Raw genomic sequence first — 72089 nt, forward strand, 5'->3', positions numbered from 1 at the left:
GGATCAAGCCCAGGCATGTCTGCATATGACCATGCAAAGTTGATCTGACGCTGTTGGAAGAATTCTATGAATTGAGGCTGTTCCTCTGTAGTGAGAAGAGATGCTAGATGTATGATATGAGGGTTTTCAGGAGTCCCCACATTGTATTCTTTGGTTTCCTCGATGAGAATCGTCGATCGTTCCTGTTGTGTACTAGCAGGGAGGATGTCAAACCCTTCATCCTCAGGCGCCTCAGAGAGGTTTTCACCATTGGATACGCTCTTTCTTTTTACTTTTGTCGGATCAAATAGTGCCACAGTGTGGTTTTCACTGGAAGATCCATGTTTTATTGTTATATTTTTGCAGCTGAAGGATTTGGCATCCGCCCCGAAGTATGCTGCGCTATTAAGTTCAATGGCGAATCCAGCTTTGTGATCCCCGCTTGGTAGATTATCCCTTAATTCCAAAAAGTCAATGATAGCCTCATCGTTCTGGAAGAGGTCAAGACATGGGGGATTTGGTTGGTTCCATTCAATGAGTTCAGGGTGGATAATGGGCATTACTTCATCGATTAGGTTAAGTGCAGGAGATGTATCCGTGAGGGTTAAGACGTTATGGTGAAGGTCATTGATGGTACTCTCCCTGTCAGAATCAGGCGTAGGATGAGACGTAGGGTCTGTGGAAGATGTTTCCAGCTCAGGTACCCAAGTGGTCTTTATCTGTGCTTCTCCATAAACAGGGATGTCTTTGCGGGGTGGAGGTGGTGATGTGTCTTCCTCATCTGAAGTGTTAAGTTGCACTGAATCAAATTCCCATTCATGTGAGTCGGTCTCTGAATCACTTTCCAGCATCCGATTGCTATACCATACTGGGATGTCTTTGGAGTTAAATACTGCAGGCGTGATTGGTTTATGTACTTTTGTGGTGATCAATGCTGCAGGAACCGTGATGGGGTTTAAAGGATTTGTTACTGGAAGTATTGGTAATGGTGACTCAGTGGCTTCTGCTAGAACTACTGGCGCCATAGATGTTGCTGCGGGTTCTGATACAGTTGCTGCTGCTATTGGTGTTATTGACGGGATTACTGGTTCGATTGGTGGTATGTTTGGCACTGGTGATGGTTGCGGTGGAGTTGTGAGCCTCAATGGGGCAATGGCAATATTGCTTGATGGTGCTTTGATTATGAAAGGTGTCCTCTTTACAGTAGGTGGGCAAAATGGTTTGCTAGGTTTTCCTTTAAATCTGAGTTTAGGAAGGATCTCTTTTTCAAAGCCTAGGCCTGTATTACCTTTGGGCTTGAACTCTAGCAGTAGTGGTTCATGTCGTCCTTGTTTGCAGTATCCCAAAGCACTCTGACCATCATACCCCATTCTTTGCATAATGAGGAGGCCTTTACCATACTGTTCCGTAGGAAGTGTAACTTGTGGTTTATCAGTGGTGATGGGATCCTTATAGATCCAGTCCGCTAGGTCCTCATCTTGTGTTTCTTCCTCTTGACTCTTTCCAAGAATGAAAGGCGTTAAGGCACATGCAGGCGTGATTAGTGGTTGCTGGAGCAACTGCTGTGGTTTACCATGTGTTTTTGGAGAAGTGGGCATTTGTCCCACACAAAAGAGCTGACTCAAGTTGTATTCTCCAGGACCTTCCTCTGCGACTTTCATCTTAAGCTTTTCTTGCTTGGGTATAGGAGTGTTTGAACTGGCAAGAGAGGCGGGATTTATATATGATGTAGAGGAAATGGCTTCCCGATTATTAGGAACAGTAATCTCTGGTTGATGGCTGATATTATGGCAAAAAGCAAAAGGATTTGCATCACCCAGGATTGTGATCTCTGCACCATTATGTGGGAACTTGATACATTGATGGTAGGTAGATGGAACGGCTTGCATGGCATGTATCCAAGGTCTCCCTAATAATAGATTATATGGCAGAGGAAGGTCCAGAACCTGACAGATTATGTGTTTTACCACGGGGCCTACTCGGATTGGTAGTACCACAGCTCCTTTGGATGAACGCTCTGCATCATCATAGGCCTTGATGGTGATCTTCTTGCGAGGATCCACTGATTCTACTGCATAGCCCAATGCTGTGACCAACTGTAGTGTGCAAATGTTTAGGCCTGCTCCATTATCAATCAAGACTCGCTTGATCCTGTGTTGGTTGACAAAGCCTTCAATGTGGAGTGAGGCGTTATGAGGTTGCTGGAAGGAAGAGTTGTCATTTTCAGAAAAAGTGAGACAAGATGATGACTTTAGATTTCCAACCATGGCTTGAAATTGGTCCGTGTTCAGGTTTGCAGGGACTGACGCTTCTTGGAGTGCTTGATCCAAGATTGTTTTATGAGAGGGTGACAGACGCAAAAGCTCCAAAATGGATATAAGTGCAGGGGTTTTGTCTAATTGTTCCACAAGATTGTACTGCTTTGGGATGGAGGTGGTGCCTTGTGGAGCTGCCTTGATGGTGACCTTGCCACGACGTGTAACAACATTGCAATTTGAGGTGGGATTTTTGAAGGTTATGGTTGCAATTTGTTCACTGGCATCATACAGGTGATTTACAGTGTAATTATACGCAGCGTGCGTATAATCAGTGGTATCAGGACCTCGTCTGGAAGTGGAAGGACCCCTTTGATCTTGTGATGGAAGTGGATTCTTGAACATCTGATGATCATTATTGGTTGTTTTTGGGTCATGCCCTTCAATTTCAATTTCTCCTCGGTCAATAAGATCCTGAATGAGATCTTTCAATCGGTGACAATTACTTGTTTTGTGTCCTCTTCCTTGATGGAATTCACAATGTTCAGTATCTCTCCACCATGCCGGTTTGACCTGAGGCTCATAATTTGATAGCTTAGGTAGAGTGACCAAATTTTGAGAGAGGAGTTGTCGCAACACTGTTTCAATGGGTTCCCCTAAGGGAGTGTATGTGCGTTTTTGTTTTTGTGGACGAGGTCTTGGTTCATCCTGAGATGTGATGCGACCTTGATTAAGAGGAACATTTGTGTTATTTTGAGGTGGAGGATTTTGTCCTGCAAACCGAACCACAGGTTGTGCATTTTGGACAGTCCGAGCATCCACAACTCCATCGTTGACGATGTTCTTATTCTTGTTCCAGAAGTTCGGTTTATCGCTATTGAAGCGCGGGCGAGGAGCATCTTTTGGTTCATTAAAGATTTTGATGAGTCCTTTTTTGATGAGTGCCCTTTCACATTTTATTCCTTTGGTGATCATATCATTAAAGGAGTCTGTGTCTTTGACATCCAGGTGAAATTCCATTTCTTCGTTTAAGTTGGAAATGAAAATTTCCACTAGTTCTCGTTCAGGTAACTGAAGAGAACGTCTGCTAGACATTTGGCGCCATCGTTGCAGGAATACTGAGAATAATTCACCTGGTTTTTGTTTGGTGTTGCATAGATCAGCCATGGTGATGTCACGTTCAATATTATAAGAGTAATGAGATAGGAACTTCTGGATGAGTTCCTCAAATGTTCTTATGCCACCTGGTAGTCGGGAAAACCATGATGTGGTGGTTCCTCCCAAGCTTTGGGGAAAAAGGCGCATTAGGTATGTGTCCTCATAAGCCACTTCAAGACAAGCGGAATGAAATTCTCGGACATGATCGCGGGGATCTCCCTTTCCTCTATATTTTTTGAATTTTGGTGTTTCGAATCCGCGTGGAAAGGGTGGCATATAAAGATTCCTATCAAACGGATAGGGACAGATGTCGTTGAGTGAGAATTGATTGGTCTTAACACCACTATGAAGTTGTTGGGCGAGATTCTCAACTTGTTGCCGCAACATCTCGATTTCATTAGGAGGAGGAGGTGGTGGGTTACCTCGAGGGATGTTATATCTGATGTGGTCTCTACACCTTTCCTCCTCATGGCGACTTTGTCTTTCTGATGCTTGTCTTAATTGGGCAAGATCAAAGTCTGAGGGGAGTTTGGCTCCTTCTTGAGCGAGTCTTAAAAAGTGAGCATCTGCGTTGCTCCTTAGTATTTCATCAAATAATCTGTTAAAATGAGGATTATGCTGAACCCTTTCGATTGTTGAAGGAGTGGGTGTACCTGGGTTTTCATCATTCCCATTTCCTCCAAGTGCTTCTTGAAATTCATTGAGGTTGTCCTCTTCTTCCTCAATTTCTATTTCTCGTTGCCTTGATCGTGATCGGGTTTGAGCCATTTTGTTTGCAAGTTTGTTTTGAAGTTGATTGAAGATGATGATGAGTTGGTGATGAAATGAAAGATTGATGGTTGGTGGATTGGGGATCTCTAGCACTCTAAAGGTAAATGTAACCAGAATTCCTTCTTTGAATTGCTTGTTTGTTTGATAAGTTTGGATGTGATAAGGTGTAGAGAAATCTGAGATGTGTTACAGATTTTGACTACCTAGCAATGAGAGGATTCACTCATGAACTAGTTTTAACCTGCGTAGATGTGTCTCTTAGGATGAGCTTATCCTAGATGTAGAAACAATCTAAAAGTGATGTGATATGTTTGATTTCAAGCAATATCTAAAAAGAGAATTTGGGACAAGAACCTCTGAATGTTTTGAGAGTTTTGGGATGAATTGATGATGGAATGATAATGTATGAGTAAGATGATGGATGTTTTGTTTTCAACTTCAATAAAAACTTTGTGTCACAAATGGGACAAACTCTATCTCTTCCCTTTCGGGTGTTGGTGGCACTTCTCGAGCTGTGTTGTAGGTGATACAAATGTTTGGGAAGAATTTTGGGGTTAATCTTTCCTCCTTGATTTTTGTGATAACTTAGAGCTCTATATTGCATAAAAGCTCTGCGGTTCAATGATTCTGAATCAAACTCGTTTGTTTTACCTTGAAGATAGAGACGCATGCGATGTAGAAAGACTCTATGGGAGACAAAGATTTGTCGATTGATATAGAAGGATTTCCTCCTTTTGATCAAAGCCTTTGAGCTTAGTGGTCTCCTTTTCAAGGTGATATTCTAATGACACTTCTTCTTTCGCAAGATGTGAAGAATGGTCATAAAATGTGATTCTTTGTTTGTTTGGACTTTGTTTTTGGTATTTTTGGTTGTGTTGACAGATGTTGGATGAGTACTTTGTTTTTGGGATTGATTTTCTGATTTTTTTTTTTTTTTTTTTTTTTTTTTTTTTTTTGACAAGAAAATAAAGCAAGCACACAAACACAAAATTGTAGCCTAAAAAGGCACAAATGAGTATGGGTCTAGATCAACCCAATCCTTGGACTTGTTTTTGACCCTTCCTTTAGATTTATTTTAAGGTGTATTTCCAAAGCCTGAAGTCGGCTCAATTCGCACTAGGTCTGTAAAATGAACACACTTCAAACACTCTTTATCCCTAAGGTCAAATGGCCAGTTGTGATAAATTTAGCCCACATCTTGACATTTCTTCGACTTTGGTACTACATACCTTATGAATCCCGCCGTGGCAGGTAAGGATGTGATATACTAAGTCTTGCGCGAGCATAACAAATAGATGATCCCTATGATGGGGGAGTCACCACTTTTATCAAGCCACAAGTGACTTTTCAAAAAGCTATGTTTCTACTCAAGGAAATATGTATGGTGAGTATCTTGGGAGCAAAACCATCTATGCTCTTGCACTAAATTATACCTCAAATATCCTCAATCAATAGAACAGGTGGGCTACTACTTAAAAGTGTTTAGTCATGTTCGATGGCTTTGGACATAAGTTCATTCTGCAGTGACTCACTTAAGAGCCTTGTAACTGGTGGTGGGGCCCATTTGTCCTTTCGGCCAGTTACACTGTAGGAACAGCTATACCCAAGGCTACAGCTTTCGCTCTCACCTGATTTCTATAGCGGCTCGAAGGATTTACCGCTCGAGGTCGTTCCCAAGAGTATCGATCCCTTGGCAGGCCTCTCTTAAAAAATAAAATTTTGAGTGTTACTAACACTTTTCTCTTGCACCTAGGACCACGAGAGCCAAGGGAGAGGATAGTGTGTGTTAGAAGTAGGACCACTCGACTGACTTTTTGTGCACAAGCGTGCCAAACACGTAAAACACTTGTTCCTTTTAATCCAGCATTTGCAAATGTGATCTAACTATTTGGAGATGTTGCTCCAACAGCCATGGTGTTCTTTTTAACTTCAAAGCAATATGTTTTGTAATCTAGAAGTTGAAAGTCCTGGTCAACTTAATGAAAAACACGATTGCATGAAGGAAAATTTGTTTTTGCCAAAATGAAGACAAGTGGATTGTGTATTTTATTTGCACCAAAATTTGAAGTGTGGCTTGTGATTTTTAGATTTGATGCAAGAAAATGGAATTGTTTGGTTTTAAGCACCAAATAAAGTGTGTTTCCTAACTTGCAAGAAAACAAATGTTTGAATTTTGTTGTTCTTTTTACCTTGCAAATAAAGAAAGATGAATTTGTTTTAAGCACCAAAAACAAATTTGAGGTTCATTTTATGCACTCCAAAATGAGATGTGAGGTTTATTTTAACTTATGCAATAAGGGAAAAATGAATTCTTTTTAGCCAATTTTTTTTAAAGAAAGTAAAAAGAAAGATTTTTTTTTTTAGAGCATCTACTAACTCCTTTCCCTGCACACAAAAAGATTAGAACCTGCACCTGGTCAATAGTCAAAGCGTTAGTGTGAGCTTACACAAGCCTAAATGCTGATTTTGGGTTACAAAGCGAATTGGACAACACTCTGTCGCAATAGCGCTATTCTGCCTTTTTTTACAAAAGCGCTAATTAATACAATAGCGCTAGTCTGCGGTCGCAGAAGCGCTATTTTACACAGTAGCGCTGAAATAATAGAAAAATCCGGAAAGTCAAAAGCGCTAAAACAGTTGCAATAGCGCTAGAAATGTGACAAAGGCGCCAGAATGGAATCAATAGCGCTAAAACTTTTTCATTAGCGCTATTATATGGACAATAGCGCTAAAAGAAAATGTTGCAATAGCGCTAGAACGCGTTCAATAGCGCCGAAGCGCGACCTGTGTGGCAGTTTCAACAAGCAAAAATGTTAATTTTTAAAAACAAAAGATCAGAAGGTTGCGTGTTCGATTCACGTCGGGTTCACCAAATGATGCCCTCCTAAATGGCACAATTGTTAGTTCTTGATCAATCAAAACAAAACACACAAGATGTTAACGTTAGTCAATCAAAAACTAAAACATGAAGGCATTCCAAAAGAGACACTAAAAGAAACATGCTAAATATATCTAATAAATAGAACAAATGATCATGAGACATCTCCAACTGCCTCTTAGCATGGCCTTAGCTTCTTCTCCCTTGTTCCTCTCCTCTCCAAGTTCCAAAATAGTGTAGCTCTCAGCAGCTTTTTGCACTATGGATGCTTATGGAGGATTGAGATTTGTATAATAGCTCCAAATATGAAATGAAAAGCTAATAGTAATGCTAAAATGATGTATTTTAACTAAAAAGACAAGATTTAGTTATGCTATGCTAAAATGCTCTCTAAAATGGCTATAGTCTAAATGCATACAAGTTTTCAGGATCTGGATTATGAAGGAATGGGCTCTATTTATAGGAAAAATGGAGCAATGGATGGCCAGGATTGAATGGTTTAATCAAGGGTCAAGCTTGAAAGTTGGGGATCCATGTGCACAATTGGCACCAATAAAATAATGACAAGTGTCAACACAGGATTGGGTTGAGAGAAGAGGTTGGAGGCATTAAAGGCCTGAGAAGACCTCATGGTTATCTAAAGGCTAAGGGTCAAGTCTAAATTAGGATTACCCACTGGATTAGGAGTTAATGCAAGGATAAACCTTTGTGCAAATGATTAAGAGATAATCATGGTCAAAGCATTAAAGGCTTGATGAGACCCTTGGGTTGGGTAGAGGTTGAGTCAAAACAAATGTTTTAACCATGTGGGAGAGTTGAATTAACCATTAATGGTTATTGAAGACTTTGGGGGATTAAGTGGTTGAAAGTTGGAAGCCTTCAATGGTTTTCAAAGACTTTGGGGTTTTTGGTGGTTGAAGGTTGAAAACCTTCAATGGTTATCCAAGACTTTGGGGTCTTTGAGAAGTGACTCCATTTTGCTTAGGAATGTGACAATATTTAGGGGATGGATTAGGCTAATTAGGAAGGGGTTAGAAGAATCTAGAAGGGGATTAGATTTTGCAAGTGGATTTGGTGGGTGAGGGAAAATAGGATTTTATTAAAATAAAAATTCATTTATTTCAATAAATGTGTGCAAGTTGCATTTGTAGGAAAATGCAAGTGGGGGGGGTTTTAAAATGATTTAAATAAATGTTAATTTATTTAAAAGAGGAAAAGGGGGATTTAATTAAATAAATTGATTTTATTTATTTAATTGATTTGTATTTGGTTTAATGAATTAATTAAAATAAATTGAATAATTTATTTAATTAATAGAAGAATGTTTGGGGATGAATTAATTAAATATTAATTTAATTAATTGATGGTTAGTGGATTTTTAATCAAATAAATACGAAATATTCATTTAATTAAAATGGATAGATTTATGTGACTACATTATTTCACCAAGGGTGAGTACTATAAAGAAAGGACCACAATTGTTATCTAGAATTTTACATGAATCAACGAAATTGAGGATGTTTTGGTTGAGGTTCATATGTCTACACTGTGTTGTTGAGTTTGAATGGGTTTCATCTTCTTCTAATGTAGAAGATTAAAATATCTTACTCTATTCAAAGGGATTTTATGTAGAGAAAAAGTAGTAAGTTGCAATTGGGAAAATTCAACTCATGCTATGGTCAATATCAAATATTAATCATAACTTTTTTAAACTAATGCAATTAATAGTCTCCATGATCATGATGTAATTACTAATGCAACATTGCACTTTTTTGGTACTTGAATGTTGAATCAAAATTATCAAATAAATAATTACTAATGCAACCTTATTCTTGAACACTAAAAAATAGTAGTATTTTAATTTATTAACTTATAAATAAAAATTTTAAAAATGCGATTGTGTATCAAAATTAAATGACATTGACAAAAACATAAAATATCATCAAGCACTATTTGAATTTTGTTTAATGTGATAGATAAAATACCTTATGCAATATGCAACCAAAAGTTTAATAAATACCTAGTAATTGCTAGCACTAAATCTCTTAAATTGGCCAAATAATCTTATCATATCGAACATCAAATCTAGAGCTTCCTTGATTATTGTCTTTTTTTCTTCAATGTACATACCTTCACTTGAGCGCGTCTCAAAACTAGTAGCACATGTGGCATTGGCATTCATTCTGTAACTATTAGTTGTCATACTTTGGTTTGAAGTGTTTCCCAACCTTCTTCTTTCAGTTTTGGACTTCCAAATTCCCAGTGCTCTTTCATAAGGAAAACTTTAGACATTATACCTTGATGTATACAACCACAAGCGATTTTCCAAATTCTTGTCTAGTTTTTTCCTTAACTTTTATTATAAGAACCCTAAAGCACTGAAAACTCTCTCATCCTCTACCAAACCCAATATCATGTTGTGACATAAATCAAAAAGTTTGAGATACTCTGATAATGAATCAACCAATTGTACACTCTGACTTATCTATGTTTAAATTTTTTCTACAAATTTGTAAAAATGGTTTAGCAAAGTCACTATCCTATGTCAAAAATTAGCTAGATTGTTGAGTTACCAATATTGAGGAAACACAATAGACATTTCTTCAAGTAAATCATCATGAGGGAATCATTTTCTAATTTCTGAGGAAACAAAAGAGGTGATTTTATTCAGACTAGTAGTCACAGAATCAACAATCTTGTTAAAATATTCCCTTTTGACATTTACTTCTTTGTTCTTAGAGTTCTTTCCTAGTTTTGTGATCGTGGATGTATATTAGAGTTGTTGGGATATGTTGTTGTCATTGATGTCAACATATTCCTATGTTGCAGAGAATTGGTTGTTGCAGAGAGTTGGTTTTGGTGAACTAGTGTAGATGTGTTGATGCAGTTTATTGGGTTTCGAGATGCTTCTCTCTATTTGATTCAGTATGATTTTCCTGATGCTATGAGCTGATTTGGTTGAGTTTTGTGATCCGGTATGGTGACTAGTTTTTCAATGTTCTATGTTGTGGAATGGTGGCATTTGATTCATATTGCTCTAGAATGATTATATATTAAGTTGTGGATTTTGGAGAGTGTTTAAGATATTCATGTGTGTCCTCTAATTAGATGGTTCATGATTTGGAACTTCGCAAGCGTATCTTTCAATGTTTCAGTTGGCATTCTTGAGCTTCAATGATGATGTTAATGATGAATCTTATGATCCGATCTATTGATGATTGCGATAAAATTCATGTTGCTTTTTTATGTTCTCTGATCATGTGCTATGTTGATGATCTTGGCAAATTATTTGATGGTTTTGCATGTTTGAGGATTTTATTTGGGTCCATGATATGTCCTTTTCAACATTGTATTGGTTCGTTTATAGATTTATGTATTGTGTGATGTAATTTTGTAATTAGGTCTTATGTGTTGAGATGACCATAAGGGTAAGGTTGATAAATTATATAAATAGGTAATATAATCATGTTGGTTGTGTGTATGTAGTTGTGTTTATGATTTGAGAAGTTATTGTATGTGCAAACAAGAGAATCTATCATTTGGTAGCATGGAAGAGGAGAGTGGAATTATTGTGCAGACAGTGTGCTTACCTAGAACTGTAATCAGGCATTTGGAGATGTTATTCTATCAGCTCGTGTAATCCAGAATGTTGTCTAATCTTTGTAAGGAACTGAGTTGTCTCAAGGTTGTAGACCTTTTTTTTTTTCAGCAATGATCTCTAGACTGTGTGCTTGAATGCATGTGCATTCCCCATTGTAATATTTACACATACTATTGTAGAGTATCATCTTATTATGGGTAGGTTCCCATCATGGTTTTTCCCTTAACCTAGTTTTCCGCATAAAAAATACATGTGTTATGTGTGTTTTTGATGTGGTGTTTATCTTGGCTATTATTGTTCATAATCAGATCTATAATTGAGGTTAATTTGTGTTGAGTTTGGTGAAAACTGATTCACACCACCTCTTAATTTTCCTACATTGTTGTTGTCCTACTATCAATAGTGGAAAGTGTTAGCATTATGTTGTCATTGATGTCAACCAATATAGAAGGATGCAACCAGTATGGAAGAGTGTTGAAATTACTCTCATTGATGTCGACCGACATTGTGATGTCATTGATGATCACCGGTACACAAGTTAGAGCTTACTTGTGTTCAAGAAAAGTATTAGAAATAGGTATGGTATGATGACCAACAAGTATGGTGTTAGCATTTAATTGTTACCAACCAGAAAGCATTGGAGAGGAGACCGATGATGTAACATGTTAATGGTTGAAGGCATAGTGATGCAAACAAAAATGTGTGAAACCAGTATAAAGACATGGCATCCAAATTGATGAAGATGCAACATAATGACATCTATAAGTGAGAAAAGTTGGTGGTTGTTGATTGTGATGAAGAGGTAGAATGTTATTTGAATCACATCAACACCAGAGGTGAAGTATGTGCAGACCACCGATATGCAATGTAAAGTCATACTAGCAAGACTCCCACTGGATGAAGAAGCTATCACAAGTTTAAGTGAAAGGTTGACTGAGAGAGTGATGCTTCAGTGAGCAAGGATGACATATGTCAAGGTGAAGATGTTTCCTCCCCTCAGTGAAGTCACATTTATATCGGTAGAATAATTCCCTAAGATAAGACTGCCAGAGCAAGCCAAGGTAGGTGATTAGATGCACAGACTAGCCTCCAGAGTGTGAGATCAGAGATGAACATTGGATCAATGTGTGAAGATATGGTGTGCCATTGTGATATAGAAATGAACATTGAGATGATGAGTTTGTCTCTTGGCAAACCGGTTAAGAGAAGAACCGTTCAAATAAAGTTGAGGCTTTGCAGTTGCATACATCGGGTTAACAAGATGCAGATGGTGATTGGTGTCTCCATAGGCATATAAGAATTGGAGATTGATGGCATGGTGCCATCAAGGGTATGATCAGTGTGCAGGAAAGAGGATCATCCACCGATACATTGGACAATCTGCACTAGAACCTATTTACATGTTGGGTTGATCAGTAAATGTGATGCTTTGATAGTTTTGGAGATTATATGGAAAGATGGTTAATCGAAAAAGTGAGACATATCAACAGAGTTAGAGAACCAATAGGGAAGAAGGACCAGTTATGTGTTGTTTGGTCGGTGATCTTGTCTGAACCAACACAAAGGTCTAAGCTAAGGTGGGTACTGATAGAGATGCCATGTGGAGTAGAAGTGACAAGAAGCCATGAAGTGGCAAATGAACCTTGCAGTCGGTGAGGTAGTTGGCGATTGGTCAACATTAAATGTTGACTATGACTGTTATGGGTCAAGTTACAAAAGGGTTGTGGCTCGAGGTAGGACAAATCAAGGTGATCCATGGAGTGCACTAATTGATGCAGGATGTCTGGGTACAGATTGAGTTGGTGAAGAAGACCATTGAACCATTTATGGTGATTGACCAAGAGATGAGTCAACAGATTGAATGAAGGTCGCTAAGGTTACAAAATGTGCACTGGAAGGAACGATAATAGAGGTATTATGCAGTCAACCATATCTGATACATGATCTAATAAGATTTGATTGGATTTTATATTGCCTCGTTAGTCGAAGAAGAAACCCTAAGGCTCCAAGTTCAAACTCACATTTTGGCGGAAAAAATCTTGGATAAATATGTAGGGCAGATGACTGAGTTCGATGATGTCAAACAGATAGATGCTGATAAGATAATAGAGAAGAAGAGATGTGCATGAGTGTTTCAGATGAAGAGTTATATCTATAGTGGATCATAGAGATCAGCAGAAGGGAGAAAAATGGTAATAGTGTTTAACAAATGGTTTAATTGGTAAGGTTAAAGCAACTGACAAGCAACAAGATTGCATCAGTAAAACCAACCGATAGTGCTAGAACCAACAAGAAGACACCAATGGGTGTTGTTGTATAGAGCATGTGAAGAGTAGATCCAGTAGAGTAGAAATAGAGTAGGGGTAACCAGTAGAGCTGAACCAGTAAGGTAGCAACAAAAGAGTGTAGCAGAGAGCAGAAGACAGAGAACTATAAGAGAGATGAAGAGAGGCAGAGTGATGGGAATAGGAAAAAACTAGTAAAGTAGAAAAAGAGTTATACAAGCAGGGTGAAGTGTATGTAGTGGTTACAAGATTCACTTGTAATAGGATAACTAATTTTGTATTTGATAATGTTCATTGTAAGTCATTGAGTTGGTGCTCGGTGCAAGGGTTGTAGGTCCTTGGGTTGGATCTCCTTGGGTTGGTGCCCTAAACATTGTAATCAGAGTTTCATTGTGAGGCTAGATTGGAGCAGTAGACTCCAACAAAATCTCTCACCAAGGTTTTTCCCATCTGGGGTTTTCCTTGTATATACCAGTGTTATGTGTTGTGCCCTCTTTGTGTGGTTGAATAGTGTTGTCTTAATTTATCTTATTGGTAGGTTAGTGTTTGTTTTGCTAACCGATATTGTCATTTGGGGTTAAATGGTTAAAAATTGGAAACCATTGATTCACCCCCCCTCTCAGTGGCATATTGTGTCTAACAAGGTGGTGCATCCATATCTTAAATCCATGTACACGGGCACATAACTCCCCATTTGCATTAAACTAAAAAAAATTGTTAGGATTGTTCAAATATGTCAATGTCTGCCAGCTAGGAAATTTTAAATCTACAAATGTTTATCTTGGTTGATAGAGAGGATCATGAATATCATTTTATGTAGCTTAGCATATTCAGCAATATACATAGCCCTTTCTTGGGCTTTTTTCAAGATGGGTCATTTCTTCTAGCATGTAGTAAAGACCTGTTAAATTTAGAATTCCCTCTATATCATATAACCTATGAAGTAGGTCAGTAGCTTTGTCTACTATGTGGCGATATTCATACATTACTCTAATCAAGGATTAATATTCTAAATAAACTCGATGCACTTGACCATGCAAGGAGATCCATCTGGTATCAACATCATTTAGAAGCTTGTTCTCATTGGTTATTCCATTGGTAAAATTTTAAAATTCCAAAAACCATTTGGGACTTCGATAGAAGTATGAGTAGAGCTCTCTGATTAAATCTTCATCTTTTGTTACTATAGGATACTTACTCATAATTTTAAAAGCTAGATTCATTTTGTGGGCCATGTAGTGAATGAGAGTCATGTAGGATAAACAAGTTTGTAGCTTTATGAAAAGACCATTTGTATGACCTTGCATTATTGAATCTCCATCCGCTCCAACACATACCAACTTTTTAGTAATTGTCAAATCATCCATACCTCCATATTCAATTAAAGAATTATTTACTAGTTGAAATAGAGTTTTCGTTGTCGCACTCTCCTTCAATTTAGAAACACATAGTAGATGAGGTTGACGAACATGATTTTTTATGGTATAAACATGTATACATACCCAAGACATATTATCTATTGCTGTAACTTCATCCAAAGACAATACAATAAATTTTAACTCTCTAATTCTTTCCTTTATATCTTGTTTTACAACCTCAGCAAGACAAATTTCCCATTCCCAACCACTATTTACTGGCCAATGATTGTGAGGAAAGTTAGGAATGCGCAAAAAGTATAATAATGTACTAATTTCTGGGTAGTCTGTCATAGGATGCCCTCTAGTCAAAGTATGAAAAATAATACTTAACTGAATAGTTTTTCCTAGGTGTGCTACTACCATTTCCCTTCGAAAAATAGCTTCAAGAAAACCTCTAGATTCACCGAGCTTTGCCCATCTTTTCAAATGTGTATCATATTCTAAGGCACACTTAACATGCTGACATTGCTCCTTTTTTTCCATCTTATCATTAATTTTTCGATTCCATCTATCATTTTCTTTTCTTAAACTTTGCCGATATTCTTTTCAATTATGTCAAGCTTCAGTTGTAACCTCTTCTCCTTTTTATATTTCCAACTACAAATCTTACACTTGTATTCTATTGGAGGATCACGTTTATCTAGATTATCCATCAGTTCAATAAATGGATACTTGGACACCCAATCAATTTAAAAATGCCTCGCCATATCCCACTTCCAACCCATTTTTTATTTGTATTTTCTTTTTCCCATTCCTACATCATCATAATCTATGAGATTATCAACCCAGTAAATTATCCTATTCCTACTAGCTTGGGTATCTGTCAGATCTTCTTCTTCATTGTCATCTGAGATATCGCATTCATCACCTTCTTCAATATTTGCTGTAATTTGTGAATGTGGTAGTTGTGATGGTGTACCTTTGTTATCATCTTTTTGACCACAAACATTGCTAAAGTACAAATTTAAGGTTCTATATTTTCTTGACCTTTATTGGCATTCACAACATTCAAGAGTCTTACACTTCTTTCTGTTTGACATCTCTGACGAAATAAAGGGTGCAAGTGCAAAAAACAATGTACTTGTTTAAGAAACAATAATAGACTATAAGATTGATTGTCTATAGGGTCTATAATATAGATGTTTGAGGTCTCCCTACTGAATAAGAATGATCTAAAAATTGCTAACAGATTGAGATGAATAATATTATAACACTTCAAAGAAACGATCACTTACCTTTTGATTCTCAGAGAGTAGCAAAAAGCACTAGTAGACAACAATGCAACAATGGTTTTTCCTATCTGTAACCTGACTGTTGATCTGAATTGAGAGCTTCGAACCAACCAAATTATTGTGTAAATAAAAAATTGATCTTTCATACAATCTTATACCAATCCATATTTGGCAAATATTGCGGCAATTTTAAATGGTATATAAATTTTTTGGCTAATCTCACTTAATTCTAACACATCTTATGGAAACACTGCGGGAATGGAATAGTAACAAAACATATACGTTGTAATTTACTAGGTGATTATAGACCGTCCATTGAGATGGACTTTAATAAAATTGGAGAAATCAATCCTCCCACAACATTGAACGATTAATGATATTGGCAAATATTGGGGAGAATTCATAGAAATTTTTAGCAAAACTAAAAATCATTTTAGATTACATTGTTTAGATTCTGAATATGCCATATTGTTTAAATTCTGAATATGCCATATTGCAAAACTAAAAACCATTTTAGATTATTTTTCTATTTTTTCAATTAATCTGTACTCAATATGGTCCATCAACTTGAAATATTAATTTATTTTATTTATTTAATAACCTTTTTATTTTTATGATTTTTGGAAAACAAATTATATGACATCAATGTACATAGAATTCTTTTAAATTTAAAAAAAATTAAAAAATGATAAGTTTAGACCAAATTATTCGAACCGTACATGATGTTTTTTAAACAACAATTAGGGCCAACAAAAACATAATAAAAATTTTTTTAAAATTTTAAAAAGTTATCCTTATCAATCTCTTGTGTTACAAAGTGGGTTAAAAAAAACTTTTATTTGTGTCAAAAAAAATAGTGGTGGTACATGTGCATGGTGTTCGGAGGTGCTTCATTTATTCAAAGATTTTGAAATCTTCCTTGCAAAATACATGTTGCGCACATTCTGCTTGCAATCATTTTTGTAGATGACATCCTTATTTGTCTTTACGCTTGCCACTTGCATTCGCTAGAAATTTTCTATCATCTTTCAATAGATGTATTTTGGGCATATCTTGCAATGCATTGTCTTTGGTAAAGAAATATCAGCAGTCATTTCTTTTCATGCGATGATACCCTTTAACAATAGTTTTCAAAGCTTACTTGACATCATTTTTTCAATGGTTACGTTGAGTAAAAATCACATTTAAATGTTTGTATTAAATGGACACATCTTTCACTCCACCTTTTGAAACTATTTCTCACTACTTTTCTTGCAAGATATTGAACACTCATCCTGTAGCTTTCTAAGCCCTTTCATTCTAGAAGATCTTATTGATGTCACTATGTACAAGGAGAGATGATTCTTTCATGCTTGTCACATTGTACAAGTATAGATTTCATACACACACATATACTTCTTTTTTCGATTTGATAAAATTCTAATATTTTGATTATCCTAAGATGAAATTTATTAATTATTTTTATATTAATATGTATTCTATGAGCTACTTTTGAATTTAAACTTCCATTAAGAAGGCATAGTTTCTTAAATTGTAATATCATTGCACACTTTGATAATAATGATATCTTGAGTAGTAGTCATGTTGATACAAATATAGGTGATCAAGAAAAACATGGTCATGGTCTACATATGGCTAGACAAGACATTACACTTATGACTCGACAAGCCTTTATTTATGCATTCATGCACTATGAATCCATTGCTCAATTAGAAAATCTATTTTATAATTCATTATAGTAAGATATCTTCATGACACATAAACTTTGGAATAGATCATCAATAAATTATTTAGTGTTGTATCCTCCAACCCATCTTCCTCTTCCAATCCCAGTCATACCACTTTTATGGCCACTACTATTAAAGTGTTTTTTTAAAACTCCTTTCCCTTTAATGTTACTCCTCAATATAACCTATACTATGGTTATGCTTCTTTCCTCACCAACATTTCTCATGCTTGTGTTCCTTCTATAATTCCACCCACACCTAAACCTGCCACTTTTATTATGAATAATTTTCCACAACGTCTACCTATATATTAATAAATACTATCCCTCCAGCTCATGACATGATGAAAGATTCTCATAATTTCAATCCACTGTTAAACGTTTTTTTATCTCACACACAACAACCCTAATATATTTTCACTATTTCATTACTCCCAATTCTAGTTTAATCTAAATTAGCACCATTGATAAACTAATATAATATTTGTAGATATTTAATAACACCCTGAAGGATATTATTTTAATAAAATTCTTTGTGTTGCACCTCTTTTTATTTTGAAGTTTTTTAAATTTCAATTACATGTGGATTTAATAGTGTCTAGATTTGAATTTTTTGATGTAAAAAGAGACCCAAGTATCCATGTTAAATATTAACTAGATTATTTCTATGTGTAATAGTGAAAAGTAGGATTTCATTAATTAAGGTAACAAAACAACTAAATATACTTGAGAGACCACCACATTGAAAGAGGGATGGACCTAACAGACCTAGGCTTAATACCAATGGGAAAAAGACAAAATTTTAGATTAGGTCCACATGATTTATTTGTCCTTCTTTCTATATTGAAGAATGTATTTGTGAAATACTGAAATTGGGGTAAAACAAAGAATTTCTAATGTAAATTGATAGAAATAGTAAGATATAGATGTCCCATCGAGCCATAAACCTGTATCTAAGAAAAATAATATGTTTCAGATCTCCTCCTAGGAGTTTGGCCCAATTTTTTCAGGACTGGGTAGTGTCAATTTTCCATAGTCCTTCAAATTTTTTTCCTTCAAAGGATGAACCTATTTGTCTCTACTTACTTTGTCAATCTTCTCAAGCATAGCTCTGTACCTATTTCCTGTGGGGAAATATTTGGGAATAGGGGTTTGCCTAAGTCAAACCCCAGTTTGGGAATTAACCTTGAATGAAACAATGCAAATACTGAAATAAATACTAAATAGGTATACCTTAGATCTGCAATTGTTGATAATGATGTTTTTCTCTATTTGAATGTAATCACAAATGTTGTATGTAATGGCATGACAAACACAAAAACCTAATTACATACACTTGCATCAAAATTGACATGACTTTTATCTACAATACTTGATGATGAATATGTTGTCTTGAAGATCTCTGAAAAATGCTAGTTACTGAGAGCTTCACAGATGGACACATATTAGGGATGGAGACATAGATCTAAAATGAAATGATAAAATATATTTATATAGGTGTTTCTAGGTAAATTAATTATTAAGCTGACCTCCAATGGTCATGTATAGCACCAATCTTGGCAAGGAAACATAACACCTACCCAATTTCAAACTGGGGCCCCTTTGAGGGGTCTATGGCATTTTAGAGCATGATGATTTGTATAAATATGTACCATGCCTTGGTCCCACTTCAAAGGGGAGCAAAATATGGTGCCAAGGAGCTAGGTACCCCTCTATGGGACTTGTAACAGGTTATGTATAACATTAAAGTTGAGTAATAAGAATAAATCAAACCTAGAGAGGCGATCAGGATCATACATGCTAAAGTAGGTGAATGAACATGAGGTATAAATTGTACCAATGATAATTTACAATGCTACATTTAGCCCCCACTTTAACAAGAGTACAAAACTATGCAAAACTAGTGGAAAAGTAAATGAAAGATGAGAGAGAGGAGCAATTAGGAGCGAGATCACAAGTAGATAAGACATCACTAATTTTGAGTAACCAAGCCCCAAATCTTAGGATCTTAACTCACACAATCTCATGCAAGGACACACAACTCAAGGGCTTAGCACTAAAAGCAAGACCTCAAGTCAACTAGCAGAATAGACCTCCATAATCAAAATATCTCAACTGCTAATATAATTCTTGAAATGCCATCACAAGAACACAAGAAATCACATAAAAAAAATCAAGAGCACACATCAAACCATTAACCATAAATTGCAAAGCTATGAGCTCATAGAGAGAAGAAAGAAGGAAGCATGGATATCACATTCTAGTTATGTTTTTCTAGGTGATCCATGACAGGAAAAATGAGGATATGGATGCCACAAGATAGTTGTGTTTTCTTGTGTGATCCATGTTGGGAAGGAGATTAATACTAGTCTAACTTTGTTTTGGTATTTCAACTTGTTGGCGACAATAATGAAGGAAAACTTGGGGGGGGGGGTGAATAAGTTTTGACCAAATTAACAAACTTAACCACAAAAGAAAATCTGTTAAACTACAAAAATAACAAAGATAAGAAAATTGATACCACAACACACAACACCAAGATTTTGACATGGAAAACCTAGTTGAGAGAAAAACCACGGTGGTAACCTACCCACAATAAGATAATACTCTATAGTATTATGTGTAAATATTACAATGGGGAATGCACATGCATTTAGGCTCACTGCCTAGAGATCTCTAATAAAAATACAACAACCTAAAAGGCTAAAACCCTCAGGGAAGTCTCATTGAATTAAAAAATGATTCAGACTACAATCCAGAAGAAATGAACTACAATAATAGCATCTGCTAATGCCTAATGACAGTTCCAGTTAAGCACATATGTCTTCTTTGCAACACTCCAAATTGTTCTCAATCACAATACCAAAAGATGCATTTTCTTGTTCACACCTTTTCAATTTTTGATAATGCAAACACACCACCTTCATGCAAATTACATGACTTTATCACCTATTTATACAATTCATCAACCTTGACAACAAGGTCGGCTAAACCCTCAGTTCACCTAATTACAAATTTACATTACACGATACAAAGATTGACCACCAAACCAATATAATTGTATACATGATATAACATGGACCTAAATCAAATCTCCAAACATGCAACAACACTAAAAATCTCACCAAGATCAACCGCAATATGCTACACCACCAAGAAAACCGCATAACATGAAGAATATCACCAGATCATGAAAATCATCAAAAACTAACACAACGATCAGTGTGGATCATAAAAAAAATAGGACATAATTATGAAACACCAATAGGCACATTAGAATTATCAGTAACAATTCCACCAACACCACTTATCAAATCTTCATTGATCAACATCTGAACCTTAAGAACATTCAAATAGCAGCAAATGTCATGAAGAAAGATAACTTGCAGAGCACCAAATTATGAACCATATAAAATGAAGATACATCAGAACATCCCAAACAATCTCTCAACATATTAGCTCAATATCTCATCACACTGAAATATACTAGAGGAAATACCAAACTCTACAAAGCACTGATCAGAAAAACCAAATTGCAAACCAGATCATATGATATGAACAATTAAGCTCCCCAGATCACTAAAATCAATATAGAAAGATGTAATGACACTAGGAATACTCCATACACCAAACCATGATCCCAATAAACCAATCTGCAATCACCGAAGCAATAGATCTCAGGAATATGTTGACATCAACGACAACAACATACCTAGCAGCAATAATGTCCAACACAACTAATCCTACTATGCATGCAATTGTTTGGTTTTGCATGTTAAGAATCCCATATAAGAGTTTGTTTCCTTTGGTTTCAAGCATTAAGAAACCTATATCAGACATGAAATAAAAATGCAAATGTGTGTTAGACATCAAGAACATCCTATGTAAGAGTTTTTCTGGTATAGTTTTGAGAATGTGTAACCCATGTATATCATATATTAATGTTGCATTCCGTTTTAGACATGAAGCATCTCATGTAAGATTTTATTTTCTTTGGTTATGAGAATTAACACCCAATTTAAGACAAGTAAAAATATAGTACAAAGAGGGTGATATGTATGTCCCACACTTAAGATTGTGACATAGCCCTATGTTGATGTCTTAAGAAAGTTAGAAAAAAGGATACACACCTTCAACACCAAGGAAATATCATTTTAAGAAAAAATGTTCATAAATCCAAGCTAAAGGGGTAATACTCTTAGAAAAAAGGATAAGATAGTTGAATTTGATATATCTTGCAACAAGTATCAAGGGAATCCTTGAAGGACAAGAGATATTTTCTTACAAAGACATTTACCTTCAAGAGGACTTCTTGAACAAAAATAACATCATTGGCCAAAAGAGAGAAAGGAGAACAAGAATACACACCTTCCTCCTATTGTTAAGAGAAATGAATTCTAGATGAAGGATGACACACTTTTTGCCCAAAGTGAGGGATTTTTTAAAAATACATATAGATTACCAAGTGTAAAAGAGGTTGTATTTAAGGATACACACCTCTTGCATAAGAAGTAATCCTGGAGAAAACAAGAAACTTGACACAAGGAATGAAATCATATTGTAAGAAAATGCCACCCAACAAAGGAAAAGTGGATCCTTAAAAAGGAAGAAACAATCAATGCCCCCCCAAGCATAAGGAAAAAGAGAATGATTACACAACCTTTAAGGAGAGATTTATTCATGAAAGGCATATTGTTTCTGTTGGCATTGACAAAACCGGTTAATCTAGTGAATCGATATATTAGCTGAGATTTGTCATTGATGGTTAGCACTAATCGGTGGAGTGGTACCAATGGAGTGGTGTATCCTAGTAGCAAAGGTGATGTCTTGTAAACAACATGGAAGAAACATCAAAGACAGATGATCAAGGTTCAATTGGTTCAAGAGAAGACAGACTAAGCTAACTGGTTTGTCATTCAAGAAGATCAATGTTAAGGTCAGATCTTCAAGTTGGCCATTATGATGATGATGAAATCATAGAAGGTGACTTAGGCAAGAAGGATTGAGGTTCTATGCAAATTAAAACCTCATTGGAAAATAGGAAAAGAGGCTTGATGGAAGTATTGCAAACTGGTATCAAAGGATGAACTAGTAATGAAGAGTGCAGTGGTATACCAGTAGACCGGTGAAGTAGAAGGAAGATAGGTGGTCACCGTAAATCTTGGAGCGGTGATCCGTTACACAGCTGTAATGGAAAAAGGTGAGTTGGTGAGTTTGTATCAACACCAAACTAAAGGTTTGTGAATTCAACCTCAGTCATCATGTAGTTAAGCCATGATTACTTGAGGATTTTCTGGTTCACATTTAAAGAATCAACTCGACCCAGAAGTTGGTATTTTTGGGGAATGCAGTGGTAGATTTGGATGAGTAGTTGATGGAATTGTTGCAAGATACATAGAGAAAGAGCGAGAGCATTTGAATTTGAAATCTACCAAAATTTGTGATTGCATTAATTAAGCAAATACCTGAAGGTGACGACATAGATTGTATAAAGTATTTTGAGTTCATACAAAACTTTTTTGATAATTATTTTTGCAAAGAGAAGATCCTGTGAGAGGTGATCCAAAGTGAAGAGTACAAAGTGGGGAAGTGCTAAATGATTTAGTAGAGTAGAGTGTGTGTGAAGTAGACCAATAGAATGCAGAGCCAAGGGTATGAGAAGAGGACTGATAAAGTGCAAAGCCAAGGGTATAAGCAGAGAACTGGTGCAGTGCAAAGAAGACACAACAGGTGCAAACAGAGTATGGTCTTCATTATGATCTGATCAAGCTATCAATAGCTATTCTAGCAGATCAACTTCATGTTGCTTTCTAACCATTGCAACTCAAAATCCCTTAACTGGATGGACTTTAACAAGTCCCTTTGTAAAATCCCTTAGCTGAGTGACATCTTAATTGCTGATCCTATGTCCTTTAACAAGGTTACCTCTAATAGAGTAAAGGCACTAACATGCCTTAAATAAATCCCTTAACCAAAAGGCATCTAATAGTGTCTTTGTAATCTCCTAACAGGGATGGATCCTCACCGAGCATACTCTAGAAGAATGCAAATTTTGTGAGTTTCTACTCACACTGTGGTTTTCTCCCATTTGGGTTTCCACAAGATAAATCTTGGTGTTACTGTGTATCTTTTCATGCATGCATGTTCTTCTGCAATAATTGTTTGTATTGATGAATATTAAGTTAGTGCAGACTTGAGTTAAAAGGTTTTAATTTTGTAAAACTAGTAAAGTTTTGATTCACCCCTCCCCTCTCAGCACCGGTTGGGACTAACAATTGGTACCAAAGCTTTGGTCCTTAGATTTAAAAGATCTTAACAACTTAAGGAAAGATCCAAGATGATGCAAAAGGAGGGTCCTAAGGTCTCTAAGGAGAATTACACCTTGTGATATGGTAGAATGAAGCTCTACCTAAGAACCCTAGGAGATCAATACTGGAATCATGTCATTATAGAGTACAATAAAACTATAGGGGTTATCACTATAGTTCAGATCAAAGAAAGGCAAGACAACATTGCAACTATGGATTTTATTTCTATCACTCTATCTAGTAATGAGTATGCTAAGGGTCAAGATTTGAAAATAGCCTATGAGATGTGGAATAATCTAAAGATTGTTTATGGAGGAGATTCTCATGTTCAAAAGGCTAAGGTGGACAACATGAGAGGAAAATTTGATGAGACGAGGATGCAAGAAGGAGAAAATATAGAACAATATAACAAAAGAATAAAGGATGTAGTAAATTCCATCAGAAGTGATGGAGGAAAGCTTGAAGAAGATGATGTGGTCAACAAAATCTTGAGACCCTTGCTACCACAATATGCCATAAGGGTTTCTATAATTCAGGAACTCAGATATTTGGGAATAGTTAGTGTTTCACTTGACTCACTGATCGGTAAGTTGACCGCCTTTGAACTGAGCAACTATGGTACCATTGTACCAAAGATTGATGCTGCATTCAAAGATTCAATGATATCTGCACCAACAAGAAGAAGAAAAGAAATTGGAAATAGTTATACTACAAGAACAAGTCATTCTCATGAATGTGACAACCTATTATCTGAACAATAGGAACAAGATGAGATTGAAGCTCTATTAGCAAGAAGGATGCCAAGAGGAAAAGGAAAGTATAAAGGTAAACTTCCCTTGAAGTGTTTCTCTAGCAATAAAATAGGTCATATTGCATCCAGATGTCCTCACAATGATAGGAAGGATAATTTTAGAAGCTACAAAGACAAGAGCAACAAGGAGTTCTATCTTGTGGAAGAAGGAGTTACTGATGAAGAATCAGAAGGATCTGACGGAGATGGAATTGTATTTATAGTGGCAAAGGAAGATAACATAGAGGAAAGTGATATGGCACTGATCTCTACTTCAAACCAATGTGGAGATTGGGTAATTGACAGTGGTTGCACTCACCATAGGACTGGTGATAGAAACAAATTCCTCAGCATGGAAGACTGTAATGGAGGAACGATGAGATTCAACAATGATGCTCCTTATGTAGTAAAAGGTAAGAGATCTATAGACCTAAATGATAAAATAAATTGTGAAGATGTTTATTGGGTAGAAGGGATAAAATATAGTCTATTAAGTGTTGCAAAACTTAACAATAAGGGTTACTGGTTAGAATTCAATGAAATAATATACAAAATAAATGACAAATTAGGAAGTCTAATTGCTACCGGTAAACAATCTAGAGGTAATTTGTTTTACCTAGACACCATCATAGGTAGTTGTTTAATGGAAAAGGTAGAAGATAGTTGGTTGTGGCACAAAATATTGTGTCATGTTAACTTTGATAGCATAGAAAAAGTCAGTAAAATGAAGTCTGTTAGAGGTATGCTTGATATTATGAAACCTGAAAATGCTATGTGTAAAGAATTCCAACTAGGAAAGTTGACCAGGTCTAGTTTCAACAACAAATCTTATTCATCTAAGAATGTACTGGACTTAGTTCATACAGACTTGTGTGGTCCTATGAGGAAGAAGATGTTAGGTCCCGGTGACAATTGAGAGTGGGCGGGTGAATCAGCTATCTGATAAATTCAAAACAACTTAACCAATTTAATGCTTAATACCGGTAAACCAGTCAAAATATGTCGGTAGATAGTTTTAATGGTTAATTGTAATACCAATAAGATTTAATGCATGAAATAAAAGGAACAAAGTCATCCACAACACATAACACCAAAAATTATACATGGAAACCCTGTAAGGGGAAAAACCACGGTGGGAAACCTTACCCACAATCAGATGATACTACTGTAGATAGTAAGTGTATACAAATGGGGCCTGCACATGCAAAAAGGCCAAGCGCCTAGAGCTCACTGCTCAATGGGAGTCACACTGACTACAATTGGATGGTTAAATCCAATAAAGAATGTACTACTTAAAATAGCATCTTCATATGCTGGATTCAGTATCGGTGTAGTTTTGATTGTCTTCACAAAAACCTAGCTTCACCTTCAAATGATGTCTGCATTTATAGCTCTACTTAATCTCACATATACCTTCTTATAGTTCCTTTTTGCATTCCATACCCAATCTTATAATTAAGATCTTACATTTATACCATAACCTAAGACCAATTTTAGTAGGTCGGCTCTACAAGATATTTACAATAAAAGCATTTTACAAAAAAAACAATATCCGATGCAATAACTGACTGAATATGTTGGCTTAATGTATTTACAATAATAATTAATCATCTCCATAGCATGCTGTGATGATCTGGAAAAGATTAACCTGCCAGTGTATACCTTGGACCTATTTGTCGGTAATAGCAAATATGCAAATACAATTATTCCAATAAACAATTCTCCAAGACAAGCTGTCAAAAAGATGTCTTCGACATAATCATGTGTTTTCCATGCCATCCAAGTGTCAGTGATCATTATATCCTACCGGTGTACCATATACTGGTGACTATGCAAAAGTCACTTGCTTGCCAGTGAATGTTGCTGGATCTCCAAAGTGCTAGAGTTTTAGTAGGTGTTGACATCAATGACAAAACCATACCAAAATACCAACAGAAGAGTTTCTATGGGGACCGATATTTCATGTTGTTTGTAGATGACTTCTCAAGAATGATGTGGGATGTATTCTTGAAAGAAAAATCTGAAGCCTTTCACATGTTTAAGGTCTTCAAGGCTCGAGTAGAGAGAGGGACCTGTAAGAATTTGATATGTCTAAGATTAGATAGAGGAGGAGAGTTCATGCCTCTCAAGAGTTCATGAATTACTATGAAGAACAAAGGATTATGACACAAATGTCTACATCCAGAACACCTCGGCAAAATGGGGTTGCTGAAAGAAGAAACAAAACTTTGATTGATTGTGTGAGGACTCTGATGATACAGAAGGATATTCCACATACCTTCTGGAGAGAAGCAATAAGAATTGTTGTGTATACCTTGAACCAGATACAAGTGAAGAAAGGGACAAATAAAACTCCCTATGAATTATGGTGTGGATACTCACCCAATGTGAGCTATTTCAAAGTATTTGGAAGCAAGTGCTATATCAAGAGGGATGAGTACTTTGGAAAGTTCGATCTCAAGAGTGATGAAGGAACCTTCTTAGGTTACTCCACAAATAGTAAAACATATTGGTATTTGAAAAAAAGGACCGGTAAGATTGTGGACAGTGCCAATGTCAGAGTGGTAGAGTTCACTAAGAAAAATAAACAGGATAGCAAGAGTGAACTAGAGGATTATCAAGGATTTGAGTACACTGTACCAGTCGAACCTACTGAAGAGAATCCTATTGTAGCAATAAATGAGGAAGCATGTGAAGTATTACTTGCACAACTTGTAGAAGAAGCTCCAAGAAAAAAACCGGTACTAGCAAGGTATCTTAGAAATAATCACTCCACTGAAAATATCACTAGTGACAAAGATTGAGGAGTATTGACTAGAAGAAGAGCAAGAGCAAATGCCTATCTACTCTCCAAAATTGAGCCCCAAACAACAAAGGAGGTTCTAAAATATGAAGACTGGATTAAAGCCATGGAGGAGGAACTAAAGCAAATTGAGAAAAATGAAACTTGGACTCTAGTGCCTAGACCAGAGAACAAAAATGTGATAGGCACCAATGGCTGTTTACAAACAAAATGGATGAAACTGGTAAAGTAGTAAGAAACAAAGAAATGTTAGTTTGCAAAGGGTATGCTTAGGAAGAAGGTCTGGATTATGGAGAAACCTTTGCACTGGTGGCCAGGATAGAAGGGCTTAGAATCTTTCTTGCTTATGTTGCTTACAAGAACTTCAAAGTCTACCAAATGGATGTCAAATCGGCATTCTTGAATGGTGTTTTAGAGGAAGAAGTATACATAGAGCAACCGAAAGGGTTTGTATCATAAGATGGAAGAGATATGGTATGCAGGTTGAAGAAGGCTCTATATGGGCTAAAACAAGCACCAAGAGCTTGGTATGAGAGGCTGCACTCATATTTGTTAAGCATAGGGTTCATTAGAACCAATGACGACAGTAACCTATATTTGAAGACCAGAGAAAAATGAAAACATCTGATTGTAGGAATTTTTGTAGATGACATCATCTTTGGAGGAGATGATGAGATGAGCAGAAGTTTTGCAAAACAAATGAAGCAAGAGTTTGAAATGTCCATGATCGGTGACATAAAATTCTTCATTGGCCCCGCAAGTATCTAAGCTGAAGAACATTATATTCATTAGCCAGACCAAGTACATAAGGGAAATATTGAGGACTTTTGGAATAGAATATTGCAAACCTATTGGAACTTCAATGGTTACAGGTTGCAAGCTCTCCAAAAATGATGAGGCTCATGAAGTGAATGAGACACTTTACCGATCCATGATTGGTAAATTGCAGTATGTAATACACAGTAAACTGGATATCCAAATAAGGTAGATTTCAACTTAAGTGTCTTCATCGATGCAAATTGGGTAGGGAACATTGATGAAAGAAAGAGCACTAGTGGAGGTGCATTCTTTCTTGGAGACAGGATTGTGTCATCGACAAACAAGAAACAAAATTGCATCTCTCAATCCACAACTGAGGCAGAGTATGTGGCTATTGCAATCAACTATACATAGGTAGTATGGATCAAGCAATTATTGGAAGGTATCCAAGAAAAGGTAACTGAACCTTTGGTGATTCACTATGATAGCACTAGTGCTATCTACATATTTGAGAATCTGGTGAAGCATTCCAAGACAAAGCATATAGCTATCAAATACCACTACCTTAGCGAATAGGTTCAAGACAAGGAAGTGAGGTTGGAGTATATACCAACAAAAGAATAGGTGGCTGATATCTTCACCAGTCCACTACAAAAGGAAACCTTTGAATACCTAAGAGGTAAGCTAGTGATGATACCCCTACCTTCATTAAAGTAACAGAAAAAGGGCTCTACATCAATTTGGTATGATTTCTTTATGAAAATTTTCTAAGACTTGATTGATAAGGGTGGACTACTCCGGTTAGGGGGAGCAATCTTGTAAGTGTACTGAAATACATATTCGGCATTGTTGTCAAAGGGGGACATTATTATAGTGTTTGAGTATTGGTAAGTAGTGTTGAGGAGAAGTTGTTGAAGCAGAGGGTTGCCAGAAGTGGTTAGAGTGGTTTGTAGGAAATAGAGTATTGCCAGTGTTAGGGGGAGATATTCATTAATCAGAGCAGAAGTAATGACTGGTACAAAAATAAATAAAGAAATGAAGAAAGTACATGTAGGAGAACTTGATAAGATAGATTTTGAAGTGTTTCCATCAATGTAAAAGGGGGAGATTGTTGGCATTGACAAAATTGGTTAATGCAGTGAACCCCTATATTAGTTGAGATTTGTCATTGATGGCTAACACTGACCAATGGAGTGGTACCGGTGGAGTGTTGTATCTCAGTAGAAAATGTCATGGCTTGTAAACAACAGGGAAGCAATGCCAGAGACAGATGTTCAAGGTTCAATCCACTCAAGGGAAGATAGACTAAGCTAACCTGTTTGTCATTTAAGAAGATCAATGTTAAGGTCAGATCTTCAAGTTGGCCATTCTGATGATGATGAAGTCACAGAAGGTGACTTAGGCAAGAAGGCTTGAGGTTCTATGTAAACCTAAACCTCATTAGCAAATAGGAAAAGAGGCTTGATGGAAGTATTGCAAATCGATATCAAAGGATAAACCGGTAATGAAGAGTACAGTGGTATATTGGTAGAGTGGTGAAGCAGAAGAAAGATAAGTGGTCACCATAAATCTTAGAGCGGTGATCGATTACACAGTTACGATGGAAAAAGGTGAGCTGGTGAGTTTGTGTCAATGCCAAATTAAAGGTTGGTGAAGTTAACCACAGTCATCATGCAGTTAAGCCATGATTACTTGTGGATTTTCTGGTTCGCATTTAAAAGACTGAACTCGACCTAGAAGTCGCTATTTTTGGGGGATGCAGTGGCAGATTTGGATGAGTAGTTAGTGGAGTTGTTACAGGGTGCACAGAGAAACAGTGGGAGGATTTGAATTTGAAATCTATCTAAATTTTTGATTTCATTGATTAAGAAAATACCCAAAGGTGATGATAGAGTGTGTATAAAGTATTTTGAGTTTATACAAAATATTTTTTATCAAATTTTTTGCAAAAAGCAGATCCTATAAGAAGCGATCCAAAGTGTAGAGTAAAGAGTGAGGAAGTGTTAAATTATTTAGCAGAGTAGAGTGTGTGTGATGTAAACTGATAGAGTGCAGAGTCGAGGGTATGAGCAGAGGACTGACAGAGTGCAGAGCCGAGGGTATAAGCAGAGAACTGGTGTAATGCATAGCAGACACAACCGGTGCAAAGAGAGTATGATTTTCATTGTGATCTAATCAAGCTATCGGTATCTATTCCAACAGATCAACTTCATGTTGCTTTCTAACCATTGCAACTCAAAATCCCTTAACCGGGTGACATCTTAATTGATGATCCTAAGTTCTTTAACATGCTACCTCTAACAGGGTAAAGGCACTAACATGCGTTAATCGGGTGGCACCTAACAATGTCTTTGTAATCTCCTAACAGGGATGGATCCTCATCGGGTGTACTCTAGAAGAGTGCAAATTTTATGAGTTTCTACTCACACTGTGGTTTTCTCCCATTTGGGTTTCCACGAGATATATCTTGGTGTTACTGTGTATCTTTTCATGCATGAATGTTCTTCTGCAATAACTGTTTGTATTGATGAATGTTAAGTTAGTGCAAACTTGAGTTAAAAGGTTTTAATTTTTTAAAATTTGTAAAGTGCTTATTCACCCTTCCCCTCTCAACACTAGTTGCGACTAACAGTTTCAAGAAAGGAATAGATCCTAACCAAGGAATGCCCATGTAATCATATGAAGGGTAATTCTATGCAAGAAAGGACATCATGTTATGAAAAATGCAACACAAAAGAATCTAGGTAATCTTTGAAAGGAGAAATAGGAATGAAGGATGCATTTTAGTTTCCCCAAAAGCAAGGAGACGTGGATAACCATGATGAAGGATCACACACCCCTTAAGGAAAGATTATACATATCAGACACACTATTTCAAATAAGAAAAACTTCCTAACCAAGGAACACACATGTATTTGCATGAGGGATAATTATTTGCAAGAAAGCACATCATGTTATGAAAAATGCAACCCATAAAGCAAACAGTGAATCCCTAGAAAGAGGAAAGAGAGAGAAAATTATTTGTGCCCCCCAAGCATAGAGACAAGAATAAATAAACTATTATGTTTCTCTCTAAGTATGATTGCACCTGAAATTGTACTACCATGAATGCCAATGATCCCCCAATGGGTAAGCTAACAATGTCACATAGTGAGGAGCAACATAATAGGAATTTGAATGTTATTTAAAACAATTATAGAAATATGCCTTTCATTATCACCTATTACTTTTATTATACCTAAATCAATATATTGTTTTATTTTGATTTGCAAGGCTTGACACTCATTAGTAGATTTTCCACGAATTTGATGATACTTACAAAAAGAAGAATTTTCAAGATATTGTCTATGTAACCTTCTTCTTTTAGGCCAACGAAGAAGGAAACGTTTACTTTGTGATTTCTTACAGTTATTTATTCTTTATGCTTATTTACACACTATCTTATTTTCATTACATTACCACTTTGTGTTGCCATGTCACCTTTTTATTTATATGAAGATTATTATTTTTCCTTATATTAGGATCATTGATTACTTTCCATTATCGTATAACATTGTGACATAATTTAGATCTTACATATTGAAATTTTCTTGACATATATTTACATCAAGTTGAATATGTGTTCCAAAATTCAACATTTGACCCTTTATTATCATATCCTCACTTTAAGAGCATAATTCTATTACCGCATTACTTGATCTTTCATTTGCATATCCTCATATTGGAGATTATTATGCCTTGACCCATTTTGAGATCATATTTCTACATAATCACATCAATAAAATGGTGGATTCTTCAATATAAATATATCTACATAGTTATAGTTTCTTTTAGAACTATCTCTTTTGTGTGGGGCTACCTTTTCCTCTCCACTCATTTCATATTATATAAATTCTTTGATAATTAAATAATCTTTTGTTTTATGATTGTTTTTCTTTTTCTCTTTTTTGGTGAGATAGAAGTTCCTCATGGCACATGTTTCCTTTGTTTAGCATGCTCCTATGTTGCATACATGCCGAAGGAAGAACACACATGGTGGAATTTGAGAGGTTTCATTAATTTATATGGAATTGGATATCACTATACAATTTTATATTAGACTATACACTTTTACAACAAATGATCATTTTAGGACGTAAATGTACCCTAAATTGAAGGAAAATGTAATGATAAACCTTAGTACATATGCATATGTCAAATCTATTTATTTTTTATTTGTTTTACGAGATTATTTAATGAAAATAATTTTCTCTTGATATAAATAAATTTGTCTTTAAAAATTAAATTACTTTTATTTAATGTAATCACTTAATATAATATCTTAAAAAAATGAAGTCCCTCTCTACAAAAATTGGTACACACGTTTGGAAAATGTGTTATTCAGTATTGACATTTTTTTTTTTATAAAAGTGGATGAAACCACTAAAATTATATATAATATTGAGTTTTTTTACAGGTGTCTGGTTCAAAGAGCACTGAAGGGAAATAACCAATAAGAAAACCCTTCAGTATTGCTCAAGAAAACATAAGCCTATCTACCCATTACAAAAGCCCATAGGCATCCCAAAAAGAACCCCCAGATACATAGCCAACCACATTAGATATAAAGGAAGCTGTAATATCCAACATAGAAGAGAACACCTCAAAATAGAGCTAGTGCTATCCAACCATAACCAATGCCATCAATCCCATAGCCATCCTGACTACACAACACATGAGTCTAGAGCTCTGAATATAACAAAACTCAGAATCAAAAGAGATCCTAGAATAAGTGACCCTACCAACACAAAAATGGTGGGTAAACATATGCCAATCCAGATAAGAAGAAGAGAGGGATGATGAAGACCCTGAGGAAGAAGGATAAGACCGATCCATAAGGTAATCCAAAGCAACAGCCAAAGAAATAACAATAGAATAAGAAACCATCTGCAACACCATGCTAACTGCTTTTTCCAATGCCTCAAAAAAAGCCACCAACCACCAATTTTAACAAGAACTCTCCACAACAAACAGAGCTTTTTGTGTTAGTAAAATCAAATGCATAGACATAATGGATACCATGACTGCAATCCACCTTGAATATAAAAGAGGAAGAGATAACTAGATCATGATTAGCCCTCCAATGCAAGAAAAGGCAGGGAGCAAGAAATTGCTCAATAGATGATAAAATATACTCTTGCCGCAGAACCCCCCCAATCATGAAACATGTAACTCCTCAAAAATAAGAACAAACACGATGTCAGATGATTAGAGAATGAAAGAGCCAACTCAACTAATCATGATACAAAACTCCCGCTAGGAAGCCACCAATCCCAGACTGCAAAGGATAATGATTACCAAATAATGCAGAGGGATGAACAGAAATATCTATGCCAAATGTAAATGATGACTATAAATAATGTCGATTTTGATGATCATAGGTCTGTACCTATTTCTTGTAGATAGAAAGAAGGGAAAATATGTTGGGAATAAGGGTTTGCCTAAGTTAAACCTCAGTTGAGGAATCAACCTTGAATGAAATGTTGCAAATACTAAAATAAATAATAGAAAGATATACCTTAGATCTGCAGTGATTGACAATGATGCTTTGCTTGTTGTATTTAATCACATATGTTGCGTGAAATGACATCAACATGGAAAACCCCTAATCTTACACATATGCTTGCATATGAATGATGTAATGTTTCTCAACAATTGATGAATGAAGAATGCAAGCTTGAAGACCTCTAGAAATGCTTGATGATGGATTTGTTAATGCATGATTGCTTGATGCCTCAAGTGATTATAATTTTGCCATTCTATCCTTGTAGATCCTCTGTATCATATATCTCAAAATGAGAGCAGAAAGCCTCCTTATATACTTTCCCATTGAAAAACATGTTAATTTTTTTATATAGTCCGACATGGGGCTAGGCTTCCTATCCCTAAAGAGAGATATAAGTAGAGATATAATAGATAGTCACTAGGTGACTAAAGACTAAGATTAAGAGTGAGAGATAATAAGGTGATAGATAGAAGATATATATAATAAAGGAGATACAAGGAATGTACATTGCAATATAAGATATTAATACAAATAAATCTATCTTCCTACTCTAATACTGTGTATGATGTTTCTTTCTAATTAAGTAGCTAGATTAGATTTAATGTTCATCTAATTTCCAACTAGTAGAAATCATTATAGACCATGAACTAGTAGAAATCATTGGAAACAATAACCTAATTATAGACTATGAACTAGTAGAAATCATTATAGACAATAACCTAGCAATGGAAATAGGTGTAATAGAAATCAGATATGCATCATTAAATTTATGATACTTAATATAACACTGTCAATTAAGACAAATAATATGTGTAATATGTGTTCATTATATATCTATAAGGGAAGATGTAATTATACATCTATCTCAAATGATGGATTGAATGATGTGTAATAAGAAGTTGATTGTGAGTCTAATATTAGACAATGAACACCTACAAATGACTATAAGAAAAATTTGAATTAACTATGCTATTCTTTTAGATGAGATCACTATTAAAACCTTAGCTAATATTTTTATGTTGTCTCATTTCTATAATTTTATCATGTATTTTTGTAGACATGACAAATTCATTTTACTCCAACAATATTAGCTTATTTAAAATTCAATGATGTTGATGAACACCTTTAGAATCTTGTTGAATAGAAATGAAGTACTCTGATTCCCCCATCTTATTCAAGCCTCCCTTTTCTCTTCACAATGATTAAATGATGAGATATTTAGTATATATAATTGAAGTATTGATCCAACTTATTTTTGAATATTATCTTCCTTTATAAAATGTGAATTTGATACTCTATTGATCTTGCATTATGTATCCTTGATCCTCTATGTTTTTTGTATCCTAGTGTCTTAGGGCATTCTTGAAATATGGCATCTTGGGTCTTATTTCATGTAAGTTAATATTTAAATAGATAGAAAATGGTTAAAATTTTTAGTTAGGTTAAATGAATTATTTGGTGGGGGATTGAAATTTGTTTGAGAGGATTACACCAATAATTATGTCGACGTGACAATAACATGATAACAACTATATCTAAGAAGTATAAAAGAATAATGTGTAAAATATATATACAAATAAAAATCATAATTAAAAATATATATAAATGAATTTATGAATTGAATCAACTCGCACACCTAAATATTAAAAATAAAATATTAAATTAACATATTTCTAAATATAAACTAAACAAGTTTAAAAGTAAAATTAAAAAATACAATATATATATTTTTATTCTACAATAATATAAATTTACGTATGCAAAATATATTAAAATTAACAAATCCTTAAAATTAGATTTAATCATCCTTTCTAAGTATAATTTTTATTTTTATTTTTTGGATGAAGGTCCAGAAAGTAGTTTTTTGCGACACCAGCCTAAGTATAATGTTTAATATTCGAAGTCTAACAAAAGCTAAATTATTATTAGTCGCAGAAATTAACGAGACAGCTAGTGGGAAGGGCGGAGATTTCGCTTCCCAGATATTTCGTTACTGTGTGAATTTTTTTTTTCTTAATACAGATGAAGATGACCATTCTGCATACGCAGGAAAATATTGCCAGTCTGCACTACAAAAGTTTTGGATTGTCAAACACGCTTACCTCCTTCACATTGTACATCAGAGTAAATATTATCAGAACACGAGCGTAGCTTTTTCATTAGAACAAAATAGAGGCTTGGAAGACTTTATATTTGATAGAGATTAGATTTGAGTGCCTTACGCAGGAGGACATTGACAGAGATTAGATTTGAATGGCATACGTAGGAGGACATCGAGAGAGAATAGACTTGAATGGTGCACGCAGGAGGACATTAAAAATCAGGTTTTAATGCGCACTTCAAAATTTTGGGATTGTCAAACACGCAATTAATACTAATGAATAAGAAAGAAAAATTGTACATCTAGATGAGCATAGATCAATGGCTTTAGTTTGTCTCCTACTATTGTTTTTCACTTGTTTGTCATTCATAGATGACCACCATTTTTTCTACACTTTAGAAGAAAGGTGCATTGACACTGATTTTAATGTGAACTGCAAAACTTTTGGATTGTCAGACATGGTAGAGCAGAATAAGCAATGCCAAAACCAATGAATAAAGAAGTAAATTGTACATCTAGATGAGGATAGATCTATGGACATGGAATGATCTATAGATGTTGATTCAACTTAGAAAAGGACAGGTCTTAGGTCAATATGAGGTGAAACACAAATATAAGGAATCCAATCTTAGTCTCAAAAGAAAGTTATATCTTTTCATAGTAATTATTTACATAATATATCATAAATGTTATTTTAAGTATCATGTTTATAGATATTATTATTTATCCTATCTTATTTTATGTTCATGAGTATATGTGCATTTTATTTGATTAGTCTAGTGTAATCTTAGAAAATTTACATTTTTCTTTAAATAATTGGTGATCTCATTTAATCTTACATGATTTAGTTTCTCCTAAGGTCACAAGTATCAGTAGTATTAAGATTTTCAAATTTATATTTTTTTACTATTATGTCTTACTGTCAAATCTAATATGCTTTCAACATATTTTACGAGCTCTTCCAAGTAACTTGGATTTATTACTAGATGAAATTTGAATATTTATTTGAAATAATCTAGGATTCATACATTTTTAAAAACAATAGGTTTGATCAACATCATTTCTAATTATTTCAAATTGTTTCAATCGTATAAATGGTTTACTAAATTATATTATATCTAGATTATTTTAAATAGTCTATTTTGAGGGTTTGTTGTTATTATATACATATCATATATTTTACCAAACTTACCTAGATGCTTGATTTGGCAATTAAATAAGTATATTTTACACTTCCTTTTAGATTCGATATAATTCTACTACTTTAATTATTACAATATGAGATTTATTTATTATCAATATATTATCATTTATGTTAAAAGTTACTCATGAACCTAATATTTTATTGAAAAGGAACATTTTATAAACCCTAACATGGTTGTTCATTCTACTAATAATGGTATCTTCAATGATGGTCATATTGAGACCAACATAGGTGATAAAAAAAATTATGCTCATGGTGCTCATATGGCTAAACAAGACATTACAGATAGCACTCAATAAGCCTTTCTTGATGCATGTATGCACTAGTAATGACCTGATCAATTATAAAATATATTTTATAAGACAATAGTGGGATGCACTCATGACACATAAATTTTAGAATATTTTATATCATTAATGAAACATTGTAATGGTGTATCCTCCAACCCATCCTCCTCTTCAAACCATAACCATACCATCTTCAAGGTCACTAGCTATAGCATCTTAAATTGTAATCTTGTGTAATTTACACCACTTTTTGTGCCTCTTCCTTAGTGTGACCTCTTGTAGCTCTCATCCAAGCCTATTTCCATTATTTTAACCTCAAAACTAATGTCATCTATCTGTATGGTGATCTTAACCCCTATTAGGAGTTGTGTGCAACTTATCCTCAACCCGTTCACCTTGTTTTGGGTGGACACTAGTTGTTGGGGTGCCATTGTCCTAGACAAAGGCACCTAGGTCACCCTTGTCTCTGAAAACCAATCCCAAATTCTAATATCTTGGTTTCTACTTTCTTGTTGGTTAGCTCTTGATCATTATGCCTCAATTTAATTATTGGAGGTTGGTCCAATTGTTGAAATACCTATAAAACCCTATATAAGAGCATTCTTCTAATTCATTTTGACATCCACTTTCAAGCATCCATCACATCCACATCTTATATGATCAAGCATTCCAGATTATTAGGGCATTACTAGTGCATACATGCATCAAGAAAGGCTTATTTAGTGTTAAGTGTAATGTATTGTTTATCCATATGAGCACCATGAGAATAATTTTTTTTATCACCTATGTTGGTCTCAATATGACCATCATCAAAGATACCATTATTAGTAGAATGAACAACCATGTTAGGGTTTAACAAAATGTTCCTTCTCAATAAAATATTAGGTTCATGAGTAAATTTTAACATAAATGATAATATATTAATAATAAATAAACCCCCCCAAATTCACTCAATCAAAGAACCCCCACCCCCCCCAAAAAAATGATGATTTGGCACTTTATAGTTAGTGAGTATATAATGGGCCACTTGCAAAAAATGACAAAGTGGACTTCTAATTTCAAATTTACAACTGCCTCAATAAGGCCAAAAAAGACTCAAACTAATAATGAAAGAGATCTAAACTAAGATCCAAGCAATTTACAAGTACCAAATAGGCCAAATAAGACCAATATCTGAAAGTACAATTTCCACTCAAAATCTCTAAAATCCAATCATAGATTATGAAATAGACAAAAAAATATACACTTTCAAAATAAACGACACCTAAAAAAGAGGTCGTATGAGCTCAAACGAAGCCTTTGAAGTTGTAGAATTGAGGATTGGACAGGTACGACTGCGAGAATCCAAAAATTCCAAAAACCCTATGCACCAAAATCCAAAAATAACCACACCACTACAAAGAGTATGAAAAATTAGCTCAAATAAAAGTCAAAATTGCACCCAGAAAGGAGCAAAATTGAGCAAGTTATGGGCCTTGAAAGTTGACCCAAAAAACCAAACTGCTCAATGGAGAGGGGTCTAAAAATTTCAAAAAAATGCTAACATCAGCAAAACACTGTCCTAAATTTGATAGTCGTATGACCGACAAAATGGCCATCGCACCCCTGGACTAGGCTGACTGTGTGCTTATGTGGCAGCTGACTGGGCAGAAAATCTGGGTGGCACTGACTGGGCTGCTCAGCTGACGGGGCAGGTGACTGGACTACCTACATGGCAAGTGGAGGTGGGCCCAATGCTAACCGGGCAACATGTTGGCGGGCCCTGTTGGCAGTTGTCGGTGGTCTGATGGGCAGCGACTAGAAGGCTGGTGGCGGTCGCCAGAGGGCTACCGATGGTGGCCAGAAGTTGGTGGAGGTCTGCCAGCGGGTGTGCACCGGAGGGTCGGTGTCAGTCTGGGTAGTGATAGACTAGGCCGACGACAGACTGAGAGCCAGCGGGAGGGCTGTCGGGGCCGGTGGTCGCAGAGCTACCGGGGACGAGAGGCGTGGGCTGCTGCGGGCGAGGTCGGCTTGGTAGTGTTGTATAGCGGCGGTCTGCACGACACCTACATGCTACAGAAAGGAAGGTGGGACCAAGGGTAGGGGGGGTCTACGAACCCCCAAAAATGAATTTTTTTTTTCTTTTTTTTTTTGAAAAATAAAACCTCCTTTTCTCAATTTTTTTTTCTATCTAATTTTTTTTTTTCAAAACTGGAAAAAGAATAAATTTTCAGATTTTTTTTTTTAAAAGATCTGAAAATTCCGTACCATACCACCCGAATTGGGCAGAAGATTCCTCCACACCCAAAAATCAATTTTCACCAAAATAGGTCAAGTTTATACTCAATTTTTATGGAAATGGCCTCCCGGACGCAATGGTGAGGTCGAAAATGCTCTAAGATGCCTCCAAAAAATGATGTCCCTTAGATCCAAAAATAAAAGCCTTCCAAGATGTCTCCAAAAACCAATCAATTGAAGCCCCAATGGCTCTGATACCATGTGAGATTATGCCAAGATCAAGGGCACAATGAAAAATATGAAAGAGAGACAAAAGAATGACAAGAACAAATTATATTCTCATCAATATGCAAATGATCAATTGGATTAACCAATACAATGAATATGGGCCTGCTTATATAGGCAAGGTCATATGGATGTACGAGCACACAATCATGACATGTGGCTCAATGAGAAACAAGGGTAGGTAAGAAATACTAGGGGTAGGTAGGAGAAATAATATAATATTCCACAAGAGGTGGATGACCGACCGAATGTGGAGTGTAGCAGCAAAATAAGACCACAAAAGGTTGAATTTCTCCTACAAGCTATATCCCTATGTGCACACTTCCCTAAGTGTCTCAAATCCAAACTATGAAGAGATGCATTATCCTAAGTTAACTTAAGTAAAGTGTAATAATATCCATAATGAATATTTATTTACACCAACAAAGAGCATTCTTCTAATTCATTTTGACATCCACTTTCAAGCATCCATCACATCCACATCTTATATCATCAAGCATTCCAATCCACAAGTATTTTTTGAGCATCAATGCAAAATTTCATCCCACCATATCCTTCAATAATTATTCAATATCTATGCATCATGGAGCATCAAATTACATCAATCATTATACTGTAAGCATATATCTATGATTAGGTTATTTAAGTCTTGTCATTTCATGTCATGTCATGTTGTTGTATCAACACTTGTGATCACATTCAAAGAGAATTCCATCATCAGTCTTCAATCATCTACACTAGATCTGAGGTATATCATTCAACATTTTACTTTAGTACATCAATTCAATCCAAGGGTTAATTCCAAACTTGAGGTTTGACCTAGGGAAACCTATATTCCTGACATCATTATCTCTTTTGTTGTTGTTGGTTATAGGTTTAAGATCTATAACTATAGAATTAGGTAGAGCAAATAGAGACAATGAGATGCAGCATTTGTAAGAGTGAAAAGTGGAGGACAAGGTTGCCCCACACACTTATGTCCAAAACATTTCTAGTGAAACTTATAGGATAGATTCTTACTAACATTCTGATCTAGAAAAATTATATGTTGTGCACATCTAACATTCTAAGAATAGGGTTGACTAGAAAAACATTGTCTCCCATTTATAGGCTCAAATTCCTAACACAGGTTCTACTTCCTCCTCATTCTAGATTTGTGTTTATGTCTGCATATCAAATCTAAAGCTGGTGGTTGTGTGAATTTATGTAAATTTTCTTAGCCCAAAATCTAGCATTCACCTTACACCTTTGCATTATCCATTTCAACTCAAACAAAGCGACCACCTAAAATCAATCATCATTCATCCTTTAGAGGTGAATCTATTGATTTCATCTCCCTCTAATGTCATAGTGCCATGAAATGGGCTCATTCCTTGTTTACATAGATGAACTTGTGAACACTAATTTCACCACATTATGTTTTGTTGAAGCCAACACTTTCAATATTTTTCTTTTTTCTGATAGTGTATTTACAAATCCGACCTTTCATAATGGAATTCATAAAATCTGATTGGTTTGCATTTTCACACGTGGATTACATTGTTGAATAGTTAATTTTATCATAATCATGTTTTGGATAATAGATTTTTTCACTTCGTATTGCTTGCATTCATTCATACAACATTGATGTATTGCATTATGAGGGTTTGAAATATTTTTCTTACATCCAAGTCATTTCTTGAAGCTTTCATACACATTTCATGTTTCTAGATGATGATATTTTTAATGAAGTTAGTAAAAAAATTGGATTGTATAAAAGATTTGTTAAATGTTTAAAATGAAACCCTAGCTAATCTTCGAGATTATATTGAAATGAATCATGCATGTACTTCTCCTAGGTTATCTTTTATTCATGATGAAAAAAATAATAATCCTATCAATACTCTCTCTAATGGAGATGAGACATTGAAGAGCAACATTAAACCATCCTCTTCTAGCAAAGGTACTTTGGTGCAATACGGACAAGGTAAACATGTAATCTTATTACATTTATCCCTCTAGATCCTCCTTTTTCTCCTAGAGATTATTTTAATCACCAACATATTTGGAGGCATGATGGTGTATTACATTTAATTTATCACCTATCTCCTAATATAATATTGAGTAGGTATGAAGCTTTATATGATCAAAATACTTCTTCCCACTCTAATAAATATGATATGAATAATGGTGATAGAAATGAGAATCTTCCTACAAAGGACATTCCTTCTTCATCTATTCATTCCTTTGGCACTTCAACATGTCCTTACACAACAAATTACAAATAATTCCATAACAAAAACTGTCTTTCCTTTATTAGTTCTTTTACCCACTTCTTCTAATAAAAGAGTTCTTTTCATAGAAAAGAAAGTCTTTTGGAAACTTTGAAACGATGGAAACATTTTCTTTCCTAATATAAAAAATAACAAACTCTCTCAACCAAGAGATTGCACTAAATATTGTCTTTTTCATCATGTAAATATTCATACTAATAGATAATTGCTACACTTTAAATAATATGTTAGAGAACAAGGTATCATGTATATAACAAAGGAAATATAAATATTTCTATCAAAACATAAAGTAGTGCATTAGCACTTTTTCTGTTACATTTCTCCTCACTATATGATGCTAATAGCTTACCTTTTGAGGTATCTTTGTAATTTGTAGTGGTATGATTTCAAGTGCAACCATACTTCATTAGAGACATAATTGTGATTCTTACTCTTGTCTCCATGCTTGGGAGACAAGATTAATGTTTCAATACTTTTTTTAAGGATTTCATTTTTTATTTGTTGAGTTATCTATTTCATAACTTGATACATAGTTTCTTACATAGAATTATCATCTATGTGTGTACATATTTTCCTTGGTTTGGACTTAGTCCTTGCTTGAAATGGTACATTTTTTGTACAAATAATCTCTCCTTAGTGAAAGTGTGTAGTCCTTCACTAAGAATCCCCTTTTCCTAGTAGTGGGGAAGGGGCCTATTCTTAGTCCTTCATGTTTCAAAGATGTCATCTTTATTATAGATCTCCTCTATATGTTGGGGGTCAATATCTTTAGGAAAACATCTCTTCCTCCTTTCACCATGCATCCCTCAAAAGGATGCTTTCACACTTGCTGCAAGATACTTCTTTTGTAGCTATCTCTTCCTTACTGCAAAAAAGTTATGCCTCTTAAGCTTGGACTAATGTACATTGTCTTGGTTTTGAAGGTTTTTATCCTTGTGTCTCATTTCTACCTTAAGATTCCAACATTAGGATATGTTGACATCTTAAGGGGGGGGCATATATGTGAACTCCTTGTTTCTTATGTTCAATTCATGTTGTATATTTTCTTACATACAATGCTATGCTTGGTTATCATTGTTTGATTGTTGCAAATTTCCTTTCATACAATTCTTTACATGGTTTCCCTTTTTTAATTTATGTTGTGGATTTTACTTGCATACAATTCTTTCTTGGTTATCCTTGTTTGATTTGTGTGGACAATTCTTTACTTGCTTATCATTGTTCAAGGTTTCCTTACATAATATGTTGTATTTGGTTATCCTTGTTGTGGTGTCCTAGTAACACATCTGGAGTTTCTTTCCTTTTGATATGAAATATTTTCTTGGACAAATATTTCCTTTCAATTTGTATATATCAATTGCCTTTCAATAATAAAACTTTTCTTGGCAGCCCTTTTGCAGGATGAGTGAAACTAGCATAATATAGCTTGCTAGACTATTTCAACGATTCCTTTCTCTTTCCACACAAATCACACAATATAACATAACTCATTGTTATGTAAGAATCTATTCTCCCATGGATCATCTAGCATAACATATCTTGATAGCGAGTGGAATCCATCTTTCCTTTCCCCTTCCCCACAAATCCATAATAGAACATACTTTTCTAATTGTTAGATCATGTTCATATACTTTATTTATGCTCTTTCTCATTCCATGTGACCACTTCTGCTATTTTTGTTTGTAACATTTATCTAGATGATTTCAATTTCAATTAAATCCAATTTTTTTGGTTTTTGTTTCATTTACATGTAGCCCTTAGTAACCACAACTAAGAACTACACATAAGAACTTGTCATGTACCCTCAACAATACTATGATAGTTTTAACATGATTGTGATCTTTTGCTTATAAGCTATATTTTAAATAACTTTGATTACTATCATCCATAATCTTGAAACTATTATACTAGCAAAATCAAGTATAATTTATACCTCAGGTAATTGTGAAAGGTATTATATCCAAGGACATGGCCTATGTTGTTTCATACCAAATTAGGATCCACACCCTAATTTTCTAGAGAAAAACCATGGTAATATCCCATTTTTAGATTAATTTTTGTGACTTATATAATAGGCTTAAGAGGATTAGGGATTAGAGAAAGTAGAAATATATATGATAGTCCTCTTTCTTAACAAAATTTTAAATACATCTATATGCACAAAAATAACTTTATGCATTTCTTTTACTATGTAATGCATACAAAGAGAAGTTTCTTTAATATAACTTTGTACACATATTTATCTTATTACACAACCTTTTGAAACTGAAGAGATAATAATTTAATCTAAATTTTTTCCACCACTAGATCTTTTTTTAATAAATATTTCTAAGAAAAGAAGCCCCTTATTTCACCTCTAGTCCACAAAATTGGTGTGCACATGAATATTCCCTATCCCATGAAACTACTATTATCCATGATCTTTTTTTAATAAATATTTCTAAGAAAAGAAGCCCCTTATTTCACCTCTAGTCCACAAAATTTGTGTGCACATGAATATTCTCTATCCCATGAAACTACTATTATCCATGTCCATATGCATAGATATGAGTTTTTAACTATAGAAGCATAAGTAGAAAAATAAAATAAAATTCCTCTAATCTCTAGTTACTTGCATGATTCCTTCATGAGATAGATGTATTCAAATACTTATATTTATTTAATCATGCATAATTTCTTTGTTCTCGTTAACTTCCAATTTCTTAAATAATAAAGAGAAATATAGATCCTGATTTATAATTTCCTTGCAAAAATTAGAAATAAATAAATAGTCGTCTTATTCTTTTCACATATACTATGCATGATTTGTAAGTATATCCATATTTTTCACGATTACATTTCTAACTTCATGAAGTTGCTTTGAACCGAGATGACACTTATGTAAGAATTCTTTCATTTATAGAAGATTAATTACTACCTTTCTTCTCTTGAATAGGCAACACATGCTTCCTTTCCTCAAGATAGGATTTATCCCTTTTTCCTAGTGAACCAAGACTTAGGGGTGACTGTACTCCTTTATGTCTAGATACCCTTTCAAAATCTTAGTGGGATTTAAAAACACCCTTTCAAAATCTTGATACCATTCATAGAAACAAGATTAGTAAGCTTACATTTACTTTCATCTAGATATACCTCATATTTTTGTAACAAATTTTACTTTCAATGTGAATTGAAATATACCTTATATACATGTGATAGTTTGAAATTGATGTGCATTTATATTAATGAGTTTTAAGAACTTTGAAATTGTTTCATGTGACATAATTTTTTTTTTTTGTATATTTTAAATTGATACAAGAGTAAATTTAAAATTTATTTATGGAAAATTAGTACACATTGTTTTATTATACTTAAGTTGAATTTACATATCTAGTAGTTTCAACTTTGGATTTTAAAGCAAGAAGACTTGTAATTTTGTCCTTCAGGTACCTATCTAGATATCTTGGTAGATGAGTTACCTATTCCACCTCAAGAAAATTTTGAAAAAACTAATGTAGATATTATTAGATTGAGAGTCTCTTTAGCTAGTGATAGCATCACAAGTGTTTATAAGAACACTTCTTAAAAAAATATTAGAGATATTAGTGGTTATCAAAGATAATATTTAGCACACTAGTACCTTTTCTATTGAGTCAATTTTTTCTATTCTCGCTAGGATGTGGGGAAACATTTGTTAGGGTCTTTCCCTTACTAAGGTTCAAAGTTTGGTGCACAAGGATACCCTGAAAGCTAGTCATTTTCCTTACTATGTGGGTAAGGCTAAGGTGAGGGGATATCAAGTTACAAAATGTGATTATTAGGGCTCTGGTCACTTTGATATACCCACACTTTCTTCTAGCACACAATCATTATCCAAATAATTAATGAATTCCACTATACTTTACACAACAATTGTATGTTGAGGTTTGTTTAAACTGTAAAGTCAACTACTATGGTTTTCCTCTATATCTGGGTTAGAGTTGTGGTAGGGTTCTTGACATTAATTCTTATCATTAAGCAAGTTGAGAGGTTCCATCATATAGGGCCTTTATTGGTAAGAGGTTGCTAGATATCTCCCTAGCGCTAGGTCAAATGGTAGATGATGTTGTCATTGCTTCACAACTTGGGGGAGAAATTGATAGAGTTGGTGACATTGTAGACCTCATGATATCCAGTAATCATGTGGGGTAGTATTTGATGATTCGTCCACATTATAGATCTTCATTTATAAGACAACTATTGGGAAAATGGTGTTGTACACATTGCATAATAATGTTTCATTGTTATAGTATTTTATTATTGTGTGAGGTAGACATGAAATTATATTGTAATATCATATTGTATTGTTGCACCTAGGAGCACCTAGATGGACGTGCAACATGTAGAGATTCCCTTGGAATATTCTTGTAACCACTTGATGAGTTGTATTGACACATTGGTAATATTATATTGTATTTATTTAATATTGGGGAATTTAATTGTGATGAAGTACCCAATATTAAATGTGGGTCAAGGGTAGGTAGGCAAAATATTATATTTTATTATCACATGGTTTTGTGCACATGGTTTTGATGTAATACCACTTGGTGGTTTTGTGGTTGCTTGTCTCTATAAAAGCACCACAAGGATAGTTGTTTGGGTTAATCAATTAGCCACATTAGAATTTGTGAAGGAGGAAGCATGGCATGGGATGTGTGGATTCAGGCTTGGTCACATGGAGTGCTTGGTTATGTTTGATTTTTTTAAGGATTTCCATAGTTATATTGTAATGAATGCATTGAAGATAATACATGGTGGATGATGCTTTTGGAGGCTGGTTTTTTCCCTCATGAGGATTTTACCAGGGTATATCTTGTGTCACATTTTCATGGGTATGTTGTCTATTCTTTTCATATGTCTTCTATGTGTTGATTTGATTAAAATATAAATTGGGTTATGTCGAAATTGTCATAAAGTTGGTTGCAAGTTTCCTTACAACTGGTATCAGAGTTATGGTTTTTATGGTGTTATAACCCTAGGTTGAATCCATGAATGCATAAAAGAATGAAAGACAAGAGAAGATATGATGGTTTGTTGCAGGTTGTGGGTTGTAGATTTGTGGGCATTTGGTCCAAATCTGGTGTTATAAAAATTTGTTTGAAAATGGGTTTCCATTGATTTGCATTTTGGGAGTTTTGGGGGTGGAGTTTCAGATTTCGCTCCATGGGACAAAATAGACCCCATGGTTGTGATCATAGAGGCCGGGAGATGAGACGAATTTTGATATATAACTTGTCGTATTTTGGTGACAGGGGAATGAGTTTGAAATTTTTTGAGACGGTATGACTGTACCATATGACCTACACAGTCATTAAAAATATATTATTTAAAAATTACCTGCAAGCTTTATTAAAACCATTGGCTACTTTTTTTAAAAAAGTGAATTTGAAAAATTAAAATGTTTGGAAAGGCCGAAAATGGAAAAAATAATAATAATTTTTTTTAGGGAGGGAGGACTGTCCCCAACCCCATACCCTATTGTTGCGGAAGTGGTGGTAGCACCACCGCTCATGGGAAATGGTGGTAACCCCATTGTCCGCTTCAGTGGAGGGGGACATCCCATGGGGAAACCTTGGGGTGGGGTAAACCCCAACAACAATAAAAGAAATTTAATTAAAAAATCTATCAAAAAATTAAAAATTTTAATTTTTTTAAAAAATAAAAAATTTATATTATTATTTAATATGCCGAGATTTATGTGGTGGGTGGGTCCGACCAGTGGCCCCACCCAGATGAAAAAATTGGAAAATTATTTTTTTGGCATACTAAAAGTTTGATAATTGATTTTCATGACATATTGGGGATTGTTTTGGAGTCCATTTAGCCTAATTGGTTTTTTTCTTTCACGGAGCATAACTTGGGCATATGATGTTAGATTTTCGACTTCTTATAGTTGTTGGAAAGGTGACTTAGCATACTTCATGGATATATAATTACTTTATCCATATTTTGTTGTTTGGGAAATGAAATGTCAGCTGAAAGTGGTAGGTACCTTTATGGCTTTGAGAGGTCATAACTTGAGCATATGGAGTTAGATTTTGGACTTCGAATAGTCGAGAAAAATATCTTGGAGAGAGTTACACATGGGTTCAGATTTGGAGCATGGGTTCTGATTTGGATTGTCCCCACCCCCGTACCCCACTATTGCGGAAGTGGTGGTACCACCATCACCCATGGGCAATGGTGGTAACCCCATTGTCCACGTCAGTGGAGGGGGAACATCCCGTGGGGAAACCTCGGGGTAGGGTAAACCCCAACAACAAACAAGATATTAAATAAAAAACCTGCCAAAAGAATTAAATTTTTAAAATTTGTTTTTGAAAAAAATTTTAAATAAAAAATTTGTATTATTATTTAATATGCAATGTATTTTAATTTTATATGCCGAGATTTATGTGGTGCATGGGCCTGACCAGTGGGCCCCACCCGGATGAAAAAAATGGAAAATTATTATTTTGGCATATTGAAAGTTTGATAATTTATTTTTATAGCATATTGGGGAATTTTTTGGAGTCCATTTACCCTAATTGGTTGTTTTCTTTCACGAAGCATAACTCGAGCATATGATTTCAGATTTTCGACTTCTTATAGTTGTTGGAAAGGTGACTTAGCGCACTTCATGGATATATAATTATTTTATCCATATTTCATTGTTTGGGAAATGAAATGTCAGTTGGAAGTGGTAGGTACATTTATGGCTTTGAGAGGTCATAACTTGAGCATATGGAGTTAGATTTTGGACTTCGAATAGTTGACAAAAAGATCTTGGTGAGAATTACGCATGGGTTCAGATTTGGAGCATGTTTGATATGATTTATATGCTGACATTTTGATCTAACCTATTTATGGGTTCTTTTGACTATGGTGACATTATGAGCTTATGACATGCTACATATTGGAGATTTTAAATTGATTTCATTGTATACTCGGTGTTGTTTCTCATATTTCTCTTATGATGACATGGATATCAGTTTGGTTTTGGTATGTATGTTACATTGGTTGCTCTACAAGTTGTGTAGTTTTGCGAATTGTCTTTACTTATAGGATTGTACCTATGACTTGCATATGGGTTGTCTATGCCCATAGATCTTTCATTGTTTATGCATATTCAGATTTGGTGGCTTGGCTTAGTCATTGGTTCGCTGATTTGTTATCATGTTGAGGAGGAGAGATGTTACCAGGTACAATCATGGTGGAGGACCTATGGTGTTGACTACATGATACTGACAGGTTGGACACATTGAGAGATAAATGTTTGTTTCATGGATGAGATCATGATGCCATGGTTGTTCCTTGTGTTTAGGGACTTTGGCATGACATGGTTAGATTTGCATGTTTGTTTATTGATTGTTATTTGATTTAGATTCCTGATTGATATGGTGGTGTATCTTCTTGTGTTTGAGGATCATGGTTACTTTGACTTATGGGAGCTCATGATGTGCACTTTGAGTTCTTTGATTGTTAGATGCCTTTGGTTGATTCTCATGTTAGAGGATGGTTTTATCATGATGTCATGGATAGCTTGTTTAAACTTTTAGTGGGAGCTATGAGACAGTGATGATGTGGTGGTGTAGGATTGGTTCATAATTGTTTAATGGTGGTTTTGTATCATCTTGAGATGGAGTTCATGGTTTAATTTATATTGATGACATTTCTATTGTATGTATGTAGACTTGGATGATCATCATTTCGGAGATGGTTATCACTATGCTATGGAGAGCTTGGTATCACGGTTCAATGAGAGCTTGTAGCAGTGATGTGTATTCACCATTGGATGGTGGATGATCTTATTAGTGTGCAGATGTTTCGAGGATGCCTTAGATCCTATTGCTGTAGAAGGGTCTTTCACATTTGCGAGTATACTTGTAGGAGATAGTGATCTTCATGGTACTTGAGGATGTTGACATCTTAAGGGCTCAAGGAGTCCTTGGTTGAGGTGTGGTTTATGCTTTCATTTGACATGTTATCCTTGTTTGATAGGATGGTTGATATTATGTTATGGTGCACTCGAGGTTCTAGATTAGATTTTTGGCATGATATGGTTATTTGATATCTTCATATGGAGCATGTTATCTCTTTGGTTGAGATTGTTAGATCATGTTGTCATGTTATGTTCCTAATTCTGCGGTTGGAGCTTTGACATTGATCTTAGTAGTTCTCTTTGTATTGGGTACATGATCATTTTCTTGATTACTTCATGATGGCGCTATGTTGCATTTGGAGTTTGGCATGGATTGATTGGCTATAGGTACTCATGGATACTTGGAGACATAGGTTATTCCAATATTCTCTTGTGATTAGAGATATGTGTTGAGATGGTTGATGGTTTGAGCAAGAAGACTGAGGAGCATTAACCTGGTATAGACTTGAGAGGAGATTGTTCTTACATGAGTCATGATGACTTGGATGTCCTCGATGAGAATTCTCATTCCCCACTCTTGGTCTACTCAGTGATTTACTACTTGAGAGGTATTGCCCATTGTTTCCTTTCAAATGAATTATGTTTATACTTATCTTTCATAGATATTGATCTTGAGATATGAAGATGTTTACCTCTGGAGGGTTCATTTGAGAAATGTATGGCATTGGTTATCTCCTTGTGCATTTGTGTTATTATTATGATGGTGACAGTCATTGATATTAGTTTGGGAGATGGTTTATTGGGTGTATTCCCTAAGCTTGGGAATGTATATTTAGTTTGGTTTTCTCTATTATGAGAGGCTTACATCCATGTTGATTACATGTTATATATATTTGTTTGGTCCAAGGGACTAAATGATTCTGGGTGTTGTTATGCTTTTCTCATTTGGAGTTTTATGGAGGAGATCATATTTGACACAGTTGGCGTTTAGAGGTGTGTAGAAGGACATACTATAGGATTTGATTTGCAGTGTTTCTCTCTTTATTTTGGTTATCTTCCTAGATGTTCGTATTTACGTTACATTGGTTGGAGGGTGTTTGGAGCTATGTGTTCATTGGTTTTCTGTTCATGTGTTGTCATGTGGTAGATGACATAGAGGTTTCTTTATCTCTTTCTTTTTTTGGTGTGGAGAACATGGGAGAATGTTGGAGACATGGTGTGAGAGTGGTACTTGCAGGTTATCAGTTTCCATGATATTCATATTTATGTGGATGTTCTTGATACTACATGGTTACACTTGTATGATATGTTGTTAGTGGATTCATTTCTGATATTGACATTACCTATGCAATGGGAGTTCCTTGGTGTACATACATGGCAGGTATTTCACTTGGGGCTTATGGTTACATGTTATAGGTTGCATATGTTGATGATGAGAGGTTATTCACTTGGTTTGTATGTCTTGGAGGGATGTATAGTTGATGTGTTAGAACTTGTTGTGGGTGTTATTTTAGTTATGTAAACAACTATCTTTGCATTCTATACCTTTATATTGTGTTTGTGTTTGGATATTAGTTGGTGTAGGTCTTATCATTTCTTGCAACAAATTGTGTGGCTTTCTCTTTGGATGGCCTTTACATGTCTAGTGGCAGTCGCATGATGGAGGGTGGGAGAATTCATGTATGAGATGGTGGTCACTTTGTTCTTGTTGCAGGTATCTTGAAGGAACACATGGAACACTTGGATTCCATGATGGTATATGTGTGTGGAGAGATCAGTCTCTTGTTCATGTGATGGATTACTTCTTGGCCCTTATGTAATGTATACATCAAGTGGGATAATGTTGAGAAAATGGTGTTGTACACCTTGCATAATAATATTTCATTTTTGTATTATTTTATTATTGTGTGAGGTGGACATGGAATTATATTGCAATATAATATTGTATTGTTGCACCTAAGAGCACCTAGATGGATGTGCAACATGTAGAGATTCCCTTGGAATATTATTGTAACCACTTGATGAGTTGTATTGACATATTGGTATTATTATATGGTATTTATTTAATATTGGGGAATGTAATGTTGATGAAGTACCCAATATTAAATGTGGGTCAAGGGTAGGTAGGGAAAATATTATATTTTATTGTCACATGGTTTTGAGCACATGGTTTTGATGTAATACCACTTGGTAGTTTTGTGGTTGCTTGTCTCTATAAAAGCACCACAAGGATAGTTGTTTGGGTTAGTCAGTTAGCCAGGTTAGCATTTGTGAAGGAGGAAACATGGCAAGGGATGTGTTGATTCATGCTTGGTCACATGGAGTGATTGGTTATGGTTGGGTTTTCTAAGGCTCTCCATAGTTGTATTGTAATTGTTGGTGTAAACAATTATTCATCATGGATAATATTACACCTTACTTAAGTTTACTTAGGAAATGCATTTCATAGTAGTTTGGGTATGAGACACTTGGGTGTTTGTGCCACATTGGGATAGTGTGTGTAGGAGAATTTCTACCTTTTATGGTGTTGATCTTGTTACTACTCTATCATATCCACTTATTATGGAGTGATAATTCCACCTTTGGTGCATGATCCACCTCATGTAGATTATTATATTGTTTCTCCTACCTACCATAGCTATTTCCTACCTACCCTTGTTTCTTATTGAGCCACATGTCATGTTTGTGTGCTCACATATCCATATAGCCTTGCCTATATAAGTAGGCTCATATTCATTGTATGTAGTGATTGATGATCCAGTTGATCAGTATTTTCATCTTGATAGAATACAATTTATTCCTATCAATATTTTGTCTCTCTATTGTACTTTTCATTGAGCTCTTGATCTTGGCAAAATTTCACATGGTATTAGAGCCTAAAGGGCGTCTTTGATTAGTCTTTTGGAGGCTTGAATTTTTTGGATCTAGAGAGTTGCAATTTTGGGGGGCATCATACAACAATTTGTACATCATGATTGTGTCCGGGAGCCCATTTCCATGAATTTTGAGTATAAAGTCGGCCTATTTTGGTGAAGGAAAAATTTTCCCCTATTTTTGTATATTGTACGGATTTTGTAAAAAAATGTTTTCTGCGAAAAAAAAATAAAATTAATTTCATTAAAAAAAAAAAAAAAATTTGCAGTTTTTTTCATAAGTAAAAGTTTTTTTTAAATTTGAAAAAAATAAATTTTTTTTAGAAAAAAATCAAATCAAAAAAAGTTTTTTGGGGGTCCACAGACTCCCTCGTATTGCACCTGCGTGTGTTGCAAGTTCTACAGGGCCATGTACTGGCCATGCCGTAGTCCTCCCGACTGCCATTTGGTGTCTCTACTGCCTCTCGTTGGCACCCTACAACCGCCGACCGTCCAGTTCATCGGTCCTTGGTCACTTCAGGACCGACTATTGTCAGTTGCATACTATTGGCGGACCTCCCTTCCGACATCAACCCCGTGGTGACTGACTTCTGATGCTGATTGCTGTTGACTGCATGCCGCTTTGGCTCGCTCTGACTGCCACCAACTAGCCCGCCAGTTCACCGCCACGGGTCACCAACTGTACCCTGCTAGCTCACCACGAAATCAGCCCACCACTTGTACATGCCACATGGATAGCCTTGCCATACACGTACTTCCACATCATCATGTCCATACAGTACGGATGCCACGTAGGGGGGAGATGAAGTCTTTTTTACGACTTGACGAGCGTTAAATTTAAGCCCATCATTTTCTGATTGGCTCCATTTTGAGATGTTCTCTTCTATACTGATTTTCATAGCTTCCTTTATATCTAATGCGGTTGGCTATGTAACTGGGGGGTAGCGACACATCAATAGTATTTTGAAAATTTTTGACCCCCTCCCATTGAGCTTTTCAGTTTTGCAGTTCAACTTTGGAAGGCCATATCTTGCTCATTTTTGTTCCTTTTTTGGTGCAAGTTTTTTTGAAATGGGATATAATTTTGTGCTCTTCACAGTGGTGGAGGAATTTTCTGATTTTGATGGACGAATTTTTCAAAATTTGCAGATCTTTATGGTTGAACCTGTATAATCCCCAATTTTGCAACTTTAGAGACTTCATTTGGGGTCATACGACCTCCTTTTCAGGTTCCGTTTCTTTTTAAAGTGCATAATTTTTCATCTAATTTCATAATATGCCATATGTTTACAGTTGTTTTGAGTATAAATTGTACTTTCAGTATTTGGGTATTTTTGGCCTATTTGGTACTTGTATTTCGCTTGGATCTCAGTTTAGATCACTAGCAGTATTTGTTGAAGTTTCTTATAAGTCATTTTGAGAAGTTGTAAATTTAAATCAGAAGTCCACTTTACCTTGTTTTGCAAGTGGCCCATTGTATACGCACTAAGTATAAAGTGCCAAATCACCATTTTGGGGGGGGGGGGGGGGGGGTGGTTTAATGATTGAGTATTTTGGGGGGGTGTCTTGTATGATTTTTACTCTCTCAATCTTGTGTTTTTTTTCATTTTGATGCTATGGGTTCTCCTAAATTTCCACTTTTAACCCCTCACAATTATGCTTCATGGAAGATTAAGTCTTGGAGTAAACTAATGGAAAAATGACTCATTCATTATGTAAATGGAACTATTACAACACCACCTGATCCTAAGGCTGATCCCAATGCTCAAATTGAATGGCTCACTAAGAATGCTATGGCACTTGGAACTCTTAGAAAGTATGCATCAAATGACCTCATTTTTCACATTGAGAAGTGTACAACAATTAAAGAGGCTTGGGATATTTTTGAGAAATTGTATGGTCAAGTTGATGAGATTAAGGGCTACAAACTTAATAGTGAACTTACAAATTTGGATCCCAAGGATTTTGATACAATCCAGGTTTATGTCACAAAAGTAATTGAGCTAAGAGCAAAGCTAAAGGATTGTGGAATTGACAAAAAAGATGCTCAATTGGTTTAGAACTTGTTGGACAAGCTTCCTTTAGAGTATGAAGCCTTTGTATCTAGCTTTCACACCCATAAGTTAGCTCTAGGTTAGCTCAAGGTTCCTCATTCACTTCTCCCTCATTTGATGCATTCATGAAGATGTTGATAATTGAGAAATCTAAGTTGACCATGATGGGGATTCTCAAATCTTCAAAGTCACAAGCTTTGGTGGCTAACAAAGGGGATCAAAGCAATCAAGGAAAAGGCAAGAATCAAAAGCAACCTAAGTCAAAACCACAACAAGATGGAGCACAATCTTCCTCTCCACAACAAAGTGATTCACCATTCTCACTTAAGAGGAAATCATATAAGGACAATCTTTTTTGTGGATATTACAAGAAGTTGGGACATGATGAACACCATTGTTACAAGAAGGATATTGATGAGTTGAAGAATCTTCTTGAGAAGAACAAAATCAACCTACCTTCAAGAATGTCTACATCAACTTCTTCCAAGGATAAGGATAAAGGAAATGATCACTCTTTTGGGACAAATAAAGGAAAGGGACAAGCTCTTTGTGCTACTACAAGTCATGATTCAGGGAGATAGCTTCTAGATTCAGGGGCTTCTCATCATGTGGCATCTTCATAGTCTATGTTCTCTTCATTTGAGCCTTGCACCATGCCAAAATTTTTGATGGGCAATCATACATACATGGATGTGATTGGGAAAGGATCTATTTCCATTGGGGATAACTCCTTCAATGATGTGTTGTGTGTACCCCACTTGAGAAACAATCTTCTTTTCATCTATAAAATCACACATGGGATAACTAGGAAAAATGTGGAGTTCACACCTAATTTAGTTATCATTAGAGACTTGGAGAGTGGAGCTATCATTGCACTGGGGTAGTTGATCATGCATTTCAGTTGTACTCTTTTTCAAATTTTTGTCCAATTGATGAGGTTGATTCTTCCTATGTTGATGATTCATATTTTGAGGAGAAATTTGGGTACTTGAACCTGGGGATTCTCACATGTGACCCCATTCTTGAGCCTTCTATTTCATCTCCTCCTATTGATATCACAACACCTATTGCACCTGATGATGCAGCTAGTGCGACAATTTTGCCTTCTTGTGATTTAGTGCAACAAGATATGACATGTCTTCTAGGTTCAGTTGATTGGGATGCCTACTTGACAGACATTGCAAGTTTTTTTGTGGAGTCCTACATTACAGATTTGGGATACATCATTGATGGCATTCATCTTCTCTTTGATAAAGATGATCCTTCTTCGATTGTTGCGAGGGATGACTCTGACACTCCTTTGCTCTAATACCACTTCATGTAGAGGCCTACCCAAACTCCTAATGACAAGCCGAAACAAGGTTAGGCTAGTGGCCCCCTAACTACACACAAGGGTCCTGCAAGGAAGGACTCTACACCTTGGATGAAACTACAAAAAAAATTCACTAAGCTTAGGCCTACTCAAGATGAGTAAAATGCTTCAACTCCTCAAACATGCTTTAACGGTGACCCCCACTCCTTGGTATTTTTAACTTGGCAAAAACATGTCATCTAAGGGCTATTTCAAATACTGGTTTTGGTTTAGAGCATCAATTCCTTATACCTCCTTTATAAACCTACCCCCTCGGCTTGTAGCCCTATTTGGTGATAGAATGGATCTTATCTTCAAAAGGTTCCACACATCCATAAAAATAAATTACCATTTTAGACACACTTTTGGGAGTTGTATTGATCCCCAAAATGGTTTGGCTAGATCTACAAATACAAGGTTTGTTCCCTTCAGAGGCTGAGAGACCTAATAGGGGCAATTAGCCCTATTTTCCAAAGCAACTACCTTTACTAGTACACCAAATTGAAAAAAAACTTTATGGGAATGTGGAGGATAGTGAGAAACCTCTAATTCCAGGGTTGCATGCCTGGAATCCACCACTATGACAAATTATGATGATTGTCCTAAATTGTGTCCTCAGTACCCACACAGAGTTGCCTACCTAATATTGTTCCTTTCTCCATACCAAAAAAATTCCCTTGAAACAAACCATGAAAATACTAAAATATAGAGGCTTATCCTACATCCCTCCAAAGGAAGAGTCTTCTAATGGACTGGAGTGCAAGATAAGGCCATTTTTGTTCAAAACCCTCTCCAAACCCTCAATTTCCAGGTTACAGTCAGAAGAATGGAGGGTTCTCTCTACTCCAGAATAGTTAAGACCTCAAACCTCTAGAAAAATAAATATATTTAATCTCTCTATCTATTCTATGGATGGTGGGGTCCAAACCAATCTGTACAGGCACGTGCAACTCCTGCACACTCAAGATTTCTGGGAAAACTATAGTATTTTTGTGTATTATTGCTTCTCAAAACTCCAAATCCAACATCAGCAACCTTGGGAATCATGCCCACAAGGATTGTAAAACTCTCCAATAGTTTCCCACCAAATTTGGAGTAGGTTGGAGCCATTGAAAGGCTTCCACCAACCAATTTACAAAAAGTTGCACTTTTGCACTCAAAAGTTGCATTTTACAAAAGTTGCATTTTTGCAATTTTGCACAAAAAGTTGTCATACTCTCTAAGGTTGGGATTCACATACATGGACCAAGCAAACACACATAAATTTTTTTTGAAACCTATGAAACACAAATCTAGACCATCTATTACCCCTTTTTATCACATTGTCTGAATTGGCTTCTCAAATTGCCTAATTGGTGACATGGGCTTACATGGCGGGGTTTATTGCATACATGAAACACAAGACACACTAAGACACCCTAATGATCCTAATATTCATCCTTAGGGTCATGAATACCTTGTTGATGAGGTTCTTTTGCACCATACTCCCTAGAAGAAGAAATCTCAAGCCCACTTGAGATCAGAGTTTGTAAATTTGCATGCTTATTAGATATTTGCTGACTTGTCATCCAAACTGCCTCAGAGTCTGGTTTGTCCTGCCAAGCCACCAAGTACTCAATGTACTCCTTGTTCCTTATATTTTTTTTGACTATGTTGTCTAACACTTTGCTCAACTTAGGTGATTCCTGCCTTGGAATGTCATTGTCTACTGCAACCTGCATTGGTTATGCTTCTTCATTGTCACTGCCTTTGAAAAGTGTAAGATCATACACATTAAAAATGGGTGATAATCCAAGATCAGGAGGAATTTGGATCTCAAAGGCATTTTTTCCATACTTTTTCAATATCCTGACATGGTCCAATTTTCCTTTGCATGATTTTGGTGTATTTACCTTTTGAGAGTCTCTCCTTCTTCAAATGTACCCATACCAAATCCCCAACATTAAACTGTACATCTCTCTTCTTCTTATAAGCATGAGCCTTATACTTCACTATAGATTGTTGGAGATGAGACTTGAATTGGTCATGCACCTCTTTGATGGTTGATGCAAAAGCTTCACCATCTGCACTAATGGCTTCTTCTTTGGGTAAATCTCTTAAATCCAACACTCCCCTCGGGTGGATGCCATAAACAATCTGGAAAGGAGATTTACCAGTACTCCTATTTATGGTGTCATTATAAGAGAACTCTGCCTGTGACAAAATGTTATCCCACTTCTCTCCATATTGCCTTGTTGAACACCTTAATAGGTTTCCCAATGACCTATTGACAGCTTCAGTCTGCCCATCCATTTGAGGATGGTAGGGTGATGAGAAAGATAGGTTAGTCCCCAACTTCTTCCAAAGAGTCCTCCAAAAGTGACCTATGAACTTTACATCTCTGTCTGAAACAATTTTTAGGGGCAATCCATGTATCTGGACTATCTCTTTGAAGAATAGGTCTACAACATATGATGCATCACAAGAAGTCTTTGAAGAATAGGTTTGCAGCATATGATGCATCACAAGAAGTCTTTGAAGAATAGGTTTGCAACATATGATGACTCACAGGAAGTCTTACACGGAAAGAAATGAGCCATTTTATGAAACCTATCCACCACTACAAAAACACTATCAAATCCTCTCCTTGTCCTAGGTAGACCCAACACATAGTCCATACTTATGCTCTCCCATGGCCTAGAAGGAATGGGTAAGGGCTGATACAAACCTGCATTTGTATATTTCCCCTTGGCTTTCTAACATATAACTCATGTCTCCACAAACTTTCTTACATCTGCCTGCAATTTAGGCTAGAAGTAATGTCTGTTCACAAGGTCTAGGGTCTTGTGAAGGCCAAAATGACCTACCATAGCTCCACAATGCTTCTCCCTAATAATATTCAACCTCATGGAACACTTAGGAATAAACAACTGCACTCCTTTGAACAACAATCCATCTTGTATCAGAAACTCAGAAAACTCAATATGATACCAGTCACCAAAAGTTTCACATAACTTGTAGATCTCTCCAAAGTCTTCATCAACAACATACATACTCTTCAAGGAATCAATACCAACACTCTCCATCTTAATTTGTTTGACAGTTAAGAGCCTCTTGCTAAAAGCATTTGCAACTTTGTTCTTTACTACCTTCTTGTGTTTGAGGATGAATGTGAAGGCTTGCAGGGTCTCTACCCACTTCATATGCCAGTGGTTTAGCTTCTCTTAGCTATTTATAAAATTGAGTGCTTGATTATCAGTAAAAACTATAAACTCCTTAGGCAATAAATAGTGTCTCCACTTATTCAAAGATTGTACTAGAGCATACATCTCCAAGTCATAAGATGATTATCTTTTCTTAGCATCATTTAGCTTTTCACTGAAAAAAGAAATAGGCCTCCCTTCCTGACTAAGAACTACTCCAATAGCCATGTGGCTTGCATCAAATTCCACCTGAAATATCTTATAGAAGCCTGGTAAGGAAAGGACTGGTTGTTTTGCAACCTTCTTCTTCAATGTCTCAAATGAAGCATCTGCCTCTTTGGTCCAACTGAACCTGCACTTTTGTCCTCCCTTTATGGTGTCAAGCATGGGTGCACAAACATGACTAAATCCTCTTATGAAATTCCTATAAAAAATTGCCAACCCATGGAAACTTTGGGCATCATTCATAGTTCTAGGTGTAGGCCAAGACAATATAGTACTTACCTTCTCTTGGTCCATTTTTGACTCACCTTGTGAGATTACAAAACCCAAGTAGATGATCTCTTCCTGCATGAACAAACACTTATCCAAATTGATCATTAGTTTCTCTTCATGTAACCTCTTGAGAACCATATCTATGTATTTGAGGTGCTCTTCCCTTGTGTGACTAAAGATCAAGATATCATATAGATATATTATGACAAATTTTCCTATGAATTCCACCAAAACTTCATTCATTAACCTCATAAAGGTACTAGGGGCATTGGACAACCCAAATGGTATGACTTTCCATTCATACAACCCTTCATTAGTTTTAAAAGTTGTCTTCCATTCATCCCCTGGTCTTATTCTAATTTGATGGTATCCACTTTTTAGATCTATTTTTGTAAAATACCTGGCACTCCCTAAGTAATCAAGTAAATCCTCTATTCTAGGGATTGGGAACCTATACCTTATGGTTATCTTGTTGATGGCTCTTGAGTCTGTACAAAGCTTCCAAGTGCCTTCTTTTTTGGGTGCAAGGACTGCCGATACTACACATGGGCTTAGACTTTTGCCAATCAGTCCTGATTCAAGAAACTCTTCAATCTACCTTGCCATTTCTGCATTCTGGTTTGGGGTGAGCTTGTAAGCTGCTTTATTTGGCAATGTAGATCCAGGGATCAGATCTATGCAATGACTAATGTCCCTTACCAGTGGTAGGGACCTTGGCATTCCATCTGAGATGATGCCTTGATTCTTATCAAGCAACTATTTGACTGTTGGGTCAATGTGCTTTCGTCCTCCTTCTTTCTCTTCTACAAATTGGTCTTTCCTTGTCACCTTGGGGCAAGGCATGAGGGCATAGAAAACTTCACCTTTCTCTGCAATCTCCTTCATGAATTGTTTACCTTCTACCATCAATACTCTTGTATCCTTCCCTTTCGATTCCATCTCTTCCTCTATCATAGGTAAGAGTTATATCACCGTACGATCTTTGGTGATTGCGTAGGAGTTTCTCAACCCATCATGATGATATTTCAAGTCCTACAACCATGGTCTCCCAAACAAGAGATGGCATGCATCCATTTTGGCTATGTCAAATAACAATCTATCCTTGTAAGATCCAATATGAAACTCCACCCAATCCTATTCTTCCACCACTTCTTGTTGACCTTGGGTGAGCCATGAGACCTTATAGGGGTAAGGGTGAGGCAACTTCCTAAGTTTAAGCATTTCTACCATTTCAAGTGACACAAAATTTTTAGTGGATCCAAAGTCTATCAGACCTTGCATACCTTTCTTCCTGCCTTGCAAGTGGTTTTGAAAAGAGATTTCCTTTGTGTAGGCTCCTTATCAGGTATCTTCATGGTGGTTACTTCTCTCCTCATCATTAGAGCCTCTCCTCTTTTAGGGTAGCCATAGCTATTGGGAGCACTAATACTTTGATAAGTGTTTGCACTTGCCACACTTTGACAATCGAGTTCCTGCACCAAATTGCTTCTCCTTTCTCCCATGGAGCTAGAAGCCTTCTCTGGACATCTATTGGCCATGTTCCTTTCTTGGTTGTAGTTATAACACCTAGGAGGTCCTCTGCCTTGGTATCTTCCTCTAGAGGGGGGTCTCCTACCCCTAAATCTTCCTCTTGGATTGTAGCCCGCTCCTTGGTTGTATTTTCTCTCTCCTCTATTGCCTTCTTGGTTAGAGTCTCCCTGGTATCCAGAACCATTTCCTCTACCTCTGGAAGGGCCTCTTCTACCTCTTTGTTGTCTCCCTTTACCTCTACCATTATGATCCTTCCTTCTCTTCAACTTCTCCTCCACCTTGAGTGCCAATTGAAAACACTTTTGGATTGTCTTTGGGGTGTGGAGATTCAAGTCCTCCTGGATTGTAAACGTCAACCCATTGAGATATCTTGCCACCTTCTCATCGTCACTCTCTTTCACCTTGGTCCTCACACACAACTTCATGAACTCCTCGCTATAGGAACTCACATCCATCTCCTTTTATTTCAAAATCTGTCTCCTCCTATGCAATTGGATATTATAGTCCATTGGGACATAGGCTTCTTTCATCAAACCCATCATCTTCTTCCATGTAGCTACTCTTATGTTTCCTCTTTCACCCTCTCATCCTAGATGAAATTCCACCAAGTTAGTGTAGCCCCTTTCATTTTTGATTGGGCCATCTTCACCCTCTGGTGGTCTAGTATGTCTTCACTCTCAAAGAAATTGTCCAAGGAGTCTATCCACTCCATTACTGTATCAGGCTCCATCTTGCCTGCAAATGATGGTAGATCCATCTTTACATCCATTGTTCTTCTTTCCATGGACTTAAGGACACTCATCAGGGGTCTCTGGTTTGCAGGTACCTCTAGCTCTTGCTACATAGGGATCTCCTCTTCATTCCCTTCTTCTCCAAAGTCTCTCTCTCCCCTCTCCACTATGCCCTTCAGCCGATCCATCTCATTTCTTGAGGCCCGATTCTCAGCCTTGAATGCTCTGCTCTTTGCCATATGCTTCTTCACAAGGATATTCAACTCCGCATTGGTCATTCTTGAAGGTACCTCATGGGACCCTTCTTCTTTCGACATCTTGTCTTCTCCTTCTCTTCTAAAGGACACTCATTTGCCTTGATACCACTTGATGCAGAGGCCTACCCAAACCCCTAATGACAAGCTCAAACAAGGTTAGGCTAGTTACCCCCTAAATACACACAAGGGTCCTGCAAGGAAGGACTCTACACCTTGGATGAAACTGCACACACATTCACTAATCTTAGGCCTACTCAAGATGAGTAAAAGGCTTCAACTCCTCAAACATGCTTTACCGATGACCCCTACTCCTTGGGATTTTGAATTTGGCCAAAACATGTCATCTAAGGGCTCTTTCAAACACTGGTTCTGGTTTAGAGCATCAATTCCTTATACCTCCTTTGTAAACCTACCCACTCGGCTTGTAGCCCTATTTAGTGATATAATGGATCTTATCTTGAAAAGGTTCTGTTGGTGTAAATAAATATTCATTTTGGATATTATTACACTTTACTTAAGTTAACTTAGGATAATGCATCTCTTCATAGTTTGGATTTGAGACACTTAGGGAAGTATGCACATAGGGATAGAGCTTGTAGGAGAAATTCCACCTTTTGTGGTCTTATTTTGCTGTTACACTCCACATTCAGTCGGTCATCCACCACTTGTGGAATATTATATTATTTCTCCTACCTACCCTTAGTATTTCTTACCTACCTTTGTTTCTCATTGAGCCACATGTCATAATTGTGTGCTCGTACATCCATATGGCCTTGCCTATATAAGCAAGCCTATATTCATTGTATTGGTTAATCCAGTTGATCATTTGCATATTGATGAGAATACAATTTGTTCTTGTCATTCTATTGTCTCTCTTTTTATGCTTTTCATTGTGCCCTTGATCTTGGCAAAATCCTACATGGTATCAGAGCCATTGGGGCTTCATTGATTAGTATTTTTGGAGACATTTTGGAGGCTTCTATTTTTGGATTTGGGGATCCTCATTTTTTGGGGGTGTCATACAATGATTTGGACATCACCGTTGCATCTGGGAGGCCATTTCCATAAATTTCAACTATAAAGTCGACCTATTTTGGTGAGAAAATTTTTTTCCCCATTTTGGCTATTATTGTACGGATTTCGAAATTTTTTTCATATTTTCTTGAAAAAATAAAAATTCGAAAAAATAAAAAAAAGGGCGATCAAAATTTAAAAAAAAAAATTAAAAAAAAAAAAAAAAAAAAATTTTTTTTGGGGGGGGTCCGTAGACCCCCCCCCCCGGTGCCCTTTGTACCTGCATGTTGCAGGTTGTAGGTCGTACCTACATTGTCAAAGCCGCCGACATGTACCCACTGCCACCGAGACCCACACCGCCTAGCTACCACACCGCCAGGACCCCACCGACTACCGCCCACACTCTCCGGCAGCTCGCTCCACCTCCGGCGATGCCTTCTCTCTGCCCGTGACTACAACACCGACAAAATCCGTGCCCGCCATGTGGCAGGCAAGCACTGGCCTGTAGTTTGCAGTTCATACACATAGTCACCACACCACACAGTCTAGTCGTACACCACGTCACCCGCCACGCAGAGTTGATGCAAACTACCACATCAACCTGTCCATACAGTACGGACGCCCAGTCAGCAGGGAGGCAAAGTTTTCACGACAGTCATATGGCCGTGAAATTTAAGATAGTGAATTGCTGACATCAGCAATACATCAACAAATTTTTGAAATTTTTCCACCCCTCTCCGTTGAGCTTTTCAGTTTTGCAGTCCCACTTTGAAAGGCCATATCTTGCTCATTTTTGCTCCTTTTTTGGTGCAATTTTTTTTTAAATGGGCTAAAATTTCATGATCTTCACAGTGGTGTGGTTATTTTCTAATTTTGGTGAACAGGTTTTTCAAAATTTTTGGATTCTCTCAGCTATACTTGTCCAATCCTCAATTCTGCAACTTCAAAGGCCTCGTTTGAGCTCATACGACCTCCTTTTCAGGTGCCATTTTTTTTGAAAGTGCATTTTTTTTCATCTAATTTCATAATATATGATCATATTTCATATATTTTGAGTGGAAATTGTACTTTCAGATATTAGTCTTATTTGGCCTACTAGGTACTTGTAAATTGCTTGGATCTTAGTTAGATCTCTTGCATTATCAGTTTGAGACTCTTTTGGCCTTATTGAGGCAATTGTAAAATTGTAATCAGAAGTCCACTATGCCATTTTTTGCAAGTGGCCCATTGTATACGCACTAAGTATAAAGTGCCAAATCATCACTTTTGGGGGGGGTTCTTTGATTGAGTGAATTTGGGGGGGTGTCTTGTGTGATTGTGCCTCTCTTTGTGCTCTTTCCATTTTTTTTGCAATGAGTCCTCATAAATTTCCACCTTTAACTCCACATAATTATGCATCATGGACAATTAAAGTATGGAGTAAACTAATGGAAAAAGGTCTCACACATTACATAGATGGAACAATAATAACACCACCTGGTCCTAAGGCTAATCCAAATGCTCAATTAGAATGGCTCACAAAGAATTGCATGGCTCTTGGAACTTTGCGCAAGTATGTATCAGATGACCATATTTTTCATATTGAGAAGTGTAAAACAATCAAAGAGGCTTGGGATATGTTTCAAAAATTGTATGGTCAAGTTGATGAAATTAGAGGCTATTAGATTAAAAATGAGCTCACCAACTTGGATCCCAAGAGTTTTGATACAATCCAAGATTATGTCACCAAAGCAAATGAGCTAAGAGCAAAGCTTAAGGATTGTGGAATTGACAAAAAGGATGCTCAGTTGATATTCAACTTGTTGGACAAGCTTGCACCAGAATATGCAGCATTTGTGTCTAGCTTCCAAACTCATCGTTTTACAGTGGGGAGTTCCTATGTTATGCCTTCATTTGATGCTTTCACATAAATGTTGATATTGGAACAATCTAAGTTGTTGAACATGGGGCTTCTCAAGTCTTCAAAGTCCAAGGCTTTGGTGGCTAATCAAGGGAATCAAGGAAGTCAAGGCAAAGATTCCAACAAGAAGAAGAAGCACTCTAAGTCTAAGCCACACCAGGAAAAAGGACAATCATTCTCTCCATCATAAGGTGATTTTTCATCCTCATCCAAGAAGTGGACACCACCTAAGAAGGATAAACCAACTTGTGCATATTGCAAGAAGTATGGTCATGATGAGCATCGATGCCACACAAAGCAAGTTGATGAGTTAACTAATCTTCTTAAGAAAAACAACATCAACTTGCCATCCACCTACACAAAGAAGGATTCATCTCCTTCCTCTTCCTCACATTCTAAGGGAAAAGGGCAAGCATTTGTGGCTACAACAAGTTCTTAATAGCAATGGATACTTGACTTGGGTGCCTCATATCACATGGGTTCTACAAAGGAGCAGTTTTCTTCATTGGAGCCATCTAAGGTACCTCACATTTACATAGGTGATGATACACAAGTAGAGGTTGAAGGGAAAGGTTCAGTTGACATGGATGATGGAACATTTGAGAATGTTCTCTATGTTCCTAACTTGTCTACCAACCTTCTCTCCATCTACCAAATCACTCACTATGGGAATGGGAAAAAGGTTGAGTTTACACCAGATTCAGTTGTGGTAAAGGAACTTAATGATGATGCCTTGGTAGCAGTGGGACAAGTCAATGACAACTCAAGGATGACAACTCAAGGCTTTATTCTTTCTCTCACTTTGTGCCAAGTTCACCTTCTAGGGCCTTGCTTACTCATTCAAATTCAGAAAGTAAGCTATGGCATGAGCGGTTTGGTCACCTCAACTACCGCTATCTTCAGCAGCTAAGCACTAAAGACATGGTCACAAGTCTACCTCGAATCAATTTTTCAGAGGGTGTATGTTCAGGTTGTTCCATGGGCAAGCATCCCGAAGAGAAGTTTGATAAGGGGAAAGCTTGGAGAGCTTTGGAAGTTCTTCAACTTGTTCACAGCGATGTAGCAGGTCCATTTCCAGCACCTTCATTTAGTAAGGCCCACTATGTCCTCACCTTCATTGATGACTACTCCCGCTTCACTTGGGTCTACTTTCTTATTCATAAGAGTGAAGTATTTGACAGATTTCAGGACTTCAAGACTCATGTGGAGAAGCAATCAGGGACAGTGGTCAAGATTCTGCGCACAGATAATGGAAGGGAATATGTGAACAAAAGACTTGAGGATTTTTGTACATTTGAAGGGATTGATCTTCAGCGTTCTGTCGTATACACTCCATAGCAGAATGGGGTTGCAGAATGCAAGAATAGAACTCTCAAAGAAATGGCTAGCTATATGATACATGCACGTTCTCTTGATCCTGCTTTTTGGGCAGAGGCTATCAGTTGTGCCACACACATCCAGAATCGGGTTCCTCAGAAAGCTTTGCAAGGTATTACTCCTTTTGAAGCTTGGGCTGGTAGGAAACTGATTGTCAGATATTTTAGAGTCTTTGGGTGTCCAACATGGGCTCGCATACCTCCGCAAAAATGCAAGGCATTGGAACCTTAGAGTCGGCCTTGCATATTTGTTGGATATCCTGAGGGTGTTAAGGCATACAGATTGATGGATCTTGAGACACATGAGGTGTTCATTGAGAGGAGTGTTCACTTTGAGGAAAGTTCTCTTAGCTTAGCCTCTCTACCTCCTCCACCTTCCTCCATTGTGGATAGTGATGTTAGTGATTCAGATGATGAGACTCCTACAACTCCGACTTGCAGGGTTACACCTCTGCAGGGTCCACTTGCAGTTGAAGAGCCTCATTCTCCACCTCCACCTAGACCTCATTGGGCTCGACAGACACTTGAGTCCATGGGTTCTCTTGTTGGGGATCCTTCAGATACACAGAGAACTCGATTACAGCATCAGGATCTACCACATGCATTCATTGCTACCGCTTCCGATCCACAGACATTTCGGGAAGCATCAAGGGTTCCTGAGTGGGACCAAGCTATGGAGGAAGAGTATAGTTCCTTGATGAGGAACAACACATGGGATTTAGTCCATCTCCCTAAGGGGAGAAAGATGGTTTGATGTAAGTGGATCTATCAGACCAAGTTTGCAGCGCATGGTATTGTGGATAAGTATAAGGCTTGGCTTGTTGGGAAAGGTTTCTCTCAGGTTGCAGGTGTTGACTTTACTGAGACCTTTGCACCCATAGCCAAGATGAACTCCATTCATTTGACACTTGCTATTGCTGCAGCTCATGGTTGGGTTGTACATCAGATGGATGTGAAGAGTGCTTTTCTTCATGGTGATCTTGATGAGGAGATTTATATGGAGAAGCCACAGGGTTTCATCCAGGATACTTCCTTGGTTTGCTGACTAAGGAAATCTCTCTATGGCCTTAAGCAAGCCCCCAAGGCTTGGTATGCCAAGATGGATTCCTTTCTTCTCTCCGCAGGGTTCACCAGGTGTCATTCCGATCCGAATGTCTACATTTTGTGACAGGATGACTCTCACCTGATACTTGTGCTCTATGTTGATGACTTGATCATTACATGGAGTACTTCATCCATCATTAGCAGGGCCAAATCTACTTTGCATGATAGATTTGCTATGACTGACTTGGGTCTTTAGCACTACTTTCTTGGGATAGAGATTTCACAGTCACTTTCTGGGATTACACTATCACAGCCCAAGTATGCTCTTGATCTACTTGCATGCTTTCATATGGTTGATTGTAAGCCTGCCTCAACTCCCTTTCTTTCAAGAGTCAAGCTTGAGGCTCAGTGTTCTTCTCCACCAGTTGATGCCACTTTGTATCGTCAGCTTGTGGGTAGTCTCATCTACTTGACTCATACATGCCCTGATATTTCATTTACAGTTGGCATGGTTTCTCGCTTCATGCAGGAACCACATGAGCTTCATTGGAAAGCTGCCAAACGCATCCTCCATTACATCCAGGGTACACATCACTATGGGATTCACTATGCCGCAGGCACAGGACTTCACTTGGTTGGTTACATAGACTCCGATTGGGTTGGCGATCTTGATGATTGTAAGTCTATTTCTGGTTACAGTTTTCACCTTGGTTCAGGCCCCATTTGTTGACAGAGCAAGAAGCAACATGCTATTGCTCTCTCTTCGACTGAGGCTGAGTATCGAGACGCTATTAATGCAGCGACTGAGACCATTTGGCTCTAGCAGATCCTCACAGAGTTTGGATTCACCACTCCACAGCCAACAGTTCTACATTATGAAAATCAGAGTGCTATTGCAACCTCGAAGAACCCAGTCCAACACCAGCGGACCAAACACATCGAGATTCATATGCACTATATTCAAGAGCTCATTCAGGAGCAGGTCATTGATTTGTAGTATTGTCCTACAGCAGAGCAGGTTGCTGACATATTCACCAAACCTTTCACTGAGAGTAAGTTCCAGTAGTTGTGAGCTCTATTGGGGGTGCAGGATGTGTCATTAGGGGGGGTCAGCTGACTTCTCCTTCCTCTCTTATGGGGGGGACTTTTTCCTCTTTGAGGTTTTGTCCTTCTTCTTTGAGAGTCTTTTGTACTTTCATCTCTCTTTTGGGGGGGAGTTTTTTCCCACTTGGTTTTCTCCCTTTCTCTGTTTGTGAGAGATTGCATTGCATGGTTTTGCTTGCTTTTGCATTTTGTACATGGGTATCTATCATGGCCTAGTAGCTAGGACCCATCTTGCATTGTTGACTTGAGTCTTCATTCCCCTAAGTTGCACTTAAGGGGGGGTGGTCGTGTAAATAAATATTCATTTTGGATATTATTACACTTAAGTTAACTTAGGATAATGCATCTCTTCGTAGTTTGGATTTGAGACACTTAGAGAAGTGTGCACATAGGGATACAGCTTGTAGGAGAAATTCCACCTTTTGTGGTTTTATTTTGCAATTACACTCCACATTCGGTGGGTCATCCACCTCTTGTGGAATATTATATTATTTCTCCTACCTACCCTTAGTATTTCTTACCTACCCTTGTTTCTAATTGAGCCACATGTCATAATTGTGTGCTCGTACATCCATATGGCCTTGCCTATATAAGTAGGCCTATATTCATTGTATTGGTTAATACAGTTGATCATTTGCATATTGATGAGAATACAGTTTGTTCTTGTCATTCTATTGTCTCTCTTTTTATGCTTTTCATCGTGCCCTTGATCTTGGCAAAATCCCACAGGTTACACACACCCATAAAAAAAATTTACCATTTAAAACACCCTTTTGGGAGTTGTGTTGATCCCCAAAATGGTTTGGCTAGATCTACAAGTACAAGGTATCTTCCCTTCAGAGGCTAAGAGACCTAATAGGGGCAATTAGCCCTATTTTCAAAAGCAACTACCTTTATCGGTACACCAAATGAAAAAAAAACATTAATGGGCACATGGCGGATAGTGAGAAAATTCTAATTCCATGGTTGCATGCCTGAAATCCACTGCTATGACAACTTATGATGACTGTCCTAAATTGTATCCTAGGTAGTCACATAGAGATGCCTACCTAATCTTGTTCCTTTCTCCACATAACAAAGTTTCCCCTACAACAAACCATGAAAACACTGAAATGAAGATTCTTATCCTGCATCCCTCCAAAGAAAGAGTCTTCTAACGGACAGGAGAGCAAGATAAGGCCATTTTTGTTCAAAACCCTCTCCAAACCCTCAATTTCTGGGTTACAGTTAGAAGAATGGGGGGTTCTCTCTACTCTAGAATAGCTAAGACCTCAGACCTCCACCAAAAGAAATCTATTTCATCTCTCTATCTATTCCATGGATGGTGGGGTCCAAACCAATCTATATTCGCACGTGCAACTCCTGCAAACTCAAGAATTCTAGGAAAACTATAGTATTTTTGTGTATTATTGCTTCTCAAAACTCCAAATCTAACATCAGCAACCTCGGGAATCATGCCCACAAGGATTGTACAACTCTCTAGTAGTTTCCCACCAAATTTGGAGTAGGTTGGAGCCATTGAAAGGCTTCCGCCAACCAATTTACAAAAAGTTGCACTTTTGCACTCAAAAGTTGCATTTTTGCAATTTTGCACAAAAAGTTGTCATACTCTCTAAGGTTGGGATCCACATACATGGACCAACCAAACACACATAAAAAATGTCTTAAATCTATCAAACACAAATCTAGACCATCTATTACCCCTTTTTACCACATTATCCCAATTGATTTCTCAAATTGCCTAATTGGTGACATGGGCTTACATGGTAGGGTTTATTACATACATGAAACACAAGACACACTAACACACCCTAATGATCCTAGTCTTCATCCTTAGGGTCATGAATAGCTTGTTGACGAGGTGCTCCTGCACCAACTTAGAATCCATTTCTTCAAATTTTATGATCTTAGAACCCATGTCTTATATAAGGTTATACTTTTTCTACAAATTTTAATTCTACCTTTTCCTTCTTTTTGTAAACAACACCAATGATTGAACAATTTGGATTAGCCAAAATGATAAAGTAAAACATTTTTGTTTTTATTTCAAAATTTTCTATAATCAAATTTATAATTGTAGAAAGCAATTTACAATAACTAAGAGTGCGAGGTAGATTATTTCTGTATTAAATGGTTAAAGAAATCTATAATAAAAGACAAACCATTTTTAATGCAAATACCTTGAGATGTAAGACAACATTTGTTTCTTCTAAATATTTTGAGGATCAAGTCTATAATTGTAAAAATAATTTATAATATAACACAAAACATTTGTTGATCCCAATTTTTTTGTTTGTTGTATTATTAAAATCAATTAATTCATACATTTATTTTTAAGTTCTTATTTAAGATAGATTATGAAATTTTATTTATTTTATCTAAAATTAAGGTATAAATAATTCTATTCTTTCATTTAGTAGATTATCAATTGTTGAGACATTTGACATTTTTTAATTTCTTTATAGATTTATGTACCTATAATAAAATATAAATTATTTTTTATATTATTTTTTAATAAACAAAATTTATAAATTTTGTTTATTATAATTATTTTCTTTTAAATTTTTTAAATTTAAGAAGTAATAGTAATGGATAATTTTTTTTTGCTAACTCAAAATATTATTGCTACACCCATATTGAATATAAAACTTAAATATTCAAAGTGTCACACATATTTAATTATAGAACTATGGTTTTCTATTGGATAAATATAGGCCCATATAGAATATTATCTTAAATATTCAAAGTATCACACATCTTTCTTTATTTAAGTAGTGGCTTTCTATTATAAAATATTAGGTTTGTTTGTAAACCTTGTGAGATAGTTTGGTTTAAAAAATCTAAATAATCAAGAATTTTGTAGGCAAACTTGAAATTAACTTTGTGATAAATGAATAGCTTGAAAAAATAAAAACCTAACACTTCCTTGATTACCAATTTTATTGAAGTAATAAAAAATAAAAAAATATGCACTTTTTATAGTAAAAATAGCACGCACGCGCTTTTTATAGTTAGGATAGAGCATATGCGCTTCTTACACCATAAGTACCCTGTACACGTTTTTAATACTATAAGATCCCCATACGTTGCTACGGTTTGGAAATTTGATTTCCCTCCATTTCCCTCCTTTTTGACGTGTTTTATTTTATCAACTTAGTTTCACAAATTTGTCATTATCAGGTTTACACTTCATCAAGTGGGTATTTCTAAAATTGCCATCATATTTTCACCCATCTTCTGAGCTTTATAACCATATTTTAAAAAAAAATTTGAACAACAATAACATATTATTATTGAATTTCTTTTACTAGTGTCTCCATAGTTCTCACAGACATACGTGCACCATTTTTTTAATAACTTTTGAGATACTTATCCAAATTTTTAAAAACTTATATATTATTGTAGTGCACTTGACTCTTTACAA

This window comes from Cryptomeria japonica, chromosome 5 (assembly GCF_030272615.1).
Source record: "Cryptomeria japonica chromosome 5, Sugi_1.0, whole genome shotgun sequence".
In the NCBI taxonomy this organism is placed as follows: domain Eukaryota; kingdom Viridiplantae; phylum Streptophyta; class Pinopsida; order Cupressales; family Cupressaceae; genus Cryptomeria; species Cryptomeria japonica.